This window comes from Pogoniulus pusillus, chromosome 20 (genome assembly GCF_015220805.1).
Source record: "Pogoniulus pusillus isolate bPogPus1 chromosome 20, bPogPus1.pri, whole genome shotgun sequence".
NCBI lineage: Eukaryota > Metazoa > Chordata > Aves > Piciformes > Lybiidae > Pogoniulus > Pogoniulus pusillus.
Genome location: NC_087283.1, coordinates 18,554,335 through 18,626,423, shown reverse-complemented (window position 1 = coordinate 18,626,423; position 72,089 = coordinate 18,554,335). Strand labels below are relative to the sequence as shown.

Here is a 72,089-nt window from a genome sequence, read left to right as displayed (position 1 = left end):
TTCTCTCCTTTCTCTCCTTTCTCTCTCTCTTTCCCTCTTTCTCTCACTTTCTCTTTCTTTCTTTCTTTCACTTTCTCTCTCTTTCTTTCTTTCACTTTCTCTCTCTTTCTATCTCTCTCTCTTTCTCTCTTTCTTTTTCTCCAGGAATAAAGTTGTTTGTTGTGCACACCATGTCAGCTCCAACAGCATGCAAAATATTTACCTTGTAAGAAGAATCAGAGTGACCCTACGCTGTTTCGATATCTCTACTGATAAAGGACAAATTAAATTGCTGACCTTGGTGAAAAAAAGTATTCGATTCTAAAAGGTAATTGAAGTAAGCATTACTTAAAAGTCTTTAAAACTAATATATTTTTAGCATTGAATAAAAGCTGACATCCATGTGAATGTTTAGCAGTCTAGATAAACACATGTGGTGTAAGTCATTAGGACTCCATCAATCAATTTAATTCTGCTGGGGGTCTAGCTGTGCACATCTCTCTGTAGAATTTATCATTTAAGACTTCAAACAATAAAAGCAGTTCCAGACTGCTTGTTTCACAGCACTCAAGTACTTGTGGTCTGGAGGATGTGCTAACTGGCTTGCACATATCCATCTGAGCAGGCACACATGCCTGCATGCATACACACACAAATTCAGACACACTTTCTCTTTGGTTTTAAAACTGTTGCAGAGATATGTGTATCCTGGATTTTTGTTTGATGTTAAGTAGAACTGAAACACCCTAAAGCTAAGCTTGCTCCTGGGTGTTCTTAGATATTTCCTCTTGCAGAAATTATTTTTTCTGCCTCTTTTCCCCTAAATGTCAGATGTTCTGTGCTAGTGTTACATTCCTTATACTGGTGCACATAAGGTTCACACGGTGTTTGACTGGTAAGTTTCCAAATAATTAGCTCCACTCGAGAGTTGTTTCTAGCTGTTTTTATGAGAGTGAAGTTGCTGTCCCCAGTCTACATATGAGAATTCATCCCATAGATATGGACAGAAGTGTCCAGGAATATGTCCTAGGATACTGCACCAGAGAGAGTAACCTCACGGTAAGAGTTCCCTGGAGTTAATTCTGCTGAATTCCTTCCTTGTTGCGCCCCTAATTGGACAGAAGGCAAGCAAAATCAGAAGGAAGAGCCTAGTCACTTCAGTTGGCAAGTCCTACCTGATTTGACCTCCACAAAGTGAGACACTTTAGTAAATGCTTAGCTTGCCTGTTGTTAGTCCCAGAGGAGTAAATAGGAGTTGTGTTAGATTTTTGGTACTAGACAGGCAGACAGATTGCTGAGCTAGCTCTGTTAACAAATTGGGGGGGAAACAGCAATGGTCTTGCTGATGCTGAGTAAAAATAAAGGTAATGTTTTCTCAGGGAATCCACTGGGTATGTCCCCTTGGAGAATCCTCCTGTTAAAGTTCCTCACCTGAGCTGGCTGTGGGATGGGACAACTTGACAAGAATTTCTCTTCTGTTTCTCTGAGTAAGGAAGGCTCTAGACTGCTGGTGGGGGATCTCCAACTCCCACTGGGTCTCAAACTAGCACCTTTCCTGATTATTGAATTCACTTGAAAACAAAAGAAAAAAGTGTATTTACAAGAAAAAGAGGGGCTCCAGTGAATTGTGTGAGAATGAGATATAAAATTAACTGTTTTCTTTTTCCTTTGAACTGAACCCAGGAGCCTCAGTAAAGTTTACCCTATTTAAAGCATTAATTAGGGAGCTGACTGTACATAAAGATAAAACAGAACTCTTAAAGAAATCTCCAGGGACTCAAAAAACCCAGTTTTGTCTACATGAGGCAAAAGAATTTTAATTAGAAGCAACTGAATTGAAGCGAACTGATATGAGCAACAGAAAGAGAATTTATCCCACAATGTATTCAGGGAACATAATTGAATGTTCATTAGCTAAGAGTTATATACTGACTGTTAATGAGCAGAAATGAATATGTATTATTTCTTATTAAGCTGGAAATGTATGGAACTAACTGCATTTAATACAGTAACTATGAAGCTGTGTTTATTAAGTGTCATTACTAAGAATAGGAAAGACATAGGTGTATTTGTATTCTTTGCTGCAGTATTGTTTTAAATGTTTGTTATGCTAAGTGGTATTAATACATTTCTTTTCCTGGAACAGTTATTATGTTGTGCTAGTAGGACTTGGCAATGCTTTCATTTGAGTGAGATTTATGCTTTATTTATTATAAATTAGGAAAGGAAGCATAACCAAGACAGAAGCTTTTGGATTACTGTAAAACGGTGTTATTCTTGTTTCTCTTAACAAGAATCCTGTTATTCATGCTCAAATGGCACTTGGTTTCTTGATACTATGGCTTGATAATAATCTGAGGAGAGAGTTCTGCTAAAGTTTCTTTGTTGGAGAGGTACAGGATAAAAGCCATTTTGTTATTAGATGTAGTGCTAGAAGAACAGAATGGAGACAGTATTAACACAGTGGATGTGCTGTGTATGCACCTAGGAAGGACCTCTGTCTGCCTGGGAAGTTCTACAGTTATGTAATGGTGTGATCTTTGGTACAGCGAAGGGCTACAAAGATGATTAAGGAACTAGAACATCTGTCTTATGAAGAAAGGCTGAGTGACTTAGTTTTTTTTAACCTAGAAAAGAGGAGAGTGAGGAGGATCTTGTCAATGCTTGTAAATACTTAAAAGGTGAGTGTCAGGAGAATGAGACCAGTCTTTTTTTTCAGTGGTGTCTAGCAACAGGACAAGAGACAATGGGCATAAACTTGAACATGGGAAGTTCCATCTAAACATGAGGAGGAACTTCATTATGATGAAGGCTGCCCAGAGAGATGGTAGAGTCTCTATCTCTTGAGTTACTCCAATTTTGCCTGCATGCCATCCTGTTTGTCCTCCAAGGGGCAAGGGTGGATTGGACTAGATGATCTCAAAAGGTGGCCACTTCATCATGAGGGGCTATAGAGAAACATATGGGAGTAAGAAATCACAGTACTGTTTAGGTTGGAAGGGTTCTTTTAAGAAAACTTATCCCAGGCCCCCCTCCCCAAGTTAGTAGGGGCTGCATGAAGATGGGCAGAACAGAGAGAAGGATTGATGTAGCTGGCTGGAGACTTAGGGCAAGGTGTGAAATGGTGTCAAACAGCTGGTGCTGACCTTTGCCTTCTCTCATCTTTGGAGTTTTGTGAGATGAGGGATGGTGTCTTTGTCTGAAAATTTTATGGTATTTACCATTGTATCAGTGTTTTTTGGGAAAGGAGAGGAACAGTAGAGAAAAAGGCAAAGGAAACAGAGCCAAAATACTCTGAGCAGAAAAGTGCCACAGAGGAAGATTTTTAAAAATAGCTCAGTAGAGTTTTGATGGCTTCGCAGTGTTGAGTTAACCCAGTGTTGTCTTCTAGAGCAGCTATGGAGTGCTGGACCAAGGCACACCTAGTCTGGACTATGGCAACATCCCTGGGGTCTGCAAACAAAGCTGGACTCAGACTCAGTATTCATTACAGCAGAAAGGCCAAGTCTTCTCCTACATGGCAAAAATAGATGTTTTCATCCTCCTGCTTCCTTTAAAGTGGAATGATATTTAATGACTGCAGACAGGGAGGGCTAGTACACTTGTGAGCTAATCTGTGCCGTTTGACGTCAGTGCTATAGGCAGGGATTGTGGGAAGTGAGGTTGCTGCCTTCCTGATTAAATGGAAAAGTATTCCTTGTGGTCCGATTTGAATTTGTATTATTTTAATGATTTTAATTTCTGATAAAGTTCTTAGAGATTATTACAGTAACCAGTGGGTCTACCTTTAGTAATCCAAATTTACATTTATCAACTGGGGCGTTTTTATTACAGGATTATGTAGTAGCAGCAACAATTTCACGTTAGATTTTCTGACAGATTGCATTTTTTTTCTTGTTCACAAGAGGGCGATAAATCCCCATTCATCTTTATTCAGTCTCTGTTAAGTCATTGGTGTGTTACTGAAAAATACCATCAAAAGTAGCTTTCTGTCAGATAACTCATATATATATATATGGTACTGTAAAAAATATTGTGATTAATTTGTTTTATGGGAAGTTTAAGCTTTGCTCCATCCATTTCATGCCACTGTAGATCCTATTGTTGGTAGAAAATAATGTGGAAAAGTTATTTATAATATCCCCCCCCAAGTGCAAATGTTTGCTTCATGGTCAACTTCTAAGTATTAAATTCACATGAATGTGAAATGTCTCAAATAATGCAATTTTCAGCATACTCTTTAGGAGAATTTTCCATAGCCTAAAGATTGTTGTCTATGTTTATTTCTTCCTCATAGTGTTTCTTTGCTAATCAGAATTTTCTGTTTCTTAACTTTAATCCTTTGCTTCCACTAAAGTATCTTTTGAACTTCCCCTTTAAATGCAATGTTATTTCATCTAAATACAAGGACCACAACTTTAAGCCTTTTTGTGGTGATGATATCAGTATGGGAAGCTGCCAGTAGCACTGTGATTTCTCTACTTGCATAAATGATTTTGTAATTAACACTATTGCATTTTAAAATACTTAGATTTATTCACTTTCATATCTGTTGTCATTCTTAAATAGTTTCTGGTTTACACTGTATAAAAGGAATAAGTTCAGGAGTCTGGCATGGAATAAGGTACAAGGGAAAGGAAAAACAACTGGTTCAGTGTACTAAATTATTTTATGTCTCTGTTGATGTTACTTGAGTTCATTCCAGCTTCTGTGTTTGAAGGAGCTGCATTCCTTCTAGCTCTGAAGTTCCATGACCCAGCCCATGCAATTTTTAAGCTTTCGGTGTTAGAACAAATTCTTAATAATTCAGGGTACAGCATGGCCTCTAAGGAATGTTTTCAGTCTGTGTCTTAATATGAAAAATAAATAAATGCCCAAAGTCTCTAGCAATGCACTGAGGCATTTGTTCAAGGGGTTAGTACAGTGTCCAGCTGAGTTTAAGAGCCTCAACTGGTGTGAATTCCAGTATATCTCTTAAATAACAAGACAAATCCATGGCCCTTAAGGCACTTTCTACAGTCTGAATGGAGTTCTAGGGCTGTCTCAGATAGCTGAGGGAAAACCATCTTTATATTGTCTTTCAAGAACTTCAGCAGACATTCAATCTTGCCTGGCCCTTTGCCCAGCTTTCGATTACCCGAGGCCAATGGCAGGAGGGAGCGTCCAGAAAGTAGGGCTACCCTTACCTTAGTTATTTTTATATGATCTTGCCTTTAACAACCTTCACAATTCACTGCCACCTCTCCTCAGCAGTGTTTTCTGCAAGGGCTGCACCAGTGCAAGGACAGAGTTTTTCTTAAGAGTAACACCAATTCTCTTGTGCTACTGGCAACTCTTATGTGAACAGAGGCATGACTGGGGAAGAGGCAGAGCTGGGAGGAGATGCAGATTAGCGTTTTTAGAAGAAAAGTTTTACCTTGCTTACTGTGCTGAAGTGAAATTGAGCCTGCCCTGTTCCCTTTTTAGTCACCAGTCAAGGTCTATGGCATTTAAACTTTTTTGCAACCCTAAAGCCAAATGGTTTTAATAAGTGTCTTGCCACAGTCAGTAGTTCCTAAGTTAATGCAATGGAGTGGTATTCATTAATGTGAGATGATATTTTTTCAAAATTAATGTTGTTTATTAATTTTGATATTCAGGAGTCTCACTTCAGGAGTCTTACGCCCCCCCCCCACACACTAATTTTAATAATAATCAGGTTCTTTTGCAACAGTCATGAAAACATTATACAAAGGAATAACTGGATTTAGAGCAAATTACAAGCAATAATACAACATGAAACTCAGTTGAACTGAAAGAGAAGGTTCTTGTGGTCAGGTACACCACTTGTCCACTAGATGGACTCAAGGGGCTCCTTTCTGTTTTAAGGCAGAAAGCAACTGGTGACTTACAAGAGGCTTTAAGTATTTACTCCCAAAAATCAGCTCCCAACTCATGGGACTAGCTACAGCTTCAGACAGCATCCAGACACTTTCAGGGAGTTCTGTCAATGCCTTGTCAGCTGCTGAGACTTCTAGTTCTACTCAGACTCTATCAAAGATGCTGGGGGAGAAGGCAGACAATCTGACCTTATTCTGGTTCCTCTGGATGATCTGTGTCCCTCCAGGACTTCCCATGTTAGCAGGAGACTTGCAGATGTAGACAGGATGTCTAGGCATGGATGTCATGCTGGCTAAGCAAGCCTATTGTGTGGAGGCATTTATGCCTATTCCTGGAAAACTCAAAGCAGACAGTTTCCAGGCAGACAAACTAAAACTGTTAGGGCCTGTTATTATGTAGCAGGGCTAACTTAGAGTTTAACATAGCATAATGCTGCAGAAGGCAATGGCAGAATCACTGCCAGAAGCAGAGAGCACGTTAAGGCAATGGCAGCAGTAGCATCAACAGGCAAGCAAGCCTGTTTTATCTACCTGTTCATCTCTTTTATCGATGTAGCACGAGACTAATGGGCCTTTGGACACAGATTAGCCAATCAGAATGGCAGGAAGCTGATCTTAACTATATTAGGTGAATCCAAAAGCTTGCTTTACCTAAATTTGGGAAAACATAGGCCTTGCATGAGGCAGGCACAAGCCAAGTGCATGTACCTTGTTTACCACAGGATGTAAACAGGAGTAAAACAGGTCTGGGCAGGCCAAAGTCCTTAGACTCAGTGGCTCCAGGTTCTTTATCCTCTTTCTCATGGTTACTTCTCTCCAAAACAGAGAGAGAGGGAGAGCAGAAAAACATGTCTGGGCAGGCCAGGACATGTTCAGGCCTGTTTTGGCCTATTCAGGCCTACCATGACAGTTAGGAGCTCTACTTTAAATACCAGCTTCTTCATAGAGGTTTCCTTGGTACAGTCAGACATTTGGCTATTTTAAGACCAAAATTATATAACAGAACCATGTGACTGTGTCTGGTTTACCATCAGCTTTCCTCTGGACAGCAGCAGAGTTCTGTGTGCTTCACTAAGGTCTCCTAACTTGGCAAATGCAGTTCCAGTTCTGCTCTACATCCAAGGGTATGAAAGTCTTAATTGGGCAAATTCAATTGTAAATAATATAGGTCTCATGGTAATGTATAACTCATGTGTTTCCAGCTAAGGCAAACAAACCCTTCTTACCACAACTATGCAACCTCCAGAACTCCATCCATATGTCAGAAAGCTATTTGAGTCATATTTTTGTCATATTATTTGAAGTTTTGATTACACCACAATGGTAGGAGAGCAAGTATGCAGACAGGCCAGTTCTTTTTATATGTTTGCAAGAAATGAAAAGGAGCAAGTGAGGTTCTTCCAACCAACTCACTGTGGCTCAGCTTAGGTGTCTCAGGAAAAGACACTGATAACTATAATTAAGGGAGGAAAGGAATGCATGCAGTAAACCCTTTTCTTTATCTGGCAACCACAGGATGATGTCCTCAAACTTGGAATAGTTTCAGTGAAATATACATCCTACAGTGGTTAGGTTGAGAAAATCATCAAAACCTTGCTTTAGCATTGGAAAGCTGAAGTGGTTACTCACTGAACAAAAATAGTGGGAAGGCCTGGACACGGCATGGGTTGTGTCAAACCGCAAAGTCCATTCTGCCCTGTGTGTTGATGTAAGTCTGGCCACACCTTGTGCATTGTGTTCAGTTTTGGGGATCTTACTACAGGAAGTACATTAAGGTTTCTTGGAGTACATGCAGCGAAGGGCAGTGAAGCTCATGAAGGGTGTAGAGAATAAGTCTTTGCAAAGAGCGACTGAGGGAACTGTGGTTGTTTAGTATGCAGGAAAGGAGGCAGGGGGGAGGCCTTCTAACTCTACAAACTACCTGAAAGGAGGTTGAAGTGAGGTGTTCTCCAAAGTAACAAGTGATACAATGAGAGGAAATGGCCACAAGTTGCACCAGCAGAGGTTTAGATTGGACATTAAAAGAAGCTTCTTCACTGAAAAGATTCTCAAACACTGAATAAGCTCCCCAGAGAGATGGTTGAATCTCTAACCCTGGAGGTGTTAAAAGATGCAGACATGGGGTGCTGAGGGATGTGGTTCAACACCAGATTTGGTAGAGTTAGAGAATGGTTGGACTATGATTCTGTTCTGTGATTCTATGACCAGAGATTGCCCATTTTGTACTGTTAACAGCTGCTTTGCTCAAACAAGTTTCTGGGTGCCTGTTTCAGTGCTAACACTGAAGCCATCTTAATTCCCTTAAAAAGACAGGTGTGGCTGCAAGATCTTAAGGAAAACAGCAAGTTTCAGTTGTGTGAACTCAATTAACAGTAATGGAATGCACCCTGAACTGCATCTTCTCTTGAGATGCTGCAGATTTGTTGCTGATAGTGACAAAGCTGCCTAATTTAAAGCAAGCCCAGTCATACATACTGTTTGGCAGTCAGGACCCAGTCAGTGTCTCCTCTGCACAAGTATATACAGATACATTTAATATGACATAGGAACCAGTTTAGAATTTTGGTATGAAGCACATAGTAGATGAGTGTTGGAGTACAGGTTAAAAGAACTATTTCTTAGATGAAATGGGCAGAAAGAATGGAAGCAATGACAATCTTGCAAACAAGAAGTGACTGCTAAGGAAAGAGTGTCATATAACATGGTGATTTTCAGGGACCTGCTGCTAGTCGTGCATTAAAAATAAATATTCTGATTTCTTCTGCTGACTGTAACCAAAGCTGGTGGCAAGGCAAAAGGCAGGGGAAGCTCTGAGGAAAAGCATGCATTTAATGGGGAAATTTCAGATGCTGTTAAGGTAGTTTGTACAACTCTTTATTTCAAGGAAGGTTTGACTGCCTGTGTTCTAGAAACACTGCCTATGTTCTACCCATCTGGCTTGGAGAAGAAGTATTTGGATACTGACATGTGAAGGAGGGTCCACAGGCTAGGACTGGGCCCTGAACAGGGTACCAGTAACTTCTTTTCCTTTATGGCATCAGATCAGAGATGTGGATGTTAAAAAAGGATTACGAAGCTGTAGCTCAGCTCTCATGAAGAGAAATGGTGATTAGCTACAGTGACTTGTGAGCTTACTTCTTCCCCGAAGCAAAGGGGCATGGACCCACAGGGGCTGGGTGTTGGAATTTCACCCATGCTTCACTGGGCATATGACAGCAACTCTGTGCTGGTTTCCCAGCCTGTAGTATGATGTGGTTATGTCACTGAAAGGATTGGAAGGCATAATCGATTGTAAAATCCATTGAAACAGAAAGTGCTATCTCAGTGCAAAGTGGTTTTATCTACTGCTGCACACCCAAAGGATTTAATTTTGAGGTGGAGACACATTTCTTAATGCCTGTGATTTGTGCTGAAACAATTGAAAATAATAAAGCCCTGGGTTAGTGGTGTTGGAACCTTGTTCTTATTGAGGTCAGTGGCAATTCTGTCACTGATTTCAGCAAGAAGGGATCAGGCTGCTTTATCAGGAAGCATTTGGTAAATACAAAAGCTTCCAAAACTAAGGATCTGGGATTTTTGAAAGACTATGTTACACAGTGCCAGTTCTCACCCCAGTAGTCCAATAGTTCAATATAACCACTTTATGTCACCTAACTATTCAGGGATGTATTAACTTAAAACCTTAAGGAAGCTGCAAGCTTTGCTGCTGTCTACAAATATGTGGAGTGAAGGACATTTGAAGAGCCTAGGGATTCTGACAGAAAGTGAACATAAGATAAAGCATGTTAATTGAACAAAGGAAAGTAATTTGTAAGGATGTGTGCCATTAAAATGGATCCTATGGTCTGTGAAGAAATTTGCAAATAAAACCAGTGCACCACTCTTGTGAAATGGAAAAGTGACAGTAGATGGGGGGGGGGACAAATAGGAAGAAAGAAGGATTGAAAAATCTGCACAAAACCAAACCAAAACATACCCTATGGAGATTTACTCCCACATAAATTTGGTTTACAATGTATTGATATTTGGGAGATACCTCTGACAGTTGTGAAGCCCAGCAAAGAAGCATAGCTTTTGCTCTGAAGAATTTCAGAGTGTATAAATCTGCTAACAATTTATATATCAAAGCAGTCACCAAATGGGCTGGAGAGGCAGAGCAACAAATCATTTCCAGAAGCTGCCTTTATCAGGGTTTAAAAGTAATGTTTATCTCAGTGTTGCTACAAAAGTGCATATTAATGTCTGTAATTTAAATAAAATCTGATTTTGATTTTGATATGAGGACTTAGAATTCCTTGGAATTGGTCTTGGAAATCTGTGTTCGAGCTGTGTCAGCTGGAAGCTTTTGCTATACAAATGACAGAAATCTGGAAAGTTGTCTGAACTCCATGTGCTGTCCTGTTAAATCACAGTGCAGTGTTTCATCTGACCGTTGAAGACCTGTATAGTAAGTAAAGCTAACAGACAGGTGCACAGGTGAATTTCTTATTAAAAATTGGAATAGCCCTTGTTTATTTCTGATGTTTTTCTGAAGGATTTGTGCTTCCAGATGATTTTATGCCTTTGCATTCATTTCTTGTTTTGGAAAGGAAGTTCTTTTAATAATGTTTAGCATCAACCTCTCCCAGCCCTGCAATTTGCTGCTCTGGTAAAAGTGCTGTTCCTCTGCAAAAGCTTATACCATGCTATATGAAATGTCAAGAATGATAAAGCAAAACAAAGAACCTCTGAATGAAAATGTGCTGCCATGCATATGTGAAATCTACTGAGCAACTGCTTTATTATACTTAAATTTCAATAAACACTTTTCTTCAGAGCTTGTGTTTCAGCAGGCAGGGAAATGTGTTTTCTATGTAAATAGCAGTGTTTGCCTTTTCTTTAAAAAGTATACTCTCACCACAGTGCTAAATCGTACAAGCAAGCTAAAACACACTTTAGGCCATGAGATACAGAATAAAAGCCTCTGAAACCTCCCTCCGTGCTTGCTGGATTGCCATTTGTGGCCGTAGAAGAAGAATGCCTTGGAGAACTTATTTTCACAATGTTTATATATATGTTCAAGTTTCAGAAATGAGGAACAGGAGGGAGTCAAATCTCTCAAACAGTGTTAGTAATCTCACTTTGCCTCTTCCTTGTTTTATGTCTTGTTCCAGATTTTATAGCTTCATTCTTAACAGTTATGGTATGATACAAGATTCATCTCTGAGTGCTTATCATTCCATAGTAAAAAGCATTTAAGTTTTTCCCTGTGAATGCTTTTTGTTCACCTCTTCTTTGATAGCATTTTTATCCACTTACTTTACCCTGAAGTATCACTTAGAATGCTGCTCAGAGGTTGGCAAGGGTTAGTGTAACCATTAACGCATTAAAGTTGAATGCTGGAGGTGTTAATGCTTTGCTGCCAGTTGTGTTTCAGTGCTAGCTGTCTTTGGTGTCAAAGGACTTCCTTTCCCAAATGCAAGGCCAGCGTTGTCCTTGTCTGAAGCTTTCCTCAGTAACTCTCTGAACTCTCCACTTTTAGTTTCCTGAGAAATGTGGTTTAGAGCCTTGAATGTTTGACAATGTATCTGTAATTGTTTTTACAGATCTTTGCAAATATGACTGAGTTGGTGGCTGTTCCAGTGGTTCTTTTGCATCTCTGAGGGACAATTTAGGAAGCAAGTGGGAAGGCGAGTGAAAAGGGTAGAGCGCACCAGGCCCAGTTTGTGACTCTATCCTTTGTAGATGTATCACTTGAATAGTATTTTCAGTGTGTCAGTCAGACCCTCCAATGGACTTTTATATTTCACTGTGCTTTTGTACTCCTCCAAGTAGCATCTGTAGTTTCTCAGGTGAGACAACCATTATCTGTCACTCAGAGCTTTCTGGTTTTCTCCTCCTTTCCACGAAGGAACACTGTAAGGTAGTAGTATAAAAATAATATTGCTCCCTGTATTACATTAAGTACTGTGGTGATTGCTAAGGTTTGCACAGAGCAGGAAATGGCCAAAGCTGTAGTGTTGTTCAGTCTGCTGATGGTGTATTCAGTGAGGCTGGATCAGATTCCAAGCTGGTTTAGGAGATCTATTCCACCATGGCTGAATGTCAATCATAATGGTTATCCATGAGAGCAAAGCTGCTTGTTCTTGCACTGATATAAAGTATATCTCCTTGAAGATAAATCTCATAAGATAAAGTAGTTTAATGAAGGAAGAATGGGAACATTGCAGAATTCTTTGGGGCCTTTATGAGATTTCTTCCTGGTCACTACCTCAAACATTCTGTCTTTGTGTGAGTAAATTGAATTGTATGTCAGTACCTCTGAATATACTCCCATAGCTTAAAATTAATAGGCTGTATCACAGTGTAGTTGTATGCTAAGTTTGTGGCTGGGTTACAATGATTCTGAGAGGAGAATGAATATATTTAAGGAACTTTGAGATAAAAGGCTGCAGAGCTTAGCATACACAGTTGTGCAACAGCATTCCAGCTTGTTGTGTTTCACTAATGAGAAAAAACATGGGAAAGAGTTGCTGGTGTCCTGTGACATAGTGGTCTAATCAAATGCCACTGAGCAGATCCTTTGTACAGCATGGATTGGAGTCTCACTGAGGTAAAGAGAAAGCTAATTGCTGTTGGGGCTGCAGCATTACACGCTGGTTGTCTTCTTTATCCATTTGGGAATGTCTTATGTAGCAACCTAGAACATGCTGCTGCAGGTGGAGAATTTCCCCTCATGTTTTCTGGAGAGAAATCAAATAAGTTCTCGTGTAATTTCTACCAGTAACTCTGAATGCTGAGTACTCTGACCACATCTTTCTGAAAGGGAAACTGTATTCTGTAGTTCCTGCACATGCTGCAGAGGTAGTCATCACACCAGCTAAGTTCTTTAGTACTGCTGGCTTTTGGGCCAGCTCTAGCAGTCTACTACTAACTGCCCAAAAGTGCAGAAAAATTAAGAAGCCCCATAATTATGAGGAGCACAGGCATGCTTGCTTCTATCCTGCCTTGCCTGTTGCTTGCTATGTAAGTTTTCAAGGAAAAGGGATTAGCAGATGCCTGTGGTGGCCCTACAGTTCTTCAGAGCACGTGGTGTTCTGGATCTGATGCCTCATCCTGTGGCAGCTCAGATTCCCCAGCTCCACAGCAAACTCACCAGTTCCCAGAACTCTGCTGCAGATTAATTAATTACTATTTATAATGTATTTTGATGTAGAAAGTGTTCTTATTATTACTTAAGGCTCTTGAATAGAGATCCTTAATATACTTAAGGCTCCTTGAAATAGAGGTGCAAGACAAATAGGTTTTAATTACAAAAAATATTTGTGCTGGGGAACACAGTCCCATTGTCTGAATTCCAGTGAGTTTTTCTTTGTGGTTTTCTGTTGCCATCCAGCTGACTTTTAAGATTGTGTGATTTTAAAATGTTTTTTTATTTAGAATGGAAGTTGCCTGATGTTAAAATATTTAGATTTATTCTGATTTTGTTTTTAATGTCATACAGAGCTGCTTTGATTGAAAATATTTAGACCAATGAAATCCCTGCCAGTAGGCTGTATTTGTACTCAGCATTTCAGGAAATTGTTTGTCTGTCTCTCTTGCTTGGCTTATGAATGGCTTTTGAAACAACTTTCTGTTGTTGTTTTAGAGTACATCTGGTGTGGAGACTTTGGAAAGAAAATGCTGCTGACTTCCCAAATAATTCTAAGGGGAAAAAAAAGTGTAAATCACAATGTATGTAAGGTGTATTATTCCTCATTGACTGTATTCTTTCTATCAGAAGCCTTGGGAAAGTTGGAAGTAGGCTTTGCTGTGGGCAAATGATGTAATTGGTAAGATGAACTTGGGTCAGAGGCAGCTTATCTGTTTTAAGGTTATTGATCATGTGCAAAACTGCAGGCTGATGAGAGCAAGAGCTTCCTTTTACTTCTTTCACTAGTGAGGCATCATTTCCTTGACTCTTGAGTTTCACTACAGGTCGACAAGTCCAGACCTCATACATATCTTTGCCTGCAAAATGGGCACTGCAATATATTGGAAAACCTTATTAAAAGAAAAAACAATTTTATAGTTGCATTATTTAATGTACTCTAATTAAATTCTGAAAATGTGAAGTTAATCTTGATGAATGCTTTGGTTCTAGGAAGAACACATAGTTCTAGCTTCTCATTAGAGTACCAGGCTTAGCCTAAGTTTAGTTAATATTATAAAACAAACTTGCCATCAAGGAACTAACCTGAAGCAGATTTTAAGAAACACATCTGCAGTCGATAATCTTGAAGGGTAAATAGCTTCATGGGCAAACTCGTTGAAAGCATATTCTATATTGGATATGAAATTCTTGTGCACATGTATAAATGGGGTAATTCTTGGGCTCTGGAGGCCTGATACAGGGCTTTGGGTAGACCCTCAGCTACCAGGGTCTGTTTGCACACAGTTCATAAACAGCATGATTTGGAACTCAGTCATGTCCTGTGGTTTCCTCATATCCTTCATATTGGATGAAAAATAAGCTGTCATTCATGGCATTGTGGAAACAGAACTACTTAAAAAGACAGTTATTGAATGTGGCAAATTATCTGTGGTTTATAGCCTTTAAATCAAAGGTTGTTACCTATCTGAAAGTGACTGTGATAGCTGTAGGAATCAGTGGTGGAAATTTGAGGGGACATTTAAGGAGATCAGGCTTAATTATCACAATGTTCTTTCAAGAATAAAAGCTGCAAAAGTAATACTGAGCAAATGTACAACCAGAATGTTACATACCACATGTATGTTGAAATGGGTATCTACTGCTATAAAGCTCTTGAGGGAGGAAGAGGCCTTCAGTTTAACCCAGCTTTCCCCAGAGTCAACATTAATACTGAGCTATTTTGAAGTGCTGTGCAAATGAGAAGAAAAGAACATCCCTCCTCTATCCACCAGGCAATGCTGTTGTGTTGAATTCAAGGTCAGTGGGGTTTTCCCCACTAGTAAACATGAGAATCTTGCATTTCAATAAACTAAAAGTATGTTCGTGAAGAGCCACCAGCACTGTGATCAAATAAAGCTGTTCGTGTTAGTAGTATACACCCACCCCATCAGAGGAATGAAGAGGTTTTGCCAGTAGAGATGTGATTGTGATGGATACAAGATAGGGAGAATAGATTGATCTATATAAATGTGAAGTATTTAGTGGTATTCTTCGGCTCCAGATAATGAAATGCCATCGAGGAGGCAGTTAAATTTCTGTTTATTGACAAGTATCTACTGCAGTGAAGAGCCTGCCAGGAGCATGGTCTATGTTTTGAATTGATTTTTATATCCTGCTAACTCCCCATTTGTGCATGACACATGCCCAAGTGCTGGCATGGAATTAAGTACTTCTGCCTATAGTCATAATTTATCTGTTACCTTGTCTATGATTATTCCTCTTCAAATGATTCCCCCTTCCCCCTTGCAAATCATAGCAGAAGGAAGACCTGTGCTTGTCCCTCTAATGACAGCCCTCAGGGATTTGAGCTACTTGAATATTTACTTTATACTGTCAATACTTTGTTAATATTTCCAAGATGACTGAAGCTTTGGGATCTGCCTCAGTGCAGTAGCAGCTGTGAAATCTGTTTGGTGAAGAAGAATAATTTCTTGACTCAAAGCATGGCTTTGTTTTGCTCTTAAGGGTCTGGCAATGAGTGCTAAGTGATGTTAAGGGTGGCATGACATGAGTGAGACAAGAGCAATGCTGGTGAAATGCAACCATGATCTCTGTGGAGATAGGCCATGTGGCTGCTTATGTCAGATACTCATTTACTGCTTCCCTTGCTCGTCCTCACTTAAGGCCTCTATACTTCTTGGTTAATCTTGTGAAATTCTTGGCTGGCATCTTGGTACTTTCACTGTTAATCTGAGACCAGATTGCACTGACCTTCCTCTTCCCTCTTTCTCCATAGATGGAGAAGGCAGGATTTCTCACTGTCTACTCTATGCTCAAGTGCACAAAGGTATTCAGGCCGTGTTTTCACTGCTATGCCATAGGTGCTCCATACCTTTTATTCACAGAGACAAGATTTGCCTGATTTCCTGTTCTGCAGGCTGGGAAGTTGGCATGCTAGTCACAGGCCAAAACCACCTTTTTTAAAAAAAGACTTTTCAAAAGGAATTCTAGAATTCAATAAACAGTTTCATGTGTTGAATCATAATAGAAATTGCACTAAAGTGACCAGTTAAAATTTCATTCAGGTGGTATCAGTTTAAAGAACAAAGAATTTAGCAATGTGCGTGCCTAGTTAAAAAAACAACAGATAATGGTTTGGAATATGTCGTGCGTGGCTGAGATGCTGCTGAGAAGTGGGCTGAAGCCGAGCTTTGCTGGCAGCACGCTGTGCTGCTATAAAGACGATCTTTGCTCTTCAGGCTGGCAGGAATTGCTGTGGGGCACTTGCCTCCTGCAATGAGGAAATGCCTTGAACACGGCTCAGTCATTCCTCACTCTCTCCTGGCTGAAGGCTCTGCGGCTTTGGATGACTTTCCTTTGGCTTGAAGGGATGGTCACCAAAATGCAGACCCTGAAGGACATGAGGAGGAGGGAGGGAAAAGCTTTCCCTACCAAAGTACAAAGTATGCGTAGCAGGGTATGCATGAGACTCATGAAAGATAGTACAACAGTTCTTCTCTTTAAAGGATTGATTTTGTAAATGCATTTTCACACTTAGTCTCCACAAAATATCCTTCCTTTTGATGTTTTAAGTACCTTTCATCTTTCTGAATAGCTTGGTATTACCCCAAAATATCAAACACAAAGAGAACAAAATCCTGCAAGCCTCCTGCTTGGCAGCCTCTTGCTCTGCATCGAGCACTGAAAGAGACAGAGCTACTTTCTCTGCTGCCTTTGCTACACGAGCTTGTTTGGGGGCTGCGATTTGAGTTTGGGCTTGGTGAAGGCTCTTTTCATGAGCTCTCGCTGGTGGTGCTGTTGCAGTGATTTACTTAAGCCAGCAGGTGGCATTGTTTGCCTGGCTACTGGACTCCACAGTCTATCTGAGCGCCTTACCTGGAGTGAAGGGTTTCAGGATTGCTCTTCCTTTTCAGATGCTTGTCTATAACAGCCTGCTGGCTGACTGGGAATAAAATCAAACCAGATGCATTGCCGTGACAACTGCAATAACTCTCCCTCGCTCTCCTCTAAACTCATCAATTTGCAAAGCCTCTTCCTGGCATTGTAGAGGCTCTTCTCTCAAACTTCAGGGGCACTTTTAGTTTACATCCACATCTGATAAATGCCCTTCTGAATAAGCTGCCTACCTTGGGATTGTATGCAGGAATCTAATGAGGGTGCAGCGTATTTCCAGATTTAGGAGAAGACTAGCAGAAAACTGGGTAGGTCTCATGAACTTTATTTATCTTCACACCAGTTTGCAGAAACTCCTTTGGCACTTTTGTAGTGTGCTATGTAGCATCTACAGCAGCTCAGTTCATGCCAGAGTTATTCAGGTCATATTCCCTTATTTAAATATGATTCTTCAGAATTTTAGCATTGACAAACAAGGAAGCTACAACTTCTATGAAGATACAAGTATTACAGCTGCCTTTGTTTCTGGGAGGTACTTCTTTACCTGCTGTAGTTAATTTTACTCATGTCTCTCTTCAATAAAAAAATGGAATAGCAATTCTGAATCATTTGCTCATCCTGGCATTCCTGATGCAGCTGAAAACAGTGCATTTCCCATTTGATTTTTCACTTTTGAGAAACAAGAATGTATTCCCACAAAAAGTGTGAAAGCCAGAAGGGCCTCTTCTCTCATAACATTTTGATTAGGAAATGTGGGGAGGTGGTTCTCCTCTGGCGCCGTGTTGTGCTGAGGAAGGGATATGGAGCTGGCAGTATGGATTCTCTTCTGGCTTGGAGAGATCTTTGCACTTAAGTAGCAAAGTATTTAGTTAGGATTCACAATACACTGACAAGGTGGTGAATCATCGTCTCTGCTCTCTGAGTAAAGAAACAAGAACCAGTTCAAAATAGGAAAAAAGGGGATTTCAAAACTGAACACCTAAATGGATGTTGTAACATCCATTTGTTGTTCTCAAGCTGTTCAGGTTCCATGTAGCATAGCCTTTTCCAGTAGTGATTAAAATACTAAAGAAGAACAAAATATTCCAAACACATGAAGGAGGTGACTTAAGTTTGATGCTTACTTGTAAAGATAAAAAAAGTGAGAAGAAAAGTGTTCCTGTGATTCTAGACTACTTCAACTTCATAAAAGTAAAATTCCCCATGAATTCAGGCCTGCACTGCCAGTGTGTAACGACCTTTGAACAGGCAGAGATTACTTAGGAAGACCAAAAGCTGCCAGTGTGCCCTAGAAACATAACAATTTTCATTATGATGTTATTTTGATTTTCAGAGACCACATCCAGTTTTGCATGGCTAGAATTTACGAAGCAGAACTTTTAGAGGACTAGCATTATTTTAAAAGAAGTATTTAATTTTTTTTTGTGCACAGAGGCCCTGCAAGGTTTCAGAATCCACAGAGCTTTCCATTTCAGAGGATTCTTTCCTGTGTTTTTAGGAACTTTGCAGATTCCTGAATCTGGTTTTGGGACTTTCCCCCTAATTGAATCCAGGCTGAAATGCTGGAGTCATGTATTCAGTCAATTAGTGCAAATATATTCTCCAAATTCATTTAGTGGGTGCAAGTAGCTTTTATTTAGCACTGCTCATAGCGCTGTGTCTCCAGCATATTTTCACACTCGTGCAAAGGATGCAGGGATGTTCATATTTTGGAGCTTTCCAAGAAGGGCACTGGAGAAAAGCTACTCACTGGGAAAGCTGATTGTATAGTACCAGTCAGCAGTCATGCTCAGCTGCTGTTCAAGAGGCTTTCATGAGGGTGGTTGAGTTGCAGAATCAGCTGCACAGCTTTTCTTGAGATTCCCATTGTGTGATTCCTTCTAGTCACTGTAATGCTGGTAGAGGCAGTTTTGGATAGTAGATGTACCATAGTTCTGAGACAGGCCCGTGTGGCTTGGAAGGATGGTGGCACAGAGCCAGCAGTCTCTTAGGGACAGTTGGGACAGTTTTTAGTGGAGGGGAAAAGAAAAAGTTTCTTCCATGTTGTGCAAGATGAGTGCTACACAATTGAATTAAATGTGCCCAGAACTTTTCTTATGGCTGCCTTAACTAAAAGGTGTCATAAGGAGCCAGCAGGTGGAAAAATAATGGTATAGTCAAACTACAAAGGAATGTCTGACTGGCCAGGTAGGTGGGAACACTTTGTCTGTTTTCTCCTTCCTGACTACTTGTGTTGCTTTGTGACCACTAATGGAGTGCTTTTGCATGGTTTGATTGTTAAGTGTTATGCGGTAAAAGTGTGCAACAGGTTAAAATCTGCTGCAGTGCCTGTTTTGTGGCAGAGCAAAGATCTCATAGCATTATAGGGCCACGAGGATGATCAGAGGGCTGAAGCACCTCTGCTGTGAGCACAGACTGAAAGAATTGGGGCTGTTCAGTCTGGAGAAGGGGAGGCTCTGAGGTGACCTTCTTGTTGCCTTCCAGTATCTGAAGGGGACCTACAAAAAAGCTGAGGAGGGACTTTTAGGCTATCAGGTAGTGACAGGGCTACAGGGAATGGAGCAAAGCTGGAGGTGGGGAAAGTCAGACTGGATGTGAGGAGGAAATTCTTCATCGTGAGAGTGGTAAGAGCCTGGAATGGGTTGCCCAGGGTTGAGGCCCCGTCTCTGAATGTGTTTAAGGCCAGGCTGGATGAGGCTGTGGGCAGCCTGATCTAAGGTAGAGTGTCCCTGCCCATGGCAGGGGAGTTGGAACTAGATGATCCTTGTGGTCCCTTCCAACATGACTGATTCTATGATTCTGTAAGCGGTTTGTATTTAATAGCTTTCTGGATTTATTAGTGAGTGTGGCTTCCACTAATTCAATGTGTAGGATTGCTAACAGTGGAAAAATCAGTTGTATTTCTTGTGCTGAAAGTAACCTGGTAAGAATGTCATCTGCAAGCATCTGTTGGGTTGGGATATGAGGGCACAGTTATGTCTGTGATTGGAGAGATGCCAGGCAAGGGGCCTGTGATGAAATGTAAATATTGTATTAAAGGTGAGATTTTAATCTTCATTTCCCTGCTAAAATCTACTGATGCCTACTGTTGTTATCTTTGTTTTGAAGTATGCACACCTCAATTCAATATGCTGGGAATGGTGAATCAGCTCTTTACTACACTCTTACCCACAGAAGTCAGCAGGGATTCCTGTGTTGAGAAGAAATAGATTCAGATCCTGAGTAGAATGAAGCTCTGGAGCTGTCACTTCTTTTAACCATTACTTTTGCTTTCAGTTTTGATGTTAGGACTTTGTAAATGTTTAGGGTTAAAATTTAGTAATTTTGGAAAATTAAATGCTTGGTTGTCTTTCCAAAAAGCATGTTTGCCACATAGCAAGATGCGCTGTGCTTAGAGTAGACAAAGTGAGGAGTACATATTGAGGGCATGACCCTATGGTGATAAGCATCACTTTACCCTGGGAAATAAATGGTTTTTAAAAGGGTTTAAAATAACCCTGTTTTGAAGTCTTCAGATTAATGCCACCTCGGTGTAGGTGATTATGTATAAAACTTGCCAAAACCAACATTGCCGATGATGTGGATAGGCTCCTGCTGGGCCTTCTTAAAAATGCTCCGTGGGCTTAGGCAGGAGGTGATTACCTTGGTCTGGTTTAGGCACATCTATAGTTATTTGACTCCTAAATACTTTAGAAAATATGCCCAGAATCCTGATGTGCTATTGATTTCCTGTGCCCCTAATGGATTTTCTCTGAGAGCTAAATAGACTAAATTCCTTGCCCTATTCTACCTCATTTCTCCGTTTTCTGTCACACTTTTTGTCTTGTTTATTTTAGACATTAGGACCTTTGACACAGGGACAGAGCTTGCTGTCACTTTGTCATGCATTGCATACCAAATATCCACTCTTAACTGTGAACTTCTTAATGCAGTTATGCAGTATTTTATGCAAACATAAATGAGTATCGATACATATTTTTTAGAAAAAACATAATACAGTAGTTAGCATTAAAATTCTTATGTGACCTTTCTGGCTTGAATAAACAAAACTGCCTTATTCTGAACTTGAAATGAAAAGTAGAAATGAAGAATCTAGGTAGGAGATGTATTAACGGCCAAGGAAGTGCTGATATTTAAATGGAAAAGCTCTATTTAAGCTCATGGTTTCACTGAATAATCCAGTGATTCAAGCAGAGAATCTGCTTGCAGCTTCTGCAATGGTATTTCCCAGTTCTTTTTGTCCATAGTAGAGAATATGAAGGGGAAGTGGTCTTGTTTCTTAGAGTAGGTTTGAACTGGTCATTTACAGGTGATGGCTAACACCTACTTGCCAAGTTTCTTGTTTTTTGGTTTTTTTTTGATCCCGATGTCTAGTTGTTTAGGTAAGAAACAAAGCTGAGAGAACAAAAGAGTAAAGAGGTGATAAAAGTGCAGTGAAACCAGAACAAAATCTGTAAAGGCCACGAATGCTTTGATATATTATGCATTTCCTCAAAGGACTTGCTTGAAGCAAAAGCCAAAGCAAAACCTGAAAGCTGATGATCTGTTAGGCTGGTGCTCTACCTTTTGGGTTGGAAATTTATTCCCTTTTAGCTTCAAGATATTCCTAGATTCAAAAATGTGACATGAAAAATGAGAGGAGCCAGAATTTACCTGTTTGAGCGTAGAACTAAGCTGTAATTGGACACAGAAAATCAGTGATATAAGAGACTGAGGACTGAGGCAGTGTTACACAATGCCACATAGGAAGGCATCTAAATTGTAAGAATGGATGAAAGATGTTATTCAGGAGAAAAGAGTCCTAAAATGGGATTTTAAAAGTGTATAAGCAGAAGTCTCTTTGGCCACATGGGAAGCAACATAGAAAGGATTTTCAGGTTAGGTCCTGCTACTTCATACTTCGGAGCTGTTGAACAAGACAATTGTCATTGGCCTTGAAAAGTACATGTTTCCTAATGGAACAGAAAACCATGCAAATGCAGGTATTTCATCAGCCTTGCCATGCCTTCAAATGGGGAGAAATATCTCTCTCTTTAGAATACTCAGTACAACAGTCAGTACATTGGCCGATTGTTGGCTTTTGCGTGCAGGACTTCCTCCTGCTTTGCCTGATAGCATAGTCAACTGCTGCCCTGTAGCAGTGAACTCTTCCTGTGCTGTTAATTCTGCCTAAGTGCAATTAAGGGACTTGAAAGGGAGAGCAATGGAGAGAGGCAGTGGCCAGAATTGTCCATTATAAGTGCAACCCCAGAAAAAATTAAGTCTCTGTGGTTTGACTAACTGTATGATGTGATGCTAGGTGGGAGACCTGTGGTTGAATTGTCCAGTTCCTTGGGTAGTGGTGGTTAGGAACTTCGTGCAGTGAGGGTGATAGGTCTTCATCATTGCCTGATGTCTAGCTGAAGAATATGAAGCCGCTTTCAGTCCTTTTGGCAGCAGCGTTATGGCTGCTGTAATAACCATAGGAAAGACGGAACAAAGTTGTGAAGCAATCCAAGGTTAAAGCAGTGGTTAGGGACACAGAAACGGACCCACTTGAATAGCTTAATGCTGTAAATTCCTGTCTTTTAGGAAGGGGAGACCACCTCCAAATAACCCAAGGGACAGACTGCCAAGCTCCAGGCTAATCTAAATTAAAACAATTATCCTCTTACAATTTCAAGTTTATTTTGGCAATGCTAGCAAATTCTTAACAGCAAAGTGAGTTATTCACTCAGGAGAAGTTCAGAGAAGTCTCAGAGGGAAGTACTAGGCAGTAACAGACAGCTGAAAGCTCAACAGTTTTGTGTTTTGTCACCCTTCGGTTCATTGTGCAGAGAGTCTGCAGCAGGGTTAGCAGAGGACATAGAGACCTGTAGTGATGTGAGGTTCTTTATTCTTATCTCCCTTTTTCAGAGGATCTTGGTGCTTGTCTGGGAGAGTTTGAGCATACTTGTGGCGAAGCTGGATGAAGCTAAACTTCAGGAGTATGCTAGAAGTTGGGGGATTTGCAAAAAGAGGTGAAAGAATGAGGCAGAGATTTTGTCTGCAGGCAGTGTGACGACAGCCTTCCTGGTACTGGCCAGCCTGGTCACGTTAGCAGCTGCTGTGACTTCCTTCTGAATGGTCACTCATTCAGCTATAGCAGCTATAGAGAAAGTACATATTTGAGCAATAAGCTGTGGATTCTTTTGAAATTTTGGATTGCTGTCTCCACTGGTGCTACTGAGAAAAAAAGAGCTGTGCAGACAACTTGTACCTCACAGTACTCCTACCTCACTGCATTGTGCTTTGCTCAGAATGCAGTGTATTGTGTAGAGAAGGGGAAAACTGGTGCAATGTGCTAAGCAGGTGATGGTCCATTAGCATTCAGGTAGTTGGACTAGATGATCCTTGCAGGTCCCTTCCAACTGAAATAGTCTATTCTTACATTAATTTAAAATTCTTTATATATATATGTGTGTGGCCACGAGCTGTTTGTGCATGTGTGCACACATGCAGGCATATATTTAATACATGAATTTCAAAGATTATTATATCTTTTTTAAGAATTATAGACATGAATTTTAAAACCTGACAGTCCAAGGCTAGAAGAAGCCATTGCTTTGCTTAATCCATCCTCATTTAGTCCACGCCGGGATTGTTTTCCCAATTATGCTGTATTATCACCAGAAATAGCTTGTCTGAGTGAAGGATATTCTCCAAAAAGGCAGGAAGCCTTCATATTGAGACATGAAAAACCTCAATCAAACAAAGGCACTTAAACCTCACTTCTCACTTGTTTTGGTAGCTTTGCAGATGGGTTTATTTTTTTTACCACTAGTGAAATATGTGGGTTTTCCAGATGTGTTGTTTTCTAGGCAATGGTTCATGCCATAGCTTTATTAGATGGGAGAGTTCTGAGGTAATACCAGGGTTTCCTAATATTTGTCTCAATTATGAAAAGACTAATTTGAGATCTTATTATAAATATTTTTAATGTCATAATGATAATGAATCTATACTGTTGCATTATCTTGATCATTTTTAATAACATATACCTGGGAAATGTGAGTTCTTTTATTTCTGCATGTAAAGACTTGCTGTTGCAACTGGGCTGGGGGGAAGTCATACACCCAGCTCCCTGATTATTTGTGTGTGAACTCGTGGTTGTTTGTGTAAGAGTGTAAATCTCAGTTTACTCTCAGATGCCATCTTGCTCCCACTTCTGTTTTAAAAGGCAATGTTTAAAGGAGATGTATTTTGAGTAATAGTATGTGACTCCATCAGGCTTAGCAGGCAGAAACCTTGCTGGCAGCTTTTGAGACTCCTCTGCTTTGGCCTGGCTGTGCTATTTTTCTGACAGAATCTCACAGTTTGATTTTTATTTTGTTTTTTAGGGGTGTTCTGCCTGTATGTTTCTGTACTTAGTACAGTTCCCTACATTGAAATGCCTTCGTACTTGTAAGCATTTTACATAAGCAGTCTGGAACAAGTCTATTTCCCCTTACAGATATAAATCTCTGCCATTTGCAGTGATCCCACATGGCCCAGTATCTGCTCATTTGTTGGCTTCATCTCTTCCAAAAGATGAAGATTGTTCATTCAGCTGGTCTTTGCAGCTAAAAACTTGCACATCTGAGTTTGTAAATAGAGAGAATTTGTCCAGAACAGGCCCAAAGGACCTACTTCCTCCTGATTAAAAGAACAGCACAGTTACAGTCAATTGCTTAAATTTATGGGTAACTGCTGCTTTGTAAAATCATGACAGAATAGCAAGAGGAAAATGTGTTTTTAATGAATACAGAGTGTTAGCGAGGCACAAAGTGTTAAGCATGATTCACAGTTCAGGCTGCTGTGTCTATTAAGGGTTTAAACTATGGCATTTCATTATAGCCTTGGCTGCCTCTTCTATATTGTGACAGAGTGGTTACTAAAGCACTGCCCTTTCCTCTGTTGGATCAGAACTGCACTGCTGGGTGCAAACAGCCTCTCCTACTCGGAACTGACAGAAAATTGCCTTCAGCTCAAGGAGCAAGACTGTGTTGCAGCAAGCCCTGTACAGTATGTGTGCAACTCTACCCAGATACCAGAAACTCCTAAATGATCCTGACTTCAATTTAATAAAACTACAGAACAAGTTAGTAAAGGATTTGAGATAAAGACTTATGCTTCTTATGCTTTTGGCTTTTGTTTCCTCCTCTGTAAAGAACAGAGGTAAAAATCTTAACTCTGTTCTGAAAATACATTAGGAGAACAGATTGAGGGCAAGAAAGGCAAAGGCAGTGGCCTCAGTGGCTGTGCCAAAGAAAGGTGAAAAGAGCAGGACTGAGGAGGACAACTGGGTTCAGCCAAGAGTCCAAAGCTGACCAGAAAAGTCCAGAGTTAAACAGGGAAGCAAGTCAGTGGGCCAGATCAGCATAGGATGTGGCCAGGTACAGGCAGAGCTACAATCCTGCTCAGGCAAGAATTTTCCATCTGATGGTTACCTCATTACTAACAGGAAGGAAGAGGGACAGGAGTATTTGGTAAGTGTACAACTTCTTGAATTACGGCCATATGGGAAAGAAAAGCATCCCTAGATGCAGAAAATACATCAAAATAACTAAAGTTTTTTCTCTGTTATCACAAATAGGTGATACTCTAGGTGAAACAAGTTGTTTATGGGTTCCAAAAGTAAGGCTTTCAGACTGGCTGCCAGCAAGGGGACTCAGCCTAAAAGACCTTTTCAGGACACGTTTTGTGACTTTTGGCATTTCACAGGTCAAATGAGAAAGGTTAATAAGAAGGGTCAGTATACTAGGCAAACATTCCAGTTCACAAACAGAAACAGATGTGTGTACGAATGTCCTGTGATAAGCTTAAGGTTGCAAGTCTGAAACTGAACCCAAATAAGTATGAGTTGGTTTAAGGATAGAAAGTTTGTTTCTGGTTTTCTGCCAGTGATATAGTAATTGAAGAATGGATTTTCACAGACAAGAACAGAACAAGAAGCTGAGCAGAACTCTGTAAATCCACCAGATGTGCAGGCTTTTGTAGGATTGTGATATTATTACAGAAGGTAAACTAGTAGATTAGCCAATGTTGCAAAACATGCACGTAAGCTGTAGATGAGAAGGAAACTGTTTCAGTCATCAGTGGAAATCTGATTTAGCAAGTCCAGAGCTGAAAAGGCCCTTTGGAAATGTTCCTATAGTATATCTATATTTCAGAACCCTTCCATATTAAATACAGCTGGTAGAGCATGCAGTTTGGGGCAGCATTACCACAAGAACATAAAAATTGTGAAGGGATGGTTATTGAGGATGTTTAAATTCTCTAGGGAGATATTATTGCATCATTCTAAGGAACTCCTGGCAGTCATTAAAGCTACAAATGGTTTCAACACTAGTAGAGGAGGATGTCTATGGTCAGGACAGATCATGCATCCCTGCAGTGGATCTATAGATCCTACTATCCTGAGAAGGTTTGTTTTCGGCTTTATGTTGTTGAATCTGGTATAGGGCTGACTGGGAGGGCAATTAATGATTTCTAGAGAGGAAAGCAATGCTCAGAAGAATATAAGACATCTTTTAGTTTGGCTTAGATGGTTTATCCAGTAGTAATTAACAAACTGTCCCAAATCTGGGCAGCATGTGATGGGAGGATGATTTGGCAAAGGCAGCTGTTTTAGAAGTGGTGTCTTTTCAGAACAAAATAGTAAAAAAACTCCACTTAGAGGAGGAAAGCACTGAGTGTAAACATGAAGTTGTAGAGCATGTGAGAAGAAACTGGCCAATTACTAACTAGTACTGTTAATCGTGAACTCAGCGTGAGAGATGTGTTGAGAAAGATCTGAGTTGACCACTTGTGTAATGCAGTCTCTAGTCTCACAAAGCTTTTCCTATGTGTGAAGTTAGATAAGATTCGTGGCCAAATGGCATCTGATCTATCTCATGGGCAGAACTCAGGTTTTACATCTCCATTCCTCAAGCATTCATTCCCTCGAGGTAACATACACTGCTGTGTCTATACGCTTCCTGTCAGGGTTATGGTGAAGTAGCTTGCTAGTAAGGAGAAGAGCCTGGGTAATAGACAGGTGCATAAACTGTTTTCAGGAGGCAGCAGGCTTTGTGGAGGCCTGGAGTCATATAATCTCTTTAATGTGAAGGGCTGCAGTTACACTTTTGAACTAACAGAGCAAATAAACCTGGGTTTCTAAATAAATCCAGCATGTGGTTGTATACTGGGGTGATACTGTCTTTCCTTGGACAGGTATTGCACTGTAACATGCTACTGAATTTCTAATTTCAGATGATACGATGAAGCCTGGCCATGAAAAGTGTTGACAGTGTAATTTGATTTTATTTGTAGCACTGGCACTTCATGTGTGGGACATTCTTTTCTGGTTTATTTTTTGTTAAATGAGAAATGTTCCATCAGATTCTGAAAAGAACATTTCCTGTTGCCCAAGCAAAAAACACACACACAAAAAAAACCCTAACAAAAAGATCCTCAATATTACAAAGAACAGAAAAATAAAACAAGTTAAACAATAATACTTGACTTTTATGTATAACGCACTGACTTCAAAAATCTGAGTCATTCCATCCATATAAACAAGTTATATAGTAGTAACAAAGTGCATGAAGCAAATTACTGAATTTAACTAAGGTATTAAAATAAAAAGTACTTTAAAACAATACTTTAACACAGTTTCTTGCCATGATTCCATCATGCTTCGACACAAATCAAATCCTGAGGCAACCCGTGCCTTTGACAGTCTTTCTGGTTTACTATGTAAATAAGTGGAAATAATGATCAAACTCACAAGAGGGTGGAAAACATCAAGACAAACCTTCTATTTATAACAGAGTTGTATTTAAAAAACCCCAACAAAACAACAAACAAAAATCAAAGTGCACTGCTGGTACATCTGGTTTGAGCCTGTTTGGGTGAGTGTGTAACACAGGGGTGTATCCAGTCTCCAATGCTTTCAATGCTTTGATTAAGCACCAAGAGAATCAAGAGTGGTGGATGTTCTGTTACTAGCATTACTATGACTAGCATGAAAACTGAAAAACTGTACCAGAATAGATACGTAAACATCTTCTGTATATTGAGGAGGCAAACACTCTTAAATTATCTGATGTGTACAGTACTGGTACTTAATGTTTTGGTGCCACTACCAGACTGGTCCAGTAATTAGCATTCAGATCTATTTCTAATTACAGATAAGGCATATAACGAAAAAGTAAATATTTGGTTATTAATATCTCATACAATTCAGCAACCCAACCAGTCAGAAGTTATCTTGCCAATTTTAACAATCTTCAAACTCTTGTCTTCCATTTGTAAATAGTACTGATCTTTGAAAAAATAGGTATATCCTGTGAAGGTAGAGAAAAAAAAGCATACTCAGGTTAGGTAATTCTTGATCAAAGCTTTTTTGTCTGACTCCATGAAGCTTATTGAATTAGAAGACTTAGTTCCTGAAAAATGTATACACAATAGAAAATATTTACTTACAAATGCATAAAAATTTCCCATCCTAGAGAAAAGGTCTTGTTAAAAGCAGCTTGAAATCAGGTTACTGTTTTGTGAGCCATAAATTTCTGGGAAGAAACATTTGCTGGCAAAATAGATGTTGAAAGTCTAATTGAGTCCGAGACTCATGTGATATCAGTGCTGCTTCCAGACATTTATATGTGTTTGTGCAAAACAAGGACACTTAAAATCATGGGCCAGGGTCTCAGCTGCAAAATACAGCCCATTTGTGCCTGAGATCAAGGAGATTTTTGTTTTTGAGTTATGGCTGTGTTAGAGCAGGATGATGCTGAAATGGGGCTGTGACTGTATGCTGGTACTGAGGAAGCTATGGAGCTGTTGAGAGGTTTGGCAACTTCCAAGCCATAGGAACTGGCCTGGTCATGCTTTCTGGCATTAGGACATCCTGTGCCTCAGACATTGGGTGGCAGGAGTTGCTTTAGTTTCTGTCTCAAACTGTACTAGAAAGAGAATTCTCCACACAGCTGATGTTGTCCATGTCCCTGAGCTTTGGGGACATCTTGACACAAGATGTGTGTGTCCTGTCTGACATTTGTGTTTCTAGATGTGTTCACCATATCAGTGCAAAGCAGTAAGATGTTTAAAGACACTTAAACAAGACAGCACATAGGGATTGTCTGTCTGTTTGTTTTTTTAATTGAAAGAGAAAAGGCAAGGTAGGCAAGGGAGAAGATGCTGCTAAAAGCTGTTTCTTGCCTTGTTAAGCTTTGCAAAGTGTTCATCAAGGATGTAAATGATAAAGAGTAGTAGCAGATTGAAGTTAAATGAACTTCTTGAAAAGGGAAATCTGCATAACTAATTATTTGCTTGGATAAAACTGTTCAGATGAGGTTGTTTTTTCTAAATGTTTAAACTGTGATTAACATCATGTTTATCATCTGATATTTAATGAGAAACTAAAGAGACAGAACTTTGAGCCAGTAGTTTGCAAAGCTGTGTGGCAATCTGGGACAATTTGGCTCCTACTCATGGACCACAATAAGTTTGACAACAGATGAATAAGAAAGCTTATTAGTGACTTAAAACAGAATGACAGCTTACCACTGTCACTAAGACCCAGGACAGCGTCGAGGTTATCTGGAACGCCATTCCAAGAGTCAGCAATGAATTTAGGGGATGCCAGCTCCATTTTCTTCTTCTCTTCATTGTACCTGAAGTAAATTAAATCTCTGCATTACAAATCTGTATGTAATGTTAAAATTTAATATTTTTTTCAGGGACACCTCAGCAAATGTGACTGGATAAACCAAACAAATTTAATAGCTGAGATTCTATAACTGATTCTATTTCATTATAATTATTCCAAACTCCTTTAAATGCTGTGAGATTTTTACATTTTTCCTTTTGGAAATGCAGCTCTGGCTGAACTGAAAATACACTTTTTAGTCAAAACCCTTTGTGGAAATGTAGTTTTAAAATTCCAAACATAGTTCTAGGAAGAGTAACTTACTTTTTCAGGCAGCAGCCAACCTCTGAAGACAGCAGATTTTCATGTGAAATGAAAAATCTTATTTGCAGTATGCTTGCCATTCATGCAATTGATGGATTGCTATTAAATTACTAATACATTTCCCTAACATTTGATTAAAAAACTACTACATTCACAAAGTGTCTCACTGATGATGAACAGATAAACGCCAGGCTAATACTATGTGCTTTGATGGGGGATGGAGTGGAAACCCCAAACTGCAACGGCTTTTACAGTCTGTGCTTTAAAGAGTTAAAGCTCAGCTGATGTAAATCTACCCAACTCCATGGAAGTTGGATTTAATTTACAGCTTCCTTTGGAAGCTGTCTGTATCCACATCTGCAGGTGGTCAGCTGCTTCGTTTTACTGTGTGCTCTCCACTGTAGAAAGCAAAGAAAGCCTGTTTTGCACTCCCATAAACAAATAACCAGGGTCTCTTTTTCCATGCATGATTAAATAAATGTCCCAGGCATGCAAGATCCTTGAGAGTGAAGATAGAAGGAGCAGGACTGTGCCTTGGTTTCTCTTTTTCTGATTTGTAGATGAGAGTCATTGCTAATCAGGAATGGAAATGTCCTAAGGAGCAGTGACAAAGGGATATAGCTTGAACCGGGCTTCTCATGTATACAACACCTCAATCACTCTGCTCCTTAGGAGCAGTGGACTTCTGAGAGGACATCTTTCACTAGGACTGGAAGGAGGGAAGCATTCATTTCTTGATTTCTATTTGTCCATAGCTGTGTGTATCTCAGGTTAGCTTCCCCTCATGCATGTATGGAACTACCTGAATTATATCCAGACTTACACTAGTACAAGTGAGCAGTAGGTTGGTCCAAATGAATTTAAACGATTAATTAAAATTACTTACTGTTGTTTTTTTTCCCTTGTATGGTTACAGAAAACCTAGTGCCTTGTTGGGTAGCTTTAAACTTCACCTGTAGAATTTGAGCCAACTCTGCTTTGTCTCCTTCGCAGAACTTTGTTTTGCTTAGCAATCTTGTTATAGTAACACTAAAATAGCTTGAGGCTGGAAGCAGGAAGAGAAGGCAGCTTCCAAAAAATCCATTTAAAGTAAGTGTGATAATGGCACAGGAAGGACTATGGTATGTGGCTGTTTTGCTTCTATGTGGTAGGGTCCTTGTATAAAACAAAACAGCCACATACTTACAGATTATAGTGTCTGTATTAAGCAGTTGCTTCCCTCTCCCTCCCAAAATAGTTGTCAGCCACTTGTTTTCTTCTTTATGCAGTCTCTTAAGGTTATTTTGATTCCTTAAAAACAAATCATACATTCTGCAGTGATTGCAATTGCTAAGAAACTTTGATGGAAATACTGTCTGTGGTTAGAGTGATTACTTGAAGGCTCTGGGGTATGGTTAATCATACCAAAAGTTGGTACAGAGGAGAGCAGCAGCATTGCTAACTCACAATCTGTAAGATTTGGTAGGGATCTGAAGTATTGCAAATTGCAAAGTATTGCGAGCAGAACTACTTGCAAATGTTTAAGACAGTCTCTAGAATAATACCTTAAAAATGAATAACATTCTTGAGCTTTTAGGTTGGTGTGCTTTTTTTTTTTTTTCAGATAATGGAGAAGAGTACTGTCCTCAGAGCAATTGAAAGTTATGATCAAGTGGCAATTATGACCTAGTGAAAGGATATTTTATTTACTTACAGGAATCCACAGCCATTAAGGTATAATAAAGACACCCGATTTGATCATAACAGCAAATTAATGCCCACATAAAATGGACTCAGTTACAGTGAGACTTGCTTTGATATTTTATATAGAGCATCTGTCAAAAGGAAATCTTATACCTGGCGAATCTTTTAGATTTCTGGTTGGTGTTCCTAATGTTTAACTTTCTCCTGCATTGTCAGTCAGTGGATGGTTTGACTTTAAGCCTATTGTGCAATGTCTGCATGACTGAAGTCTTGTTCCTGGAAGAGACATCTGATGGTGAAAGCAGGATTTAGTGCCTCTGTTTTCTTCTCATGCTATTCTGATGGGCGGCACAGAGGTAACTTGCTCAGTTCCTCAAAGCACTGAAGTGCGTTGAGTGTTTCTCAATGTGATCTTTTGTGCCAGATCTTCCATCTTGCCAGTTATGATAATGAAATTCTATTGAATACAATTAGCTGGCTCTTCATCATGTGTAATGTAGAATATCTATTTCTACCACATTAATAGCCTTGAGACATTTTTAGGGCATTGCTCCTTAATCTAGGAGTCCAAGATATTTCTTGGATAGAGTGTAGTAGCAGGTCAGTTGAGTTTAGTTGCAGTATATTTTGGTTCTCATGCAGTCTTGGAACAGGAACCTCAATGCAAACACAGTTACAGGCATTTGTGGAGCACCACATCTGTGGTGTCCTTAGCAACAGAAACTTTCTGAGCATGTACTGGAAAGATGAAAAGGGTTGTAGAGACCATCAGAATGAACTGAAGCTAGGATTTTTCCCAAAGTACGAACAGACACGCTGCTTGTGATTAGTTCAAGTCTCTTCAGTGCCAACTCTATTACTAGAGCAAATGTGTTAGTGACTGGTACATAGGCTGCTGAAACGATTCACAGTCATGCCCAGGGTGCTCTGCTAGTCACACTTCTGTTTCTTTCACACCCAGCAGTCCAAACCTGATTCTCAGTGAAAGAATTTCAAAGACAATCTGATTAATCTTTGACTAAAAGTGATTTGAGACCAGTCAATTTTTAAGGAATTTCTTTTGGAGTTTTTTCCTGGCAGTTGAGCTGACAGCAGGAACCACTCGCCCCTGTTAAGAGTCTGAAATTGAGATGGGGCAGTTGGTGACACGTAAGGGTTGGGAAATGGGTTGTTAGTTGTGAGCAGCCTGGTACACTTTCAGATATCCTCTTCCACTGCAAGGTGTTCTCTCCAAAACATGCCGATTCCCTCCTGAAGTGCTTTCCCAGCCGTACTCCCTGGTTCAGCATCCTCACTCTCTGCTACTGTCAGTGCTGTCCTGGCAGCCCCCATGTTGTGTTCCTAAAGAATGAATGCCCTGCATTTGGTTCATGCCTCCTGAACCTGTAAGCGCTCAACCCTAGAGACACAGCTTGGCTAACAGCATATCACCACCAATGCATCTTACTTCCAGTATCTGTCTCCAGCAAATATGTATGTCCTCTTGTTTCTGCCCCAGTTGAAAGCCGCATCAACACGCTGCACATCAGGGGGTAGTCCCAGGTTGGTGAGTTTCTTTGGATAGCCCCTATCCAAGTTACTGGCTGAATAAACCCAGTACTCATTTCCTAAGGAGGGGAGAAAACAAAGCAAACACATGGAGTTTATTAATCAGATGGAGAGAAGTAGTTATTCTGTGCTTGATCATGCCACTTTTTATTGCATTGACTGTCTTCATATTTAACCACTGTAGTTTAGAGTGCAGGTGCACATCAGTGCAGTGTGCTCTTGCTTCCTCCCTTCTAAGATGTCTTGTCTTTGAGGCAGACACTGTCTTAGTACAGCTGGATTATATTAAAAAAAAGAGTTAATATTGATAGGCTTTTATATGATGAAGATGGTCTGAAACAAGAAGATGGACTGTACATTCTGTCAAATGCAAAAGCTCATGTTCACTCTTTCTTTTGTTTAGCAATTTTGAGTGATTAACAGGAAGCTTTGGCCCAGACCTCCTGTTTCTCAATCTCTTTTGTCATACAACATTTTCTAATGTCTCTCCAAATATATACTAGTGGAAGGTGTACTAGTACGTGGAATTATAAGGTACTTAGTAAATACCCTCATGTAAAAGCCGTGGAAAGATCTGCTCATCAAAGGCTGTTTCTTGATTTTTCTGCTAGTTGGAAAGGAAGTAAAGCATTAATGTGAGAAAAGTGTAAGTGTAGCCTTTGAGTTCCTGAGGAGTTGCTATTTCACTACTTGGGAGCAAAGTGGTGGTCTCAGTAGTATTTTAAGATAGTTGGATTGCATGTAACTTTCAAACCATTGTTTGTTTCTGTGATAGTTGTTAATTTTTTTAAAAGTATGTTGATTACATTTCCCTGGAAATTATGAAGAGAGGGAGAGAGGTTTATATATAATAGTATTACATATTTACTGTATGCAGTATTTAAAATGTTTTGGCTTGCCTGAAATAAGACTCTTCTAAGCTTTTTTATTTTTTTCCCTTTCCATGTAAACTGAAGCAAATGGCCTTTGAGCCATGTGGAATAGATTATCATTACTTTTTTGCCTCCTGTACAGAAAATGTACAGCAGCAGTGCCCATATGGTTTTTACATGATCGGAGATATTTAGTCATATTTTTAGTAGATACTGGAGCCCAGTTTTTGCTGGCTCAGGTTTTCATGTTGAAAACAGCTTCCCAGCTCCATGAATTTGGCCAGTACAGCTGAACCATGTGTGTGACTTGAAATGACAGAGATGTGCTTCCTGTTACACTCCTCTCCCATGGAGACAGCTAGCAGGGCTGCCTGTATTCTCTGCCTGATGAGCCACCAAGGCAGATACTTGGAAGTCAGAGTGGAAGTCAGTCTTTGGCAAAGACAACAAAACAAGGAAAAGCAGCATATGCATGAGATAAAAACTTTAAATGAGAGGAAACAGAAGGAGAACAGAACAGTAACTGATGGAACAGAGCTTCCACTGCTGTTGCTTTTTGTGTCAAATAATTAGTGCTCAGCCTTGTTTATTGTTGAATGTGTCTTTCTAGGTACTTACTGCTCCCCTTTGTTGTAATGGAGGCTCAATGTTGTTCAGACCTCCAGGTCCAGTCTTTGTCTTAAAGGGATGTTTGAGTTTTGTCACTCATCCCTGCTGGCTCACCTGGTTCTCAGGCAGGGTTACAACGTGGAGGGAACTGAACTCGAATGCAACATTTATCCAAATAGCTACTTATATTCTTAAAGTTCAGAACAATACCTGAGAAAAAGACAGCCTTCTCATCCTGAGGGGCCTCATAGACAGCATCAATTTTCTCTGGCAGATCAGGCCAGAAGGTAGCAACAAGAAGAGGACCTGTGGGTTTTCCTCGGGGGTTAACAGTCCTCCACATGAATCTAAAGCAGAACAGAAAATGGTGCAAGATTTACAATGAACCAATTCACCAGCACATCTGGTTTTCATTGTTCCTGGCAAAGGTCATGTAAGTGTGCACACACACAGAGACACACGTGTTACCAGCAGTGCACTCTTGGATCTCTTTTCCTACAGTGGCCAAAAAGCCAAATCAGTCATTTAGAAACATATTGCTAAAAGAGTTGTACGAGAAATCGCATGTTGGACTAGAGGTGAAATCGCTTGCATTGATTGCTTTGGAGTTCTTTTTGGGGTTTACATCAGGGCAAAATGTATTCTGTACTTCCAGGATAGAAATCATAGAATCATAGAATCAACCAGGTTGGAAGAGACCTCCAAGATCATCCAGTCCAACCTAGCACCCAGCCCTAGCCAATCAACTAGACCATGGCACTAAGTGCCCTGTCCAGTCTTTTCTTGAATACCTCCAGGGACGATAACTCCATCACCTCCCTGGGCAGCCTATTCCAATGGCAAATCACTCTCTCTGTCAAGAACTTCCTCCTAACATCCTATTTATACCTCCCCTGGCACAGCTTGAGACTGTGTCTCCTTGTTCTGTTGCTGGTTGCCTGGGAGAAGAGACCAACCCCACCTGGCTACAGCCTCCCTTCAGGTAGTTGTAGACAGCGATGAGATTACCCCTGAGCCTCCTCTTCTCCAGGCTAAACAACCCCAGCTCCCTCAGCTTCTCCTCATAGGGCTTGTGTTCCAGGCTTCTCACCAGCTTCATCGCCCTTCTCTAGATACGTTCCAGTATCTCAATATCTCTTTTGAATTGAGGAGCCCAGATCTGGACTGAACAGGGGAAGAATAATCTCCTTCGTCCTACTGGCCACACAAGATTCTTGACTGATTAGAGCTCTCCTGGTGTGCAGAGAGCAAATGAATGAGTCTTTGACAAAAGCAGACATTTGTACTCTGTGAATTGCTGTTGCAATTACTATTGTAGTGACTAAAAGTTCAAATTTAATAACAGTATATCAAACTACTTGGAAGTGAGCTTGGCTGTAAAAGAAACTGCTAGCACTAAAAATGTTCATTAGAGAAATGCAAAGGGTAATTTATTAGCTATTTTATGGAGAAAGAGGTTCATAATTTGATTTAAGCTTTAAAAAGCTGTAATTATCTTTAAATGGCAGAGCCGAGGGCTTTTGGTATTAAAAATGGCACTGCTATTTGCTCCTCCGAAGAATGAACAACTTTTTTTCCCCAGTTGAACAAAAGTTTTGTCACAGTCGTAAAATGAGGGGAATCAGTATAGTGGCTGGTGGGGAGTCACTCTTGCACTAAGCCAGAGCTATTGCATTCTCAGGTCAAACAGCTTTGACCATTATTACATTGCTGAAGCTCAATGTACTCCTGGCATCTCGTTTTTTTGCAGAGTATAAATAGTCATCACCCGTCCCTACCAAGAATAATTAAACCTTTGAGAAGCCCAGGATCTGAAGATGAATTTTGGGTTTGTCTAAAACTTGGAGGAGCAGTCCTAAATTAATTCCAATAAATTGCAGTATTTTTATAAACAGAAGTTTGTCTGCAAACAGGAACTAGCTAGGACAGATACAACATTTAGAAACACATTTGCAAGTATGATTAGTTGTTGCATTCTAAGTTATGTTAATCTGTAGTGTTTGATATGAAGAAGAGCACAACTGGCAAGTGCATTGGGTTTTTTGTCTCTTAATTAAAAATACTTACTAATTTAACCTGATATACAGTTTTCATAATTAAGATAGCAATGTATGAACTTGTTCTCATCTTACATACATATATGTATTTTTAGTATGCACAGGAAGATCTCTGAGCATAGCTCAGTATAATTTTCATTAAAAAAAAAAAGCCAGGAATAAGGCATTTAGAAAGTTACTCTTGCTCTGGACAGTTTAAACAGTCATTTTAAGTGTTTAAACATAAATAACATTTGTGTTTAAACATAAATAACATTTGTTTCATGCCTCATTTCTTCTTTAGACATAAAAGCAGATCCAACATGATGTGAAATGGAAATCTATATAACAAATTTTCTTACACTGCATTCCTAAGAGTAGCTCCTTAAAAAACCTAAGGTACAGAATTCTCAATCAGATTTAGCCCTGATCTGTGGCTGAGTCAGCACTAATAACTGCTGTCTGCATGAGTTCCAAACTTTGCAGAGCCAACAGAGAGTTAAACACCAGGTTTTTATTACAGCAGACATTTCAAGGGGCTTGTTAAAATGGTGAGGTTTTCTCATGGAAAGGGAATCTCTGTCAAAGCTGAAGTGTCTTTTAGTTTTGAATCTGGTAGGAGAGATTTTTATTTCTACTCATCTTACTGAGGAAAGGGTGACATCTTTAGGCTTTCTAATTTCACTTTGAACATGTTTAAAATGTTTTAATTCATTCAGGTTAACTGTTGATATTATGTTTGTAGACAGATTTAATACTTTGTCACAGTAAGTGTTTTAGATTTTAACATAATCAATACTTGCAGATTAGCATTATTGTTGTTATTGTTACTCTATATAGTTATGTAAAGGGACCAAATCAGTGGGCCTCTTTTAATGTTAGAGTAGTCTTGAGAAGTTTGAATTTTTGTTCACTTTCCGATCAAAAACATCTGTGTAACTGCTGCATTCAAGCAGTCTGGTTGTTTAAAGGGTTCTGTACCCAGTAGAAAAGCTTAACTGTTCTCTATGGCCAACAGCACCTCCAATAATTCCCTTTTATTTCCTTAGTCTGATGGAGGAGGGAAAAGTACCTTTGGAAAGCATAAGTCTGATCTGACCTCCTTTTGTTTTTCTCTTTCTTTCCCTGTGTGATCTGAGAGCCGGATGCTATGGTCATTTTCATGAATCATAAAAGTCACATGGCAGATGATAGACTTTTGTTTTTTGAATTCCAAAAGTGAGTCATAATGCTGCTTGCCTGAGACTTGGAGAGCTGCAAAATCGACAGACAAAGCCACTCTAGTGCAAAACAATTCAATAGTTGTCTGGTTTTGCTCACATTAGCTAAAGCATGAGTCAGTTTGAGCAGATCATTTTGGTATTTGCCCAGTTCTTTGACCAGCTGTATCTGGATGTGAAATACTTCTGTTTTGTTTGAGTTATATGGAATTACTGGTTTTTAGGAACAGACTTTAAATTGTTCCTTGATGGATGAAACCTTGCACTATTGCCAGTTTGGGAAAGCAGAAGCCAGGTCGAGGTCTGCCTGAAAAACAAGGCTAAAAGTGAGCGAAAGAGGATCACAATGCTGTGTATACTGTGGAACACTTTTTCCTGCTTGAGGATATGTTCTTCATCGGAGGTTGGGCTGTCTAATTGACTATGCTAGCAAAACTGGGCACTGGTTTTGGCATATGTTAGGCCAGCATGGCAGGGCCAGTTTGTGCGTCTTGTTAGTGGAAAGACCTGATGCTGGCTTTCTGTGAGGATGATTTGTTGGTACTGTGGGAATATTTCATGACCGAGAAAGGGCTGTTTCTTGCCATTAGGGATCACTGGATTTTAAGGAATCTTAGCCTGCTACTGATGGGGCCAGGAGGAATAGTACAGAAAGGTATCACAGATATCCCAAAAGAACCCTTTGGGAACTGCAATAAAATATGGGGAACATTATGTTTTTACAGCCAGAAGTTCTAAATCTCATTTCTGCATTGTTAAAGTGCGAGCCTTGTGATAAAGATTAAGTCAGACTTCAAACCCAAAGCGCTATTTCGGCTGTCTCATAGATGGGAACTAGAAGGAAATGCACTGAAGGAATTACTGTAAAATTACCCAACTGACCATGATGTTTTATTATGAAAAGGTGGTGAGTACACTTAAACTGTGCAGCACAGTAATAAATCCTTCATATCCTCTAGATGAAAATTTAAATTCAGGGGAGATGGCTGGACTTGACATGATCAAGAGACACAAATAACTATTAAATTGCTGTTTTGCAAGGAGAATCTTGTTTGTTCCTGCTTTCATTAACATTTCAGCTGATGTCTGGCAAGCAGCAATGAGCAGGTGATCTGTAATACTTCCATCAGTTTCAGGTGCTTGCATATGTTTCTGTATCATAGGAGACAATGTTTGAGTTAGACACATGTAGTGAATGTGTGTGGGCCCAGATTTCAATGGCTTTGGGAGACAATGTTCAGGGTAAGTGAGGATAAATGATTTCAAATTGAGCATTGATTTATGGCAGGGAAAGTGGAGCTTTGGTTTCTCTCACCATATTGCTGCCAAGTGCTGTACTCCTTAGCAGATACTCTTCGGTGCTGAGCAGCTGGATAATACAAGCCCTGGCAAAAGCAATGGGAGCTGCAGCTGTGCAGCCACCTCATTTTATCAGGAATGCCTCTGCTCTTGCATCAAAAATGCCTTTTGTGTCTTTTGCCTTGGAGACCTTGTGCACATGGAACCTATCCCAACCACGAGTGCCCTTGATGTGTCAAGCAGCCGTGAGTCACATAATGCTGTTATTTAATGAGTTGGGATTCAACCTGGATTAAAACACCCAGGAACAAGACTTTGTTCACAGATTTCCATGACTGTATATTGTGAACATGGGAGAGGAACAGATCTTCTTTAGATCAGTCTGTAATAATGAAAGTTGTGCTAAAACTGAAGGTTTGTTGAAAATGTTTCCACAGTGGAAGAGGCATTAGAGATTATTTCCTCTGGCTTGGGTTGAAGTGTTTTTTTGGGGGGAGCGTTTTTAGAGGTTGAGATTGGAATTTTCCTGCAGTCAAATGTGAAGCTTTCCCGTGTAGTTCAGACTTTATGAAAGGAGATCAGGAAGGTCAGTGCTTCCAGAGCTCTACTCCACTGGAAGTGATGTGATTACCATTGCTGAATCGTGGCCCTTGTAGGTTTTGCTGCAGAAGGCATCTAGAAATATTTTGTAGGATATAAATCCTTCTTTGGCAGGCAACGTTAATGCATCTTTTCCATTGCTAATTTTGTGATTAACATTACAGATGGATAAATCTCTAAAGATTTTGGGGGTCATATCTGGTTTGCATAAGCATTTAGAAGTTTGGATGTGTCTCCCATCTACTTAATTGTTTTGAATAACCTTTATGCTACTTCACAGAAATCAGGAGGGCTGACACTGGGGTTTATTTTTGCTCCTTAATTTGTAATTTTGGGCATATAATGAGAACAGGCTTTTTAAAGTAAGGCTTGTGGCATTTCCTTGTCGTGATCTTAGCTAGAATACTGTCAGCCCAGTTGTCATTGCACTATCCCAGAGTAGTGAAGAAAGTAGAAATTAATATCCACTATGTAACTGCCTAAGATAATGATAGAAGTTGAAAATTCCAGGCTCTCAAATAAGTTTGAGAGTAGCTTTAAGAAAAGATGAATTTATGGCTTAAACATCTCCACTCTCTCTAATTACAGACAATAGTTTGGACGTGAAGGTGGTTTGGAGTAGTCAACATGGATTCTCAAATGGGAAGTTGTGCTTGACCAACCTGGTTACTTTCTCTGATGAAATGACTGGCTTGGCAGATGAGGGAAGAGCAAGTCAGAAAGGTTTTTGACCCTATTTCCAGTAAGATTCTTATAGAGATGCTGTTGAAGCATGGATGAGGGAAGCAGACAGTAAGCTGGACTGAAAATTGGCTGACTGGCTGGGCCTAGAGGGTCTTGCCTCTATGAGAGGCCAGCAATGGGCAGTGATCTCCAGGCATCAGTACTGGGTAGAAGACTGCTTAACATTTTCAGCACTGGTCTGGATGTTGGGGCAGAGTGCACCCTCAGCAAGAAAGTCTGTTGATGACCCGGAACTGGGAGAGTGCTGATACACCAGGGGGTTGTGCTGCCATCCAGAGGGACGCTGGCAAAGGCCAGTTCAAGGTCCTGCACCTGGGGAGGAACAGCCTCAAACACCAGTACATACTGAGAGCCAAAAGGTAGGAAAGCAGCTTTGTGACAAAGAACATAGGGGTCCTGGTGGAAATGAAGTTGACCATGGCCCAGCAGTGTACTCTTGTGCAAAAAAGGCCATATGATTTAACCATGCAACCAGAATTTCCTATCTCTTTCTCTCAGGGCTGATTAGAACACTTATCTGTCTCTGAACACACAAAGGGAAGGGCAGAGGTTGTGTCTGAGAGTAAATGTCTAGGTTTTGATGACTAGGTTTGACAGATTCCTCTACTTCCAGTTGGTAAACAATTTATCTCACTTACCTATCTTTGAAGAAAAATATTTCTCCTCTAATTTGTGCAACTCCATCAAATACAATGTCATGCTTGCAGAGCTCTGGAGTGACAGGTCCAAGGGTTGGACGTGGGCCTGGCCCTGGGCCTGGCCCTGGTCCAGGTTCAACATCAGTTGATACTTCTGTAACAGTGAACAGAGAGATTCTGTTATGGTGCAGTTGATTGCCACATAGGACACATAGAAAACAGGAATTACAATAACATCTAGAAATAATCTGGAGGCAGTGCATGAAGGAGAAAATGTTTTCAAGAAGAAGGGTTTTCAAGTACAGCTGAGAAGCCTGTAGGTTCCTGTCCTACCTTCATCTGCTGTGTAGCTGCTTTCAAGACACTGTACCTGTGTGAGTGTCTGCATGTGCTGAGCTGCCTTGGAAGATATTCAGCAATTACTATACTGGGTTCAAATGATAACAGCACATTTTTCTGGCTTCTAAAAAGAAGAGAAGTGAATTTCAAAGTCTACCTATCCAGAATTATCTGCTGAGTGGATTTCTCTTTTTTCTAGAAGTGCCAGTATTTTGCAAGTTATAAAAATGCATTTTGATTCATTTGAATGGCCTTTCTGCTCTGATCAATAATCAAAATGTGCTCTTCAGAACATGCACCTTGCCATCTGGTTTATTTTATTTTGTTTTATTATTTGGCTGCTGCTGTATTGTCTTATGAGGCATTTGCCTTTTTCCAGAAACATCAGGTTAAGTTACTGTGTGAAACTAAGTAGAGTGTAACTGATCTGAGGTAATTATAGTGGAAGAAAACAAAGGGGGTTTTGAATACTTGTTTTATATAGAAAGCAGTTTGCAAAGGGTTATATCAGTGATAAAGATGCAGGAAAGATAGTTTTGTCTTGGGCTTTGAAGTGTGCCTTGAGAGAACTGGGTTAAATTCTGAACTCTATCAAAGATATGCTGTATGAGCTTGGAAAATTCACTTAACCTTGCCCATGTCTCAATTCCCAGTCTTAATTAAAGCAGCTAAGAACAAGGAAAAAAAATCAAGATTCAAATCAGATATTTGATAAAAAGGCATCTCACGTGGTAATAATTTTGCTGTAGTCTTACTACAATTTCTGAGGTGTTGAATAGTGTAGAATATAGTCACTTAGAATTAGGAAGATATCTCAGTAGAAAAGTGAAATGGTATAGATTTTACTTTGACTGCTTAATTGACTGTAGCATACTTGTGCATCTACACGGAATAAGTATATGTGTGGAAAGAACTTTAATTATAACAATATTTATGCATTGTACTAAGAATGTCTGTTGAAAAAACAGTGTTTTAAATATGTACCAATATCAAAATACTTAAATCCACTTTTTCTCCAGGAGCTTGCCAAATACCTTTACTTCAAAGTATCAGCTCCCACACACTCTCTTAACATCTAACATCAAACGTTACTGTGAAGGTACAGCCTGAATTGTGGGAGGGCAATGTGAACTGCTTCCAAGCAGGGATGGGGAACAGCTCACATCCACCCTTACAAGGAGCTGCAATCTAGGAAGCTCATAATGTTGTAGACAGTAAATACCCAAAGCCATTCGTATCAGGTATTTCAAGCTAGAGGAAAGCCCAACATTTCATTGTCCCACTATAGGCTAAGCTAAAGGTTTGATTTGTACAGTTTGATGGCTCCTGTTAATTCAGTAAGTTGAGTGACTCCCTGTTTTAAAATTGTAGTGTTGGACTGGAGTGGTAGCAGGAGGAAAGCAAGAGGAAAGGAACAGAGAGTGTTTCTGGCATTGGTGGTATTGGCAGCATGCAATTCACTGAAAGGGTGGAGTCCCAAATTTAAACCTGTGCCGCCTGCTTTTTAAGAGTTGTGCTGGCAAGGGAGGACTTTACCGTATAGCTCCTGGATCCCTTTAATGTCATCCTGAGAGAGTCGAAAGTTCTTGGTGTAGGTGTAGATAGGGGCCATCAGAGCTCCTGGATCCTCAGAGTGCTCTAATCCCATAGCATGACCAAATTCATGAGCAGCAACCAAGAAGAGACTGTATCCTAAACAATGCATGAAGACAGTATTAGCTGCTTGCATCTCGATGGAAGTGTACCATGCAGGTTGTTCATACTCTTATCACTTTATTTTGCTTGCTGCTCATCAAAATCTCCTCATAGAAATGGCATAATTGGCATTTTCAGGCTCCAGTGGTGAATGTCATACATACTTCCAGCTAGGACTTTTCATTTGAGAGATTCTAAAACCTGTGGCTGATGTATGCTGCTGTCTCACATGCAAATGACTTTTGACCACAGTTTAATACTTCTGCGAAGAAAGGGGAAGTTTAACAAATAAAATCACATTTTTTTTTAAAGATAAAAGAATTAAAGTTGCATTCTAGACCTCAAATCTTTACTTCATGAAATGGCATGCAAGTGATAAACAGGTTTGTGTAGGTGTCTGTGAACAGAGCCTGAATCAGCACTGTTGTACCAGATATTGTCAGGTTAAAAAAAACCCTTTTATCATAAGCTAGCATTTTATCAGTTATTGTACAGGGTTAAGTCTCCAGGGGGAGTGACCTTGAACCTGACCCTAGGTGGTCGTGACCCCTCCCCAGGAGTGGATCTAAACACTAACAGGTGATGGTTAGCTTACTCCCCCTTCCTGCCTAAAGATCTATAAAAAAGCAGGGGGGACTTCTTGTTCTCTCTCTCTGTGTGTGCTCCCTGCCTCCCTGCTTACCAGCATCACCATCCTGTTCCTGGTTCTCTTTGTTTTACCACATGGCTATCACCCACGAGGCAGACAAACCCATTGCCATCAAATATCTGGTTGTACTTACACATTTTGTATCTTGTTTTCCCTTCCCTATACCTTTGTATCTTCCCTACCTCAGATACCTTTAATTTATTGTTAAACTTTTCTTCTTTTAACTTCCAAATAGGAGTGAAATTATTTATTTGGGTGTGCTTACCTTTCCTCTTTCTACAACTAATTCTTTTCTTTTGGGAAAGAAGGGGGAAGAGGTAAGGGCATTTTATAAATTGTTATTGGTTCTATCAAATATATTTGAGTCTCTGGGAATTTAAATCAGAATTGAGACAGTTATGTCCAGTCAGTCTCTGAAAAAAGCCCTGAATCTAGCATTTGTTTGTTGCTGTAGTTAATTTTACCCATGTTACAAATAAGGACAAAGATTAACAAAATAATTTGAAATACTGCTATTCAGTATTCAAACTATATACTGGCTCTTTCATTTTTGAAACATTTTTCATCTTTGGCCAGATCAGTCAGAGATGTATTAATTTCTTTTACATTTAGCATTTGATCCTAATTGGACCACCATCAGAATATAATTACGGGCAATAAGGCTGGTCAGGGGTCTGGAGCCCTACGAGGAGTGGCTGAAGGAGCTGGAGTTGGTTAGCCTGGAGAAGAGGAGTCTTAGGGGGTACTTTTTCACTGTCTACAACTACATGAAAGGAGGTTGTAGCCAGGTGGGGGGTCAGTCTGTCCTCCCAGGTGAAGAATGACAGAACAAAGGGACACAGTCTCAAGCTGTGTCAGGACAGATTTAGGCTGGATGTTAGGAAGAACCTCTTTGCTGAAAGGGTGATTTGCCATTGGAATGGGCTGCCCAGGAAGTTTTGGAGTCACCATCCCTGGAAGTGTTTAAAAAGAGACTGGATGTGGCACTTGGAGCCATGATTTAGTTGATTAGGCAATGCTGAGTGATAGGTTGGACTTGATCTCAGAGGTCCTTTCAAACCTGATTAATTCTGTGATTCTGTGATAATTAGTGAAACACTATAGAATCATACAATGGTTTAGGTTAGAAGGGACCTCAAAGATATCCAGTTCCAGTCCACCGCCACAGGCAGGAACACCTCCCACTAGAACAAGTTGCTGAAGGCCTCGTCCAACCTGGCCTTGAACACCTCCAGGGAGGGGGCATCCACAACCTCCCTGGGCATCCTGTTCCAGTGTTTCACCACCCTCACAGTAAAAAACTTCTTCCTCACATATAGTTTAAATCTCCCCTCTTCCAGTTTAAACCCATTACCCCTCATCGTGTCATTACAAGACCTTGTAAATAGTCCCTCCCCAGCCCTCCTATAGGCTCCCTTCAGATACTGGAAGTCCACTACAAGGTCTCCTTGAAGCCTTCGCTTATCCAGGCTGAAGAGCCCCAACTCTCATAGCCTGTCCTCATGGGACAAGTTCTCCAGCCCTCTGATCATCTTTGTGGCCCTCCTCTGGACTTTCTGCAATAGTTCCATGTCCTTGTGTTGGGGGCTGCAGAACCATACACAGTATAGTGTTTGTAGCTTTTAGTCCTGGAAGGAAAACCAGGTTTATTTATTTATTTTTTAAAATACTTTGATGCTTCACAGTCATAATTCTAGAAAATAGAAAATCTGAATGCTCCAGACAGGTGAGCTCTGGATCTGACTTTAACAACAGTCACACATTTAGATATAGGAGGTTTGCTCGGATTTTGGACTGGGGAGAGAAGTACTGCAAGCAGGAGTGAAAAGTATGAGAACAAGGTCATGGTAAGTGTGGTGTCATCGGTGTGGGCACTGTACAGTTCCCATCGTGTTGTTCTGGCAGGTGTGTTACCTTGGTCTGGACAAAAGCCCCACTTGCGGTCATCATCATAGCTGCCGGTAGAAGCACACCACAGTTTCCCATCGTTGCGTCCTGCGCTCGTACAGGACTCGTATTTATTCCCGAGGAAGATGAAGGGGAACACGCAAGGAGCTCCCTCAGAATTTCCCCCAACTGTAGACATAGCTGTGGAGAAAGACAGGAAAACAGTGAGAAGGGAATCCCTTTGTGAGATTAAGCTGATGCATCTGTTTCTGAACTACTCATTAGAAACAGAAGTGTATAGGGTTAACACTCCTGGTGGAGTGACCCTGAACCTGACCCTAGGGGTCTTGGCCCCTCCTCAGGGGTGGGCCACACTCCAGGTGATGGTTAGCCCACTCCCCCCACTTCCTGCGGTATAAAAGAGACAAATGGAATGTATAGGGTTAACACTCCTGGGGGAGTGACCCTGAACCTGACCCTAGGGGTCTTGGCCCCTCCTCAGGGGTGGGCCACACTCCAGGTGATGGTTAGCCCACTCCCCCCACTTCCTGCGGTATAAAAGAGGAGCACTTCCTGCTCCTCGCTCTCTTGCTCGTTCCTCCTCTACCTGCGTTCATGATCACACACACACTGATACTGCACACCAGCCACGAGGCAGAGACACCATCACACTACTCGGGTTGTATCTATCCCTGTTTTGTATTTTGCTGTTTTCCCTTCCTTATCCTTTGTAAACTCCCCTACCTCCAATCCCTTTTTCTAAGTTATTGTTAAACTTTTTCTTTTTTTTTTAACTTCCAAATCGAGTGAGATTGATTTATTGGGGTGTCCCTACCTTTTATCTCTCTCCCTGTCTTTTGGGGAAAGGAGGGGGAGGAGGGGAGGGCACTCTATAAACTCTATAAATTCTATAAATTGTCATTGGGTCTACCAAATTTATAAGAGTCTCTGGGAACTTGCATTTGAACCCAAGACAAGAAGGCAAGCAGAATATCTGCAATCCTCCTAAGAGCATGAGGAATAAGACTATAAGTAATAATAGAAAAACCTGCCTGACACAGAAAATAGAAAGTCAAGGCGTTGCCATTGCAATGACCTTGCCAGTGGTTTGAGTGGGAGCAAGAATGAGCCCTGGACTTAGGTTCAGAGCTCTGAAAAAGCAGCAGTTAATAGCGGCTTGTGGAAGGTGATTGCATAGCAAGTATCTTTTGATGGTCTCTCCTGGTGATGTTTTAAAGTGTGTCTCAAATAGATCAGAGGTAGGTTTAGTGTCAGAAAGGTTAAAGGCCTATTGAGTATCTGACTGGTTAGTAGGTGTCTCACTGAGGTATAGGCTTTGAAGTAAAAACCCAAAACCCCAAAGGTTCAGGAGTCATACTGAATAAATTGAGGAATTGTTTTGTTCTGACAGCAGGTTGAAGCTTAAAAGCATATGGTTTAAAACATTTTCTAAAGAAAAAGAGATCAAACATGAATGATTTCTTTGTTTCTAACAGCCATTTTGGTGAAAACTTGTAAATTTTTCCTCTAAGTTTGCTCTCATTTGTGCAGTATATGGATGGTAATAGATAAGAAATAGCATTTGTTTATCAATGTGCAAATATTTTCTAAAGGGAAGAAGGTGCAGCTAAATTCAGTTAAAGGTAGGTATCGTAAGTAGAATATGAAAAGAATACAAAACTCCGGTGATATAGACTCTAGATATATTGGTTCTTGGTTATAACTATTATGTAGCTTCTCCTCTTCTTAACTGTGTAGCAAGTTATAATGGATGTGATACTTTTGGAAAAAAAAAAGATTTTAAAAACATCTGCAAGGTAAAATTGAAGGGTTACACCTAGTGAGTGGGGCTAACAGGAAGCCAAGTACCAGTACCTCAAATCCCTATTGCAAATGGTTAGGCCATTTTCAAAACACTCAAACTCCAGGATGCACACAGGCTCAAAAGTAGCATCAGGGTGCTGTGGGGTGAGTACAGCTTCCCTGTGGCTCTGTTGAAAGCCTGGGATATTAGAATTGCCATAGCTAACTTACACAATACTATGGCTCTTGTCTCTATCCTAGAATCAAACATCTGCCAATCTATATGGGGCTATAAACTAATTTTTTTCCTTTTATGTAATGAAACTCAGGTTAAAAAGTGTAAAACTGTGTAAAAAGCAGAAATCTATTTTCCTGGCTAAACCATTTCCTGACTAAACCATTTCACTTAGTTCTTTGGAATTCCTGAAAAGATCCATTAACTCCAGCTTAACATACTAAACAGGATTTCTTTTTTCGAGTGTAAATGCTAAGTTTAAACTAAAATATTATTCATGCTTTCTTCCACCACATGAGATTTCTCTTCCAAGAAGAAAATGAACAAATTCTATTTGTAATTACCCTGAAGTGGCAGACATTTATTCCTATGGTTCAGTGACATTTATGTATCCTTGATAACCTTAGTGTGTGATGGCATGTTGTATCATTTATGTACCTTGTTCCCCTTGTAGTTACTCCCTTTTTCATATCATATCATAGAATCAACCAGGTTGGAAGAGACCTCCAAGATCATCGAGTCCAACCTATCACGCAGCCCTATCCAGTCAACTAGACCATGGCACTGAGTGCCTCATCCAGTCTTTTCTTGAATACCTCCAGGGACGGTGCCTCCACCACCACCCTGGGCAGCCCATTCCAATGGGAAATCACTCTCTCTGTGAAGAACTTCTTCCTAACATCCAGCCTATACCTACCCCGGCACAACTTGAGACTGTGTCCCCTTGTTCTATTGCTGGTTGCCTGGGAGAAGAGGCCAACCCCCACCTGGCTACAATGCCCCTTCAGGTAGTTGTAGACAGTAATAAGATGACCCCTGAGCCTCCTCTTCTCCAGGCTAAACAGGCCCAGCTCCCTCAACCTCTCCTCATAGGATTTGTGTTCCAGGCCCCTCACCAGCCTTGTTGCCCTTCTCTGGACACGTTCCAGCACTTCAACATCTCTCTTGAATTGAGGGGCCCAGAACTTGACCACCTATGCTGAAACTGCACATAACATCACTTCTGTGGTGAAGGTGTAGAAAAGGAGCTTTGTTACTTAGAACAAATTAGACTGTTCCATGCAAGCAATGTTCCTCATACCAGTTTCTGGACAGAATCCATATTTCTTATCTCTATCGTAGTCTTCGGTGGTTCCACACCATCGGTACCCATCTGTCCTGCCTTCTGTTGTGCACTGGTCATAGGATTGGCCCTGGAATTTAAAGGGAAATTTGCATGGCTGCCCGTCACCATTGCCGCCCATTGTAAAAAGTGCTGTAGGGATAAGGAAAGAGAAGAAATGTCAGTACAGAATGCTAAATGTCACCAAGAAACCACCGTGTGCCAATGGTAACATGCAAAGGGTTTGGTAGAGATTAGACAACTCTCATGTTTGGTGCAGTTTGCACTTCAAGTGTTTCCCTTACACCAACAAGGAGCTGCTTTGCCAAGACAGGCAAGGGATGTTACCATCTCACAAGCATATAGAAAGATGTGGCTGATTGATCCTTATAGATGAACTAGGAATGAAGAAAATTCTACCAGGCTATTTGAATGTGATTTGGTATCCTTTGTAGCCTACCTGGAATGAATACACCTTCTTGGAACATTTAGTAAGGATTCTGAGAAGGTCACTTCTGTTCCTTAGTGCTCTGCTGATTCATTTACCTTACATTAAAAATGTTCACTAAAATGGCAAATTCTGTATTGAATTGTGTATTAGGTGACCTCTTTATCCCTTTTCTGCTCCCAGTTTGAAGTTACAGCTCTAACTCAAATGAGTATGTGGGAAGGCTTGGCAGATTATTTCTAAGTTTACTGTTGTTGTTTTGATGACCAGAACATTTTAGCCTTGTTGTCTTTGTATAGGCTTTCAGGGCATTTGCCTTTGCTCAGTTGATCCACTGATGGGAAGAGACGTTGTTGTGAGTGTGCTTCACCTTTTACAGTAGTAGTAATACATAAAAGCCCAGGACTTTTTCTGGCTGAAGGGTGACTGGGAAGGGTTCTAATGATGGGGTGTTGTGACATGAATGACTCATTTTGCCTTTTCCACTTAAATCAGTAGTTGGGCTTGATACCAGGGGCATGAACCAGTGAGTTACTGAAGGAAGTTATGGTCCCACTGGGCAGAACACTTGGAGCTCTGCAGACCTGTCTCACGTGCCTGAGTTCACTGAACCTCTGATCTGGCTGAGCATGTGCATCCTGGACAGGGCAGCAGCCACACAGAGGTCTTATACCTGTGGCCAAAGATAACTGCAATGTCCACTGTACCTTCCCAAGGGAGAAAGCAGATGTTTTCATTTGTCTAGGATGCTGCCACAAATTAGGAAGTACGCATCAGCTAGGACTGTGGCTATTGGGAGCAGAGAAAGACTTTATTTTTTCATAAAGGAAAGACAGAATTGGAAGGCAAATTAAACTGAGTTGTTTAGATGACTCATTTACTGCATGAGCTGCTCCCAGCTCTAGATCTGGCAACCTCTGTAATTTAATAGCTTTTCTTTCTTTTTATTTTTTTTATTGGTTTAAATGTGGTTAAGCTGCAAGAACTTTATGGAAAGTCAATCTCTTACTGCTTTGCACAGAGTCTTTCTGAGTCACAGTCAAAATGCAGTTTTTCATTTTTCTCAAGGTAACATCATGTGATGGTAACAACAACTGTTTCTTAAGTTTTCAAATCCTTCTCCTTGTCTTAACTAGAAAACTCTTTGCTTTAATGTAAATGAAAGTTAGAAATAAGAGACTAGGTTGGTTTCCCCCAAAACAAAACAAAGTCTTTGTTTACTTGAAAGGGGATGTAAAAGAGCCTGACTCTTGTTCTGATCATGGTAAGAAAAAGCATTTAAAAATTAATGAAGATATGATGATGTCAGCAGATTCAGACTGGACTGCACTGTTATCTCTTCCTAGAAAAAACAGCCAGTAGTGATGTAAGGAAACATCAGGCTGGAAGGGTGCTTAAAATCCTGTGGCACAGATCCAAGGTGGAGGTACCTACAGCTTCATGAAGGCTCTGCCTGGGAGACTAGTTGAGCATCAGTCTGCAAGGTCTGTGACCAATGTGAGAGAGGTACAGGCAAAGTACAGATGTCAGTAATGTTAGAAATAGGAGTTATTTAGGAGCCTAAACTGCCTTTAGTGTCAGTGGAGTTTGGTGAAGAGAGGGATTCACGATTCCTTGGTGCCATGTAGCAAAGGAGAGGTTCAGCACACCTGCCTAAAATTTGTGTAGTAGGTAAATAACTTTCTTCTTTCCTTGCTGCTCCTTTGAGAAATGGTAGTTGAAGCATTTTCCAGAATTAGAGTGCAGATCTGATGCTACCCTTAGGAAGGCTTGGTGCAGTGCTATATATTAAATATATTTCCAAGCGTACTTCTGTGAGAAGAAGAACTGAAACTAATGTTACTGAATTAAGTGGGAGAGAAACAAACATGTTACTGAATTAAGTGGGAGAGAAACAAACATGGACAACTCAGAATGTTGCCCCAGCACAGACTCTGTGATGTAAATCCCCCCCTATCTGAATTTATTAGTGGGATTTTAGCAAATAGTGTCTTGGAATAGTTAGGGAACAATGGTGCTGTGAGTTTAATAAGAAACATCTGTCTAACTGCTTGAGGATCTTGCGAAATCATTACATCAGAAACAAAAGGCTGAAGCCCTTCTGTTCCATTTCAGAAACCCTGACACAAGCATTTCCAGGAACATCAACTTCCAAATCAGGTCTTCCTGAGAGTGCTTCATTGATCATATTTTCCTTTTTGTATGACTTTGGAAATTGTAAAAGGTTTGAGTCGGAGTATGTGGATCTGTTTGTCCAGTTACCTATAATGTGGGCTTCATTCCAAATATATCTGAGTATTCAGAGTGTTTTAAGGAACTAAGCCCGGTGTGGCTCTTTTCCAACTGGAAGTATTAACCTGAGGGAGAGGAGGTTTGGGGAAATGAGAGGAATGAAGGATATAGCAAAGTTTTAAGTAAAGAATGATTGTGTGTGTATGTGTATTTGCACACATACAACCTTCTGAAGTAAATGTTAGGCTACAGAAGCTAGTTCTGTCAATCAGACAACTAATATTTTAATTAACTCAAGTCTGTTTAAAGTTCACATTCTTGCTTTCTCATTCCTTGTAGCTGTATAAATAATTAAATTATCACTGTGGTAGATTTCTTCTCTAGATGTGATTTATTATTGTGGGCAGTTATGGCTTTGGAAATTAATATTTTTTTTATCGTGTTAAGGCTTGAAGACTGCTGTGTTCTAAAAGACATTATCTTTGCAAACCACAGGCATCCTGAACTTGATATTGAAGCTACACAGACTTGCAAAGGGACTTGAGGATTCCCCAAAACTAGTCAAACAGGAATCCATTTAGTGTTTGGCTACAATAGGATACCAGAGAAGTTTAGAAGTCAGGCTATCAGGGCTTTTCCTAGATACATGTATCTGTGATCTTTGGACAAACAGTGTGTGCTTAACTGGCATATACATGCTAATGCACATATATGTGTTTTTGCAGTATGAGTTGAGGTTTGTGTGGGACATATTGGGTTGTGCTTGTGTGTTCTTGGTCTGACAAAACCCTGAACTTGTCTTGTTTGCTTAGCTTTGCTTCTTCAGCATCACTAATTTTCTTTCAGCAGTCTGCATTTGCTTTCCTTTTACTGACTGCATGTTACCATAATATTATACATAATTTAGTGCTATTGTTCCAAACAGAATTACCATGCATCCAACAAAAACTCCATTGTTTTCTGTTTCATTCTCTTTCATAACTCTCTTATTATTTGTTATGACATAGCAGTAGTAGGCAGGAGTTTTGTGACCCTGCAGATCTGTCACTCAGACTGCAAGACACCAAGAATGATGGAACACTCCCTGCTTCCAAAAGCTTGTTGCAGTTGATTAGGTACAAAGGGAAAAGAGCAAAGGTGGGAAACTGCAGTACAGGGTATGTCTATGAACAGAGGTTCCACCTCTGGAGCTGGCAAACAGGAGATGGAATAAGGGGCTTTTAGCCACTTGTCTTCTCTACCCAGTGCTGATAAATCAGCACAGTAAGCTATAGCTCATCATACTTAAATCCTTCTCTAAAGGTTTCCTGCTGTGTGACACACAGAAGATCAAATCAATACTCATATAGTAATAAATTGCTTAAAATCCTCTCTGCAATAGACTCATCAAGATTTTCAGGTGTATAAATCTGTGTTTCCAATTTTTAAGAGGGGATGTATAGTTATCATTTCATTTGAAGGCTAACAGGCATTTGTGTGTATTTTTAAAATGTTCATGGCTACATGAAAGGTTTTCAGGCGTTGTAAATAGGTGTTTCCAAATATCAATAGCAAATAAGCTGCTTGTGAAACAGAGGATTCTATTCATACTCCAGAAAATTAAGCATGATCTTAGCTTTCCTAGAGCTTGTAACAGTTTTGTACAGATACTGGTGCAGAGTTGTGAATTCTGAGTTATGAATGCGGAGTTATATCATTGCTGTAGCTAAAGTGAGCTGTTGGCACTTACATAAGCAAGAGTCCTAAGAGCCGCGTTAAAAATAAAAGCTTAAATTCTGAAAATGAGAGTGTTTTCCTGGACAGCAATTTTCAATCTACCAATATATGAATGACTTCATGCCAGCATGGATACTTGCATGAAATGCAATCATTTTTATTTTGCAAAGCAGTATGAGGTCATTTAAAATGTGGCTTGTGACAATAATACTGTCGTGTTACACGTAAGGGTTCCTAGACTCAGGGGACCTGGGCTATCGATTGGTAAAACTGGTATGCAAAGTTATGGAGGTTTGGCTTAGTGGGTTCCATTCATAGCTGCTAGTTTTTGTAAGTCTTTGCTCTTGAAGGAGATGCAGTTTCAGCTGGTGTATAACAGCCTGCAGGTTAGGGAGAGGTTTCTGTCATTTAGTGTGCTCCAACTCTACATTTGAGCATTATTCTTATTCTAAAAGTTGATTGCCTTTCTGAGATTGTGAAACTCAACCTGTGGTATCTTTGGTGTATATATGGGGCTGATGTTCTTTCAGACTTAATTTTTTTAGGGAAAGACCTTATCCTGAGTTGCCATCAGTTACAAACTTTCCTACACCAAGGGAGCCTTTAGAGAGTTTTGTCACCTTAGATATCGAGGAGATGTTAAAGAGCAGTAAATCTACATCTGCCAGTAAGGTAGTAAAAAAAACACAAGTGGGTGAGAAATTAAGTAGGGAGCAGTTTACCGGGAGGAGAACAGTAGAAGCAACAATCTACTTACACTCGTGGGGACAAAAGCCATATTTGCCATCTGCATCAAAATCTTTGGTGGTGGAACACCAGAGGAATCCATCGTTGCGTCCTGCGTCTGTACAGCTATTGTATTCCTTGCCATTAAACCAGAAGGGAAATTTGCAGTATTCACCATCTGCATTTCCATACTTCACTCTAACCACTATAAAGAGAATGAATGCAGTGGTGAAATTAGCCACCAATTGATTAAAAAAATACAGCTTTGGACATCGTCTTTTCCTGGAGGATACTAGTATAGAAACACAGTCTGACTTTCCACTCTGAAATTCCATCTCCCTCTGGTCTCTCTGTTGGCAAGGTGATCACAGCTGAAATAGTAACTGGTAATTTTGAAAGAATTACATGGATATTACTCATGGTGAAGTGTTAGAATGACCAGTCCTTAAAATCAGCCCAGAAAAATATCTATATGTTGTTACTATGGCAAGGCAAGCCTACAAACATACTGTTAATATATTTAATAATTTAGTCTCTCAAATAGTATGGTCTAAAATCTTCAGTATTGCTTGAAAGATTCCAGGCAGCAGTTGAGCATGAGCTGAACATGCCCAGTGCCTCATAAACCACTTTGGTGTTTCCAGTTTGACTTGACTGAGATCTGCTGTGGCACTAGGGCATAGGGTGGTAAAGCAGACACACCCAGGTCTTGGGCCTTATTTCAGTCTGTCACATGTAATTTAAGCCTACAACCCTGGTATTGTGATATATGTTAATGTAGAGATAATCTGCTTATCCCTAGTGTGTGTTTTAATGGCAGTAACCAGCCATATGCTTATGCAGTGTTTCCAATAACATGGAAAACAGTTTCCTCCTGTTCATAGTTAGTCTGAGTCCAGTTGGTGCAATGCTTCTGCAAATGTTAAAAGAAAACCAGCAGATGGAATTTGACTGTATTGGTATTAAAGATCGATTGCTTTTTTTCTCAATGGGAGGATACTTGAGAAAGCTACCATTTGAAATGAAAGGCAAACATGAGTTTGCATTCCTAGTCTATGTTCTCTAAATGTTTTACAGTACAAGAGTGGCAGTTAGTACTATATGAATGTGGCAAAGTGCAAGCTGAACACAGAAGTTCCAAACTACTAATACTTGCTCTTGTCTAGTTCAGGTGATATCACCTGGACCTTAGTTGTTCTCTTCTGAAGTGTGTGACGAGCTGCCTGTTGAAGTCTCTTGGATGTGTTCTTAATCCATGGTTTTATGTCAAATTTTGTTTCAGTCATCAATATGAGGGATTTTTATTCTGTTTCTGACAGATCCTATGGGCATGAGGAAACTTATTCAGGTGGATGGTTCCAACTTAACTGGAGCCACAGCTTAAGTCATCTTAAAAATGTATGACAGCAAAAAAGCACTGACCAGTCTGCCTCTTATAAATGAACTTAAAGATGTTGTAGTTTGAGTCCCTGAGAATTGCAGAATTCAATGTGCTAGTTGTGGCTTTGTACTTTTCCTCAGTTCATGAAGGTTGTGCAGCCTCAAGACCATTATTAATCCAGTTTTTCAGGGGGAAACAGTAGAAGAGCAGAAAGGGAAACGTTTATGTAGGAATTACTTAAACATTTTGTAGAGAACAATATTAATTGTAGATATTAACATTCATTCCCTAACAAGTATTGACATATCAAGGAAAATATTCAATGCAGTCCCTGAAACAGCATTAAAACATAGAAGCCAGCAAGCTTATGTATTCTGAAACATGAAAAATCTGATACCTTGTCCTTCTCCAAGAGTCCACAGCTCATCATCATCAAAATGGGAGTCTCCTCCAATTCCTGGCCCTGGTGCAAAGGCGTGAGCCAGAAGACCATCTTTGCCATCAAATGGATAGCCATCACCGTGTTCTGCAAGAGGAAGCAGACATGAAAGAGCAGTTGCTAATAACTTCTGCTTTGTCGCAGCCTATACATGAGTGATGATTTCATGTGTGCTTTCCTGCTCAAGACAGCGGTAGAATACTCTAATGACTGTGTTTATTGGTATGGGCTGTGCTGGCAAGGCTGAACCAGAAGATGTGAAGCCAGTTCTTGCCAAGAACATGAAGTGTCAGTATAGCAGTTGTCAGAGCATGTTATTTTGTACCTCATAAGTATTGTGGAAAGGAATCAAAGACAACGAAAAACAGTGAAATGTTGTACGTTGGATGTATAACTGCATACACACTGCTCTTTCTCAATGGAGACCGGAAGGGAGCTGCAAAATAAGGGCTGCAGGTGAGGGAGATTTGAAAGTAATTCGTGTCAGTCTCCAAAACAAGAGATTGGAAAGCCAAGGCAGATTTCTTTTTCAAGCAATTCTTTTTCTGCAGTATCTCAAATCGCTGTGCTGTTTTCTTTGTTCAGGATGCTAACTACTTTAAGCAGGGAAACAAATCTGCTGAGTGTCTCAGTAGTCATTATCTGGAAAGTTCACTCTTAACTCAGTGCTCTGAGTCTGGTGAATGAGTCTATTCCTCCTCCACATCAACTGCTCTGAGACACAGGCAGCTTACAGGGCAGCAGTAGGTTAAGTAGCTCTCCTGTTATTACACTGTAGGCTTTTCTTGGAAGTACACCACATGTGGGTAAGGCAAGCTGGCAAGTGCATAACCCTGGTATTCATAGTTTTCCATCCATGCTGACCTGTGCATCGAAGCTGGCTGCCAGCATCTCCAGTTGCATCGTTTCTGGTCTTTCAGTCTGATGTCTTGCCATTTAACAGCGGCCCTAAATACACAGGTCTGTTTCTCTTACCTCTTACACTGATTTCATCTTAGTGTCATTATTAATATTAGTTCAGTTCATTTCAGTAGCCTAGTGGGTCTGTTGTCAGGAAGAAGATTTTGGTATATATTTGATCTTTTACTCTCATTTATTTCCAAGTAGATCTGTTGCTTTAGAGGAAGATTGAGAATGAAAAACCCTGTGGATATCTCAGCTCTTGTGAGTCTGACATGCACTGAAGTGATAGGAATGAATGAATGTGAAAGAAACTCTTCTCCCACTGTTTCTGAGCTGGCTATAATCAGCAAGTACTAAAACTACCAGAAACACTTCTGCTTTCGTAAGACTTGTTTTTTCTGAACCAAGCCAGTCTGGATGAGGATCTGAAGTTTTGACTTCTGTACAGGACCTCTAAAGCTTTTGAGGTCAACTCGTCGGTAGCTAAAGCAAAGCAAACCATCTCGAAGTGGAGGCTTTTACAAAGAGCTTCATTATTTTTCAAACTATTCATGTCCAAAGTCTGCCACCTCCCAAGTGATTGGCTGCACAAATATCTTCATTAATATTAAAAATTCTGTGACTCCCTTTAAGAAGTTAAAATGCCTCAGGTTTACACTGAAAAGCTATAAACATTTTTTCAGGGGAAACCAAAGTTAATTGAGAAGGCATGTACAACAAAAATTAATCAAGTTCACCTATCATCAACTAGACTAAACCATAATTCAGCTTACCATCCATATTTTTAAATTCTCTGGGACCAAAGAAAGCACTGGAAGCCTGCATCCTGCTGTGTTAAGGAACATAGGCCAGCTCTGGATTTACAACTGAGAGACACAAATCCATTTTTAAGTTTCAGTATGTTAGGACCTCCACTCTATCACTGCAGAACTGAGTATGGAGCTATAAATAAACAGTGTGATGGCATTCCATTCTCTTCTGTGGCAGGCAGCCAGCTCACATCATCTGAAGATCTGTACCAATATCTCTCAGTTCTATTTCTGATTTTTGAATGTTAAAATAAAAGGTTGCCCCTAGCAATTCTCTTTTGGAAAGATAAATACAGTATAAGGATATTGTATACATACTTTGCTGTCTGTCTCATGTATAAGACAGGAAAAAAAAATGTATCCTGGTGAAATTAGATCTTAGGCTGTATAAAGCCAAGTGCAAACTAGGACAAGTTTTGCCAGAAAGACTCATGGGTACTACTTACTGAGGGGAGATCATTCCAACACTGAGGATTAATGAAAGGAACAAAACCAAAACCATATGTAAAAATAGAGAAATATACCCCATCGGCCAAAATTTATCATGATGTCTGCTTCTCCATCATTTATTCGGTTAAATCTCAGTGGTGTGACATCACTCCAGACTTGAAAGGCTCGAGCAAAGGCATCATCTACTGTCTCAGGATCCAAATCTGGTGTATAGCCTATAATCCTTGGAGATAAAAGGAAGAGTTAAATACCACATAGCCCTGCTCTCTGTATTTGTTTTTTACTGACCAAAATGCTGAGTAGATTTGGTAGTGAAACCAGTTAATATTGCTGCATGTGAGATCTAACCACCTTCTTTGATTCAGAGACTTGATTAGATGTGGTGCTCACTGTTTCTTTTCTGTTGGAGTTGTTGCAGCAATACAAATAAAAGGACACATCCAGGGTCTCCAAAGCCTGCAAGCCAGTGTTGCCTTAGATATGAAAATACAAGCACAGTTTGATATGTGAGATTTATTTCTCAGAGAAGAAGTTAATAACATTCTGAAAGTTTCAGATGTGGATTGTTTGGCTCTTTAATAATAACAGTAAACCAGCCCTTCTCCCTCACCTTTGTGGTGAGCTGCAGATAGTTTCATCTCAGTTGAATGATAATTCTTTACTAGAGTGTTGGTTACACTGGTGGTGGGATATATGTGGAAATGGGAGGTGAGAGCATGTAAGATAGACCATATGCCTGTTGTGGGAAAAGGATAAACTCTGAAGTGCCTTGTTTTCTTCATGTATTTTAGTTGGATGTTCAGTGCAAGCTAACTTGATATAAAGATAAGTTTCCAACTATGCTGTGCATGGTGAGGGAAACTACTTTGTGCCTAAAGACAATGAGGAAGAATCAGAGGAAGCACATCAGTAGGCAGGGGCTGTGAGAGTTGCCACAGGTGTCTTCAGTGTTTATTAGCTAGTTGTAGCACAGAGGATGCTTTGAGTCATGACTTGTGAAGAAGCAGCAGACCAAGTCATGCACCTAAGAAAAATCTGCTGTTTGTGCTCTTTGGTGCTAAAAGTCTGTTCCTGGACAACCTAAGGGTAATGAAATGATTTTTGTTACTGACTTCAGCGAGAGCTCTATTGATCCTGGAGAGTTTCAGAGTAAGCCTAAGAAAGTAAAGCCTGTCAAACCACTTGCAGTAGGTTTACTTTAAATCATATCTGCATATTTCTGAAATATGATTGTTTTATATTAAAATTTACTTTGTGATCTCCATTTCCATGACTACTAAATGCAGAGGAGTTTCTTCTCATATATGAACTCTGTAGTCAGTGAGCATTGTGGTCCCTGCTGAGCACATGGACAGGTGAGGTGCTCCTTTTCCAGTTCCCTTAGGATGCTTGCAGCAGAGCAAAGAACACAACTAAACCCTCTTTAGTCTCAACCAAGATCATGAAGTTGATCTTTAGAAGACTATTCCTGAAGTTTTACAATTTAAAATGTCAGAAGTGTTTGCTAAAACACCTGGTAGTTACTGCCACTCAAAGTCATTTGTATTGGCTAAGTCCTGCCTAGCCCTCTAAGGAGCTGCTCCATGTCTTGGTGTCTTGGTTGATTGGTTCTTAGGCATTATGGTGTATGTGAACAAAACCCAATGTCATTAGTCAGTACCTGTATGTTATATGATTCTTTTCCCATTTTGGTTTTCTTGGAAAGAAGTTGTAATTGGCTACATCTGGGTTACCACAGCGGGGTTTCTTCATTGTCTCAATAGTATTTTGATCCAAATCTCCTGTTTCAGGCAGCCCAAAAAATTTCTGCATTTTCTTCAAAGTGTCTTTCAGGACAAATAAATTGCAACTGTCTTTGGGGCACCCATAATATTTGTTCAGGTATTGCTTGGAAAAAAGAGCACAGAACAAAGATTTTAGAATTCAGAAAAACAAATAATTCATTGCTACACATAAATACTGTAAGTCCATGACAGTTTTCTATCTGTAAATTGGAAGATTGTTTCAAAATTACTATTATTAGCAACTGATAGACCAGCAGAATTTCCTTGGTTGACACAAGTCATCCTTGATCACACAACATTGCTAATAAATCAATCATTTCCACTATTAGATATCACCCTTAGTTACTTTATTAGTAAGTAGGTCATACAACTTTAATACAGAACTACAAAATAAAGATGGGTTTATCCTTTTTTGTTTCTCTATGATGTATAAATATTCTTGCAGTTTTAGGTTTTGGATATTTTTCTTGAAAGGCTCTGTGGATTGTAGAGAAACTTGACAAAGTATCAAAGCAACCACACAAATGAGACCACCTTAACTGAGAAAGACAAAAACTCCATTGTTTATTCAAACCACCCAGAGCTATGTTGTGTTTGTTTAGGTTTGAGTCAGACTGTGAAGACCTGAGGAAGAAGGTCTCTGGTAACATCTTGGTTGCCTGGACACTGCAGCCAATTAGTATCTGCATACTCAAAACTGCATTGAATGCTCCAGCTGATTATGGCCAGGCTCATCTTACTGATACAGCCATGGGCGCAGATCAGTTACCTCCCCTCAGAAAGCAGTGGTCATAAGGGATCAAAAAGGCAGCACAAACCCTGTTCTCTTCTCTTATCTGAAAAAAATGTCTACTCCAGTCTTCTCCATTTCCATTCTGATCCCTATGGCCTATTTAGCAGGTGAGGTGCAGTTAAAGACAAAAATGCCTGTTTCCTTTTGCTTCTAAGAACAGGGGAGCAGCAGGCTAGGCTGTGTCCTGGCAATGGTTCCAGTTAAGAAGCAGAGGTGTTAAACTAAACTGTAGATAAACAGCTGTAGTCCTGATGATCCATGCATGTTCCCCACCTTTTGTGGAATTCACAAGTGAAATCACATGAAAACATTTAGTATTAGTTTGGGTACTTCTATAATGATAGCAACTTATTATTAGCTAATTATTTTCACTCACAGGTACTAATTAGCTTGACTAAACTATCTGAAGTTGTAGGCTTTATCCAGTAAAGTGAATTTGTGGTTCTGTTGCACAGATGCTTCAGGAACTTCATCCTGCAGTCTGAGTCTGTGGTGTTTTATGCCTTGCTCTAAAAGAAAAGCCATGTCCATGTCAGATGTCCCCAGACTGATGGGTAGGCCTCTCAGACTGGTTCTTAGCATGGCACAGAGCTGAGTGGTGCCCTGGCCAATGATGTGACTGTTAGACAAGGAGGCTGCAAGGTACAGATCTTTACAGTAGAATTGCCTGTAGCAAAGGCAGAAGCATCCTTCAGACCTTGTGTCTACAGTACTAACTATGAATGCAAGGTAGGAAAACACCCTAAATAAAGGTAAAACTATATTTGCCAAAAATGTATCAAATACCAAAGAGAATTATTTCTGCCTGAAGATTAGAAGAAGCCTGACAAATTGTCTGCACATTTAAGTTCTTGTGCCAGGCAGTATTCCTGAGGGAAACCTTATTTTATGTCTCTAATTAACTGACTGAAGTTCAGTAGACTGGAGATAAGACAACTACATCAGCAAAATGCAACAGAGGATGACTTATGGCTGCAGTTGGTAAAGCCTAGATTTCACCATCTCTTCATTAAGTCCAGGCATATTTCATCTACCCTTTATAGGAAATGGTTCAGAGCTTACTCAAAAAAAAAAAAAAAAAAAAAAAAAAAAAAAAAAAATTTAATCAAGGTATTACAACATGTTCTGCAGAAGGTCCTCCATCCACCCACTGATTAAGCATAGACTATGTCTAGTTTTTGTGATTTTTAACTTCTGATGTGGTATTTCTCTAGCGGGGGCTGTGGCAGTGATAAATAATGGGCACAGCATGACTTGTTCTTTGCTACTGCTACACTTCTCTTTGCTTTTAGTTAATGGGGCCTGATGGAAATTTTGTGGAAATGTATTAAGCACATGATCAAAGAGGCTGGTTTTGGAGGATCTGTTCTTACCCCAATTTTCATTTTATTGGAGTTTGCATCTCCCAATGAGGTACCATGATACTGACTACACATCAGACCTGAAGTTTACTCAAGAAGCAGGATGTTGCTCTTGCCATTTTAGGTTTGGGAATAAGAGGCAATGCCAAAAATATAACATGAGGCATAGTAAAGATTTTTTTTTCTTGCTAAGATTCTAAATAAAAGGCTAACTCCTCTCAGTTTTTCCTAAAACGGAGATTTTACTGGAGATAAGAAATGAACACAACCAGCTGTTCTGCAAGAGAGTCCTGAAGAAAATGTAGCGTCTGTCTAAACCGCATCTTGGCCTAGGCTGCGAAATTCGATTTCCCCAGAGTCAGCAGGGAGCTGTGGTGATCTGGAATTTTGATCCAGCACATTAATGAAACAGGGTCCAGCTGCAACATAGCAATTTGTGTTCTGATGCAGAGCGTTGGCCTGTTTGATGGTGGGTGTGAGGGAAAGGCAGCCAGTTAGTGTTACCCAAGAACACTACAAGGAAGACAAAGAAGAGCTGCAGTGTTAAACTAGCTCGTAATTTTCCTGAGTACACAGAATAAATACATTGTTCAAAAGAAAGAGAGATGAGAGGAGATGTGGATTGTTGTTGTTGAATAAAAGCCTGGCTATGCACAACAAAATATCTTATTTAAAAGTTGTAAAGTTATTACCAGACATGCGGGACCCCACTGTTCTCTCCCACATGCACTGCCCCTGGTGCCCTGGCTGCTGTGCTGCTAAGGCAAAACCTTGGGTGAATTTATGCTAAAGGCTGAGCAGTGCCCTTTTTGGGTCAGGTTGTCTGTCTTTCTAAACTTTCCACCACAGCTCTCATCTGGAATTTCCCTCTCTACCCTCTCCTAGACCTTCTTTAACCTGGCAAGCTTTTCCAAGATGCACACCAACTCCTAAGGAAAAGCAATCAACTTTCAAATCTCTGTGCCTTAAAATAAGAATAATTTATCTCAATTTTCCTTAAAATTGACTTACTGCTGAAGAAATGTCTATAATTTACATGGTAAAATAAGGATACTCTATCTCAATCTCCTCTTAAATGGACATCCCCCTATCATTTTTCTGAAGGTCTACAGGGCTAAAATAAGGTTAGAATAAAATGCTGTGGAGCTATGGCTATCATTTGGTAATGTTACAGAAATCCAAATTCTATTTTTCTTTTGTTCCAGATTGAATTTTGGAAAAAAAAACACACCAAAAACTTTTAAACCTCTGATGAGAATTTTCTTCTAAGTCAAACTTGGTCACAATGGCTTCTGAAACTTGAGCCAGCTTTTGGTTGTAATTGTCCCTTAAAGCTATGTTTATATAATGCACAGTAAACAGTCTGGAAACAAGCTTCAAAAAGCTGTGATACATGCATTTAGTGAGTCTCGACAGCCCATACTTCTGCTTGATTTAAGTAAAAACATTAAATGTCTTTTATTTGCCCTTTCCCCCTCTTATCACAGCAATCTTTTGTTTATAAGCACAATGACTTAATGAAATTATTTTGTATGTTCAGACTTAAGGGAAAAAAACCTACAATTTTCTTTGCCGGCTTAAAAACATTTAAGAGAGGAAACATTACTTGGCTCTAGTTTTAACTTCTGAAAGCTGATACCTTTGCTTGCTAGCTAGCACTTCCCGAGACCCTAGGGAGAAAATGCTACAGTCATTCCTCAGCCTCAGCTGAAACAAGAAAGAAACATCTGCTTATGAAACAACAATACAAAGCTGAAGCAAAGATGAAACCAACACTTACCACTGCTAGTTCTTTGTCTGTTTTGGGAGTGCTGTCTCCAGGAAACTTAATAATTGGTGATGGTGCAGTTAAAGTTGTGTTCAAAAGATAGACTTGGATTAATAGTACTTTAAAAACGAAGCCACAGACAACGTGAGTCTTCATTCTGCCTAGACTTGTGCTCTCCTCCTTGGCAAAAGCTTTTCCCCGGTTGCCTGTCCGTTACTTTAGCTGCAGGGTGCACCAGTTGCTTATCTGCACATCTTTAACTCTCTGCACCGTTTTCTCTTTTGCTTGCTCTAGCAATTCCTTTGTATGTTTAAAACATCCAGATGCGCAGTCTCAGGCTACCACAAGAGGAAGTCTGAAAACTAGTGGAAACATGAGAAAAGGGCAGTTACTAGATGTGATTCCTGTGATTTTAAGGTAGCAACAGGCAGATACTTATTACTGCTGAAAGAGGCCACATTTTCTCCTGATTTGCATATATAAAAGCATTTTTCTATGCCAGGCAGGAGGAAAAAGCAAAGTCTGACTTAATCTTGAAGATTAACTGTCCCACATATATTTTAAATAGGAAAATAAATAAATTCCTGAATGTTATTTTCCTACCTAAATTGGGGGAGTGGAGCAAGGGAGGGGGTGTTTCCTATTTTTTTGCCACAGACATTAATCTGCTTTAGTCACATGTGGTTACACTCCTACACAGTGCCTTACAGTAAACACTTTGATTCTGGATTTTGAGGCAAACCCTGCATGGGCCAGGGCAACTGAGCAGGGCTGCTTGTCCCTCTCCTACTTAGGCTGCACAAACTGTAGATCTCTGTAAACAGAGCTCACCTATCCTTGGTGTGAGTGTTGCTCCCTCCCTGATCTGTGCAGAGCTCTGAATAAGATTGTTGTGGCTTGTTTGGGTTTAGAACCAGCCTGAGGTTTTGCCCCCAACGGTTGTGGAGCATCACCCTAATCTGTGGGGAAAGAGATTATCAGGGAGATTCAGCAATAGAAATCATCCTCAATACCTGGTGCCAGGGCAATCGTAGTGTTCAGGGTTTGCTTCACTGGGGGTTTGCTTCTGCTGGTGCAGCTGCCTTGATCTGGAAGTTTGGTCTATATATGAATATTGCCAGGGACAATTTTTTTGTTGTCATTCATAATACTGCCAACTTTGAGCTGGCAATATTATTACACGTGGAATAGTTTTTTTAGCAGAATATCCCTAATCTGGGGTCTTGGCTCATAACTTTTTGATTCAAGAGGCCAGCAATTCTGCCTGAATGCAAACTGTGTTCTGGCCAGCCAACAGTCTACAGTTTCTGTTGAGCATGAATCTAGCCATCATGGTTCATCTGAGCTGTATGTCAGCAGAGAGATGCTCATGGCTTTCCTTTGAATGTTACTTGAAAGTTTTCCATATACGACTTGTTACCAACTAAGACTGTGAATGAAAATGAAATACTTTGCTGGTGTTTGATATTCACTTACAGCACTTGTTGTCTGACTGTAAATAGTTAATATTGACAGCTCTTTGTTTTGTGCAAATACCAGGCTATCTTGCTAACTTCACCCCACCACCCATGAACTGAATATTCTTATATAAAGACAAGGATTTAAATGGGTATGCTGAGGGGTTGAAAGACAGAGCATTAGCAAGAGTTTTGCTGCCCTTGCTGTTCCATGGACAGCTCAACACTGGATGCATGGCACTGGGTGAGGCAGCCATGGGAGCCAGCACCTACTGCTCGGAGGAGAAGTTACAGAAACTTTGTAGATGCAACAGAGTTTTCTTTGTAAGCAAGCAGCTTTGTATTTATGGCTTCTGATCCTTTTGTATATGATTCTAACGGCAGTTGCCTTACTGTGAACAACCTGCCCCTAAAGGATTAACTTTGAAATTGCTGCTTCTTTTTCAGCTTTTCCTCACATTTCCAAGAATTGCCTTAATAAAAATAGCAGTTCTGCAAATCTGATCCATTTTTTCCACAGCTCTGCACTTGGTTGTGGGGAATGACTCTCTTTCTTTGTTTGTGGTGGCAGTTCATATTTGTGTCTGGCCACGTGAAACTGTTTGAGAACAAAGGCTAAGAAAGCCTTCTCTAGATGTGCCAAGTTACTCTCAGCTACTCCTTAATTAAGCAAGTAAAAATACTGTGTGTTGTATCTCAGGGTTCTGCAGTTATCTCTGTGCTCTGCGTTACGTCAAGGGCTGCTGTCAATGTTGTAGCACAAGGACCGCACCATTTTCACAAGAAGTTGTAATGTGGTTTGTGATGGCTTAGTAGCTTTCATTTTGCAGGGAACTGCAGAGAAGATGTTTGAAGCCAAATGTGTCCTGGCATATTCCTGTTGTGCTCATAAACCTCACTGAAATCTAATGAATGTTAGTTCTCAGTGTGTCCTAAGGAATGTCAGATGAGAGATGGGTGAGGAAACACTTGAATGGAGTGTGAGGTCTGCACAGTTTGAGAATCTCATTGTGTTTTGTTTCTTATCTTTCCTGGCAGTGGCAGGAGGTTGAGGTCACCTTCTAAATAGGTTTCCAGAAACCAGCAGTGGGGTGTTGTTTCTCACTTTTGCTTGCAGTTTTGCTGGTAAATTGCTTTGCTGGTAATAGTTCAGCTAGGAAGTAGTTAAGCAAGTTATGTTCAGTTAAGAAACGTAATGTATAATGGAATATTGGATTTCTGGGTACTTGACAAAGCAGTATATTGAGCTTCTGGCCAGGCAGTGAAAAGCATTTTCTTCCATTAGCACATGGTCTCAGTAATAGTTCATGAGATCCTAGCTGAGGTGCCTGCTTTCAGGTAAGCAAGCAAAATAAAGGCTGGCAATGCTTCTTTATCAGAGTAGAAGTCCTACTTCAACTAAATTTGGAATAAAATGTTTATCTCCTTATATTTCTCTTTAAACTCAATGGGACCATCCTGTTGTCAGTGTGCTGCAAAAGGTGCTGCTTTTTCAGGCTAGAATGCAGTGGTGAGAACTCCTGAAAGCAGGGAAATTCTGCTGATGGCAGATCTCTGCTATGAGCCAGAGGCTGGGCTGGATGACTTCCTGAGGTCTATCACAGGCCATGTTACTCCACAATCTTACTGCTCTTGCTGAAATTGAAACGACATGGTATGCTGTGTTTGCTGTTCTCAGACTAGCTGGACTTACAATCAGGGAACAGACTCTGTATTTTGACATTGACTGACAGTCTAACTGCTATTAATGTTGAGTGCATAAACATTCCTAAGCACCCCATATTCTAACATTAGTTAGTGACTTCTGAATAGTTTCCTGAAAAGTGAACAATGGAGGGAAGAAGCAATACAAAACAAAAAGAATGAGTGAAAAGCCCCCATAGAAGAAATCATTTAGCCATCTAGCCCCACTGTGGAAGTCCTGAAACAGTAACTTGATCTCTTTTTCTTACCTTAATACTCACTCCATGAGATATTTAGATGCTACCAAAAATGAGCACGGTTGTAAGTACAACTACAGTCTTTATGTATTTGTGGAAAGAATTCCTTTCAATGTTGCACGTAAGTTCCTGTAGTGATTTACAAATGAGGTGGTGTTTTAACCACTGAATCTTGCCTGGTTGGTTGCAATGTGTGAAAAGCACCTGGCTATTTGATGCTCGTAATTCACTTTGCAAATTGTCCAAAAACCACTAGTGGGGCTACTTGTAGGGAAATGGAGGAATATCTGGGTGATGGCTTCTCTATTTGAAAAATAAGCTGGGTCTTGTGGGTAAAACATGCAGAACTAATTTGCCTTTGAAAGAAACTCTGCATCACTGGTGGCTCGGCAGAAGAAGGAAGTCTCAACGCTGTTGGATTTGCTTAAGCTTAGTAAACTCAGCATGATGATTAGTAGCACTGGGGACAGATCCTGCAATCCATATTGGTGTTGGCTTGCCTTGTATTTTGTCAGGGAGCCTGTTGATCTTAATGGGACACTTTGCAGTGAAAGATGTAAGGATAATGGGATCTAGCCCTTAGCTTATAAGGTGGCCACTACTGCACATGGTAAGAGCAAGAGCTGACAAGATTGTGCATGATCAGCTGCTAAGCCTCATAGTACAGAGCAGCAGAATTTGTGCTTTTCAAATTGCAGAGGCAGTCCCTAAGGAGTACTCAGTTAGTGACCCATTTCTCAGACTCTGGAGGAGGCTCACAAACAGTGCCATGACAGAGCTGGACTATTCCCCACCGCTGTTGTGTTTGTATTCATGGGAGGTCTCTGTGCTCTAACAATCGGCATGTGCAATCCTGAACATGTCAGAATAATAGTTCTACTTGCTTTGTGCTGCTGCCGCGCAGCCGCATCCTGATAGGCACTGTACGTCTCGCTTGTCATTACTGTGTTGGTATTCAGACACCGAGGGGCCTTAATTAACGACTTTGAAGGTCTGGTCTTTTATAATTCATGACAGAACTTTAATTAAAATCAAGTATATAGCAGTTGAACTAGCAAAGGATTTAAAGTGCACAGTCTTTGATGGAGACAGTGATTCCCTCTGACCACGAGTGCTGTATGCTGAATACAAATTTCATTTCATCAGAGCAGATTGAGGGAACAGAATGGGCTTTTTTTTTTTGAAACAGAGAGGTCCCTCTTGTTATGGATTGGAAAGATGGTAAGGCCAAGGGGCCTGCAGTCACTTGGTTCTCCCTTTTTTCTCCTTTGAAAATCCTTATGTATTTTATGATGTCAGTACTGGTTGGGACAAACAAAAAAAACCAACAAAAACAAAACCAGAAAACAAACCAAAACCACCCTGAAATAGCCCACAAAAGAAAGCATTAAAACAACCCCAACAACGACAAAACCCTCACAAGTATGGTATTTACATACTCATTTACTATTTGTAGAGTTGTGTGTTGAAATGCCCTATTGTGGATCATGTACTCACTCCTAGACTCCTGTCAAGGCAGTAAGAGAATTCTTATTTCACGTAAAGGGAAACAGAGGCAGTGCTTTCACTCAGAATGCAGATGCAGTTCAGGTCTTCTGAATAGCTTACCCTGGTGCACTGGTTGTAGAGCCTCTATCTTCAAAATCTGCCTGGGTGCTGTCCTGCCTGTCACCAGCCTGCTCTGGTGAAGCTACTCTGATAGAGGATTTGGACTGAATGATCTCCAGAGGTCCCTTCTAAACTTTATCTGTCTGATTATCTGTCTGTGTTGGTTACTCTGCCTTCTCAGGTAATGATTCAGAGGACATTTGTGGCATTTAAAGTTGTGGATTGTATCTTAAAGTTTATCATCTGCTCTGGTCTTCTAACGGATAGATCTTCCTTTCTGTGGGATTAGTTGATTGTTTAGGGTTGCTAAATTTCCCATCCTGTGTGGAAAGGCCAATCTGTGATCTTACCATCAGAAACAAACAAATGAAAGCAACCAGCAAGAATAACTACCTGCTACATATACAAAAGCTAACAAATGGAGCAAAATTTACGATTTTGTATAGCTAAGGGAAATTGGTCAATAAGTCACATCATGATCTTTCAAAACAAATTCCCTTGAACAAGACATGAATAATGGAAAAAGTTGTATTTGAATAATTAGTCACTGCAAGGTGACAAAAATCCAGACATGTTTTATTTGCTAGCTGCAGAGCTGGTTTAACAGTAGGAAAATCTGATCAATGGTTTTTCAGCAGTTGCTGCAAAATATATTTGATAAATCTTGAACACCATTCAACCATCCGCAGTTACCATCCTTACCTCTAAAGTGGCAGTATGTTCTTGGTTCAAAACATAAAGCTACACTTATAAAATAACTTCCCTGCAAAGGAGCCATTATGTGGTTTCTTCAGTGGCTGATCGTGGTAATGGTGTAAAAATGTTGTCAGTTTTGTATTATTAACTTTTCACATAGTTCTTCAAACAACTGCAGAAACTGCCAATTGACAAAATGGTACAACTGAATTCCAGGGCACACTTATGGGGGAGTTTCACCTGGAGTGCTTTCTTTTGATTTTATACTGTTACTCAAAATTGAGCATTTAAGGCCATAATGCGGCCTTAAGTACTCAAATATTTAAGGCTCTCAGAAGTATTTGTAGATGAGTCTTACTGGCACTGGACTGTTACTCCAATTCTAGCCACTTTGGACAGCTGGGGCTGGGCTTGGGTCATTCTCGGAACATAAATGTCGCCTAACTGCTGACTCGTCTCTGGTTGAGTAGCACTTTGTGGCATCATACTGGAGAAGCTTTGGATTGCTTTCAAGCTCAGATGTGCAGAAGTACATTCAGTGTCTATGCCAAGATAGTTTAGACAGTTACTGGCACTGCACACCTAAGTGAGCAGGCTGTGAAATGAATCAGGTTTGTAGCTTTTATTTAGTGACTTCCTTTCCTGGATAATTAGGTATCAAGGTCAGCTTCTTTTCCTTTAACAAGACCTATTAGGTCACTGGGTCACCATAGAGATCTCAGGAACAGAACCAGAGCCTCAGAGATGCCAAGAAGGAGAAAAATCTAAGTGCACTGTGAGAATCCCAAAGGGAAGAGGTGAGGACGGTCTCCCAGCCCTCCGTAGTTGGGCAGGAGGGGTTGAGTTCAAAGGAGAGCCTCGGTTAGATGAAAACCTGAACCAGCAGCAGCACCTGTCTGTCCTTTAGCCATCTGGGATAGCTGATAATGGGAATGACTGAATAAAGGCAGCATTTTAATGGGCAGGGAGAAGGTTTCCATAAAGGGATTAAATTCCAACTTTTTGTCTTTCACATTTTTACTGTCCTTCCTATGCTTTTTATGAGCTGTTCATTTCTGTCATACTTGACCATTATTAATACAGGCCAAATAAATGGCTAAACTACTTCCAGAGGCAACCTCATGGGCCATACAGCACGTCTGAATTTTCCTGTCAGGAAGACTGATTCTGGAGCCATTTGCACAAGTTTAATACTGGTTTTTGTTCCTAGTTTTTAGATGATATTAAATAATGGTACTACCCCTGCACACAAAATCCGGATCATGTATTTTTTTTTATCTGTTTCAAAGAATAAAGTGCTTAAGGTTTTACTCTGAAATCCAAATGGAGATTTATTTTGGTTTTATTTCTGGATTCCCCCTTACATTCCCCTGCTGTGATGTAACAGACAAAGATTTGAGTCAGGAATTATGATCATAAGCAAATCAATACATGTTTTCTGATGAGAGTAAAATAAGCAGTGGGAACTTCATGTCCAATGATGGATTAAAAGGTATTACTGAAAACATGCCATCTTCTGTGGTGCAGCAGTGCCTGTGCAGTATTACAGTACAGTTTCCTTCATTTTACTTTTTTAGCATTGCCATCTGTGATGGAATCATCCTGTTCCAGGAAGGGGGCATACTTTAAAATGCAGCAAGTCCTCTTGCTTTCAGCTCTTCATATTGAAAGTCTTTGCAACCTCAAAAGTCATAGTTAATTATCTTCTTCTGCCTTATCTCCTTAGTAGCTTTGGGAGTGACAGTCCACATGTCACCAGAAACAAGGCATGCTGTTTACCCATAACACTGCTTTCATTCTGTGCGGTGCTTTACTGAGCTTTTGGCCTCTCTTCTGGTGTTTGTGTCTACAGTCTACAAATCTCTCTGGTAATTCACAGGTCAGAAGTCTCTATCCTTTAAAAAAAACTTTTTTGTGTTTCCAAGAGGGAGATAGGAGATCTAGGCTTTTGTGGATGATGAATTAAGTGGTTTACCTTTTATTTTGCTTTACAGAGATCTCATTAACTAAGAAAAGAATCTTTTTCACACTCTGGGTCCAAGATCTAGGCCTCTGTCTCCACCACCCCTCTTTGAGCACAGTGACACTCTACATTTGCTGCTGCCAGTTGTTAGTTAGCCACATTTTTGCAAGAATTGATCCAATATCTTTCCTGGAGACAGAATTTAGTTTTTGCTTACTCTTGAGTTTGAGAGAAAGGCTCTTCAGATGCCCCAGCTCCATAAATACTTTATTAGGTTTTACATTGCATGTCCATTTTAGATTTTCACACAGTAGCTTTTCCAGTTTTCTACCCTAGACAGAAAAGCCCTAGATTTCCCTCCCACAATACACCATTGCAAGAAATATTTGCATGTAAGTTGTTCATTAACTCAGTCTTACTATGACTGACCTGGAGATTGTTCTGTGCTAGACTGTTAGGTCTATCTGCGTCTTCCCTCAGGCTTTTTAGACTGCTGCTTTCCTTTCAGTATCAGAGCAAGATGGAATAGGAGATATTGCAGTTCTAGAGGAAGAGTCAAGAATATCAAGGGAGAATTATATATTTTATATCTTTAATTTTTAGTCTGTGTACAGGTACTACACCACATCCATTTGGGTGAAAGGGAGCAAAATTATTGATAGTTTCTTTAAGATCTGGAAAAGAACTTCTTTTTTCAACTCAAATTATTCAACTGCCAGTTGCAGCTTATTGGAAAAATTCTTATGGCCTCAACTTGACAAAGCACCTGAGCACTTGTTTTTACTCAATAGTCATGTGAAACAAAAGAGATTAGTCT

At 40.1% G+C, this 72,089-nt stretch overlaps 1 protein-coding gene across 1 annotated transcript; it reads right to left on the bottom strand.

Annotated features, from left to right (window-relative positions):
* Window positions 1–24,619: 24,619 nt before the first annotated feature.
* MMP2 (matrix metallopeptidase 2) lies at window positions 24,620–63,916 on the bottom strand. Its single transcript, XM_064160402.1, has 13 exons — window positions 63,621–63,916; window positions 59,563–59,789; window positions 57,977–58,125; window positions 55,699–55,827; window positions 53,952–54,125; window positions 48,778–48,951; window positions 45,686–45,859; window positions 42,964–43,119; window positions 41,089–41,242; window positions 34,762–34,898; window positions 32,970–33,129; window positions 29,431–29,540; window positions 24,620–28,211 (listed from the first exon to the last, which is right to left on the bottom strand). The coding sequence occupies exons 1-13, from the start codon at window positions 63,762–63,764 to the stop codon at window positions 28,108–28,110; spliced, it is 1,992 nt and encodes a 663-aa protein (XP_064016472.1). The 5' UTR covers window positions 63,765–63,916; the 3' UTR covers window positions 24,620–28,107.
* Window positions 63,917–72,089: the final 8,173 nt, after the last annotated feature.

What these genes read in the sequence shown, in the direction of transcription:
- MMP2 (XM_064160402.1), bottom strand. Translation starts at nt 63,764, where the DNA reads ATGAAGACTCACGTTGTCTGTGGCTTCGTTTTTAAAGTACTATTAATC. An exon ending in ATATTTTTCTTCAAAGATAG is followed by an intron (nt 34,899 to 41,088) that starts GTAAGTGAGATA and finishes GTTCTGCTTTAG; the next exon opens with ATTCATGTGGAGGACTGTTA. An exon ending in GAAGGCTGTCTTTTTCTCAG is followed by an intron (nt 33,130 to 34,761) that starts GTATTGTTCTGA and finishes TCCCCTCCTTAG; the next exon opens with GAAATGAGTACTGGGTTTAT.